Here is a 72089-nt window from a genome sequence, read left to right as displayed (position 1 = left end):
TATAATCATCTTCCTATAATATTGAGTTGCACCCCATTTTGCCCTCAGAACAGCCTCAATTTGTCAGCGCATGGACTCTACAAGGCGTCGAAAGCGTTCCACAGGGATTCTGGCCCATGTTGACTCCAATGCTTCCCACATTGGATGTCCTTTGAGTGGTGGACCATTCTTGATACACGCGGGAAACTATCGAGCTTGAAAAACCCAGCAGTGTTACAGTTCTTGACACACTCAAACCGGTGCGCCAGGCAGCAACTACCATTCCCAGTTCAAAGGCACTTAAATGTTTTGTCTTGCCGCTTCACCCTCTGAATAGCACACATCACATACACAATCCATGTCTCAAGGCTTAAAAATCCTTCTTTAACCTGTCTCCTCCCCTTCATCTACACTGATTTGATGTGGATTTAACAAGTGACATTAATAAGGGATCATAGCTGTCACCTGGTCTGTGTATGTCATGGAAAGAGTAGGTGTTCCTTATGTTTGTACACTCAGTGAATATGGCTCTGATAATACCATTATATATTTAGTTCTATATTTTCCAAATTTGAATATTGAATATATTAAACAGATATGTGTCAAATTAGCTGATTTAATATGTGCAATATCAGGTAAAAATATATTTATATTGATCTACTGCTTTATTGCAAGTCAGTGTCTTCAGTGGAATAACCTGCTATGTCATCTTCTCTCCATTGTAAATATTAACAGTTTGATTCGATAATGACCCCATGACCTTTGACCTGGTTAGAGCTCCGTCATTTGACTAAACTCACTTTGTGTGAGATGCACTCCTCAAAGAGCCAGTCAGCTTCTGTGAGTGTGAGTCCTTCTACTTTCTGACATTGTATGGGCCATATCAGGACACCTAGACCTACTGATTTTGATAAAACAATGCCCCTATACCGTATGGCCATACTGCTGAAGGGTGCGGATGGTCGCCGACCTATTCCCTAAGCGCTGTGTCATCGGATCCTTCCATTATACAGAGGGCGGTCTGAGAACCACTGAGCGCGCTCTGGGCTTTTAGACAGTCACATTACCCTCCGGGCCCATTACAGCATTCCTGGAAGCAGGCCCTGTCTTTCCCGAAAAGTGTGGAATGTGATAGGCAACTGGATGAGGAGATTTCCCTCTCGACTGCTGAGTAGGCAGCCTATTACGTTAACACTGCCGCAATGTAGAATGTAGAACCTCTCTCCACCAGGAACCAGGAAACAAACAAGACTAGAGGAGAGGAAAAAAAGGACGGTATATAGTGATATTCTCAAGTGTCACAGATTCTTGGTTTAAATTCTCCATTGTCTTCGTGTGTTTCATAATCACGTCGAAGTATCAGTGAGAAGTTGCTAACGAAGCAATGGGGTTGACACAAAAACAAACTTGATTGGTTAGTTTTCTCCCTCAGATGATGTGGATGGCCATATGGAAGCCTTAGTTTGGATGAGGTCATCTCGTATGGCTGCTGAGGTTCTGAATGAGGTGCTGACGGAGGGGGCTATCCTGGATCGCCAGCAGCACGGTTCTCCGCCCATGTTCTAGACCACAGGATATGACCCTCCCCAAATCCCCCTCGCACAACCCCCCTTTCTATAGGCCCCTCCAGGCTGGTTATGTTATAGTCAGACATATTCATTTAGTCACAATGCACTCAGCTGTAGGCTGTTGAAGTTCTCAACTCGATATGTTGAGAAAGACTAAACGTGAGGAATCTACAGTATAATTCCAACACAGTCAATTTGTGTGTGTGAGGTTGGGGTGGGGTGACACTTGCAGGATATAGATATATGCATGCTTATTAGTTGCGACATGCTTTTTTTCATGTAACTACATGGAAACGATGCTGGTAGTAACAGAATCGGGTCGGTTGCCAAATCAAATGTCAAGTTGTCAAGTCTTGTTGCCTGTTACTTCTCTTCAGGTGCTGTGTGTGTAATGCTGAGAAGTTACAGATCAGAGGTTACCGTAGTGGTTATAGAGTAACTGAGGGCAATGTAATGTACGGTGTCAAGTGTTACCAATGTTTATCACTGTCTTTAGTGTATATTGAGAAATTCCTATTTAAATGGTGGCAGAAACCTCAGTTGTGATATCCTCTGAACTCTGACCTGATACACGTGACTGAGTGAATGTGTCTGTATGTATGGGAGTCTGGCACAGCTGTGAGGCTATGGCATGATGAGAGACGAAGACTGTTACGGAACAATGGAGAACTACTGAATCTGTATTGTCTCTAGCCAGTCAAAACATGTGGCATATTTCATAGCCATATTTACATGGCTCTCAAACACAGTTTGTTTGTTCCTTCACTTTTGCGCCTTTTTCTATATGGATTGCCCCAGTTGTGTTTGAAGGACATCAGCAGTTGTGGGCTGAGACAATGTGTCCGCAGCCATATTGGTTCGATGCCACATTGGATTTGTCTTATCTGTGTGAAACCATCGATGATAAGGTTCAAAAGTTATCTGGCTGTCAACCAATGTTGTCACCTCAGATTGCCACCTGGAAAAACACTGGGAAATTCCAGGAGGAGCGATGATGACATCATGTTCCAATACAGTGTACTTTATAAGGTTAGACTTTGTGTTCCATACCATTATAATTTAGGTCACTTTTTATTAGAACGTTGCCCAAACATCACATATAATTTCAATTTATTTGGTAATAATTGTGTAAATACCTGTTATATTACAATATAGTTATACATGGAGTAGTAATATGGAGTGGAGTGTAACATGTGTGTAGGCCTAATGATTATGTATTATTATGTATTATTACATGTTAGGCCTACTTTCTTAGCAGATATAATGTCATTTTGAGTGATCGTATTCTGTCTATCATAGATGTCATCGAGTAACCACGTAATAGATGGAGAACTACATGTAAAGTGTTGCCTGTCCTATTGTGTCAAGGAGAGTCTCAGTGTAATTCCACCAGTGTACACCATACGGATATGACATTACGTGACTCCACAGCATCACTTGAGGCTGTTGCCTACCCTTCTCTCTGATGTGTCAGGAGCAGCTCACAGGACCTGTCTTGTTCCATCCTGGAAATAGCTCTTTGATGTCGCGGCTTCTGTGATCAAACCGTAAAAGTACCAGCCAAAGTCTTGGTGTCGCTCATTTCCGATCAGCAATCCCTTTGTTTAATTCAGACAGTATGAGAAGAAATGTGATGAGTTTTCCACTTTTCAGTTACACTTTATTCCATTCTTGTATGAGATTATGTTAAACCCTACATCATACTTTAATGTAAAATATGAAATTGATGTTGTTATGATCCTAATATAATATTTCAACTGCATATCTACTATAACAACAATGTTGTGGTCATAATGATGCATGTGAATCAAAGATGAAAGTGATGAATAGGGTCAGAGTTTGATACCTTACACTGTTATCTTTTGCTACAGTGCCTTGACTTTTTCCACATTTTGTTGTTAAAGCCTGAATTTAAAAAGGATTAAATGTAGATTTTGTGTCACTGGCCTACACACAATACCCCACAATGTCAAAGTGGAATTATGTTTTTATGAATTTTTACAAATTATTTCAAATGAAAGCTGAAGTGTCTTGAGTCTTTGTTACGGCAAGCCTAAATACGTTCAGTACTGAAAATGTGCTTAATAAGTTGCATGACTGTGTGCAATAATAGTGTTTAACATGATTTTTGAATGACTACCTCATGTCTATATCCCACACATACAATTATCTGTAAGGTCCCTCAGTCGAGCAGTGAATTTCAAACAAAGACCAGGGAGGTTTTTCCAATGCCTTGATAAGAAGGGCACCTATTGGTAGAAATAAAAAAGCAGTCATTGAATACCCCTTTGAGCATGGTGAAGTTATTAATTACACTTTTGATGGTGAATCAATACACCCTGTCACTACAAAATAAAGGTATCCTAACCTAACTCAGTTGCCAGAGAGGAAGGAAACCGCTCAGGGATTTCACCATGAGGCCAATGGTGACTTTAAAACAGTTATAGTTTAATGGCTGTGATAGGAGAAAACTAAGGATGGATGAACAACATTGTAGTTACTCCACAATACTAACCTAAATGACAGAGTGAAAAGAAGGAAGCCTATACAGAATAAAAATATTCCAAAACTGGAGAAATGTGTCAAAGAACTGAACTTCACGTCCTGAATACAAAGACTTATGTTTGGGGCAAATCTAACACAACACATCACTGAGTACCACTCTTCCTATTTTCAAGCATGGTGTTGGCTGCATCCTGTTATGGGTATGCTTGTCATCGGCAAGGACTAGGGAGTTTTTATTAGAATAAAAAGAATCGGAATAGAGCTAAGCACAGGCGAAATCCACAACATGGTTCAGTTTGCTTACAACAGACACTGGGAGAGAAATTCACCTTTCAGCGGGACAATAAACTAAAACACAAGGCCACATATCCAATGGAGTTGCTTACCAAGATGACACTGAATGTTTCTGAGTGTCCTAGTTACAGTTCTGACTTGCATCGGCTTGAAAATCTATGGTAAGACTTGAAAATAGCTGTCTAGCAATGATCGACAATCAACTTGACAGAGCTTGAAGAATTTAAAAGAATAATGTAAAAATATCGTACAATCCAGGTGTGCAAATCTCTTAGAGACTTACCCAGAAAGACTCACAGATGTAATCTCTGCCAAAGGTGATTCTAACATATTGACTCAGGGGTGTGAATACTTCTGTAAATGAAATATTTCTGTATTTCATTTTCAATACATTTGCCAAAAATGTGAAAAACATTTTTCACTTTGTCATTATGGGGTATTGTGTGTAGATGGGTGAGAGAAAATATATTTAATACATTTTGAATTCCGGCTGTAACACAACAAAATCTGGAATCAGTCAAGGGGTATGAATACTTTCTGAAGGCACCGTACATACAGGTCAACCTAGTAAGGTTTCCAATGTGAGGAGAGTTTGTGCATGCAGCTGCTGCTTTTTCTGGCTTACCTCCTCTCCTACACAGTCATGTGAGGCCTTATAGCCAATCAGACAATGTATAGCCTACACTCATTAGGCCCATTCAAATGTGATTGGCTATAGCGAACACTTACCCATCCCACTTTTATGTGTAAACATAACTATGTTAATATCATACTGGAAAATCTTGGGCAGTGACATTCCTCTTCATGAAATAAATATCTGCCTTGCTCCACCTTACTAGCCTGCACTGTCCAAGAGAAACACCTCGCAAAAACTTCACAGCAATGGCCACTCTCTAAGAGGGAAATAAACAAACATCTTGATTCTCGCTGATTGTAAGGGGACCCGACTGATAAACTCTCTCTTAGTAGTGGCAGGAGTCCAAAGAAAGCAAATACAGATGGATAAGCATAGACACAGGCACCACACCTCAAATTATCAAGCACATAAACCATATCAGTCGGCCATTACTTCCTGCTCCTGTGTTTACTGATCTAGTAAGGGCTTCAGGGCATGACTTCTGTTGTCTAAACAATGGCTGGCGTCTTCCCTGTGCTTATGTCTGTGTTGTGGTCTGGTCCCAGGTAGAGTGGACTAGAAGTACCAACTGATGTTTCACATGAGAAGCTGAATGAACATGTCCATTCCCATAGCTACTCACTTCAGGAGGTTGGGAGTGCTAGCTTGAGCTAGCTGAACTTGAGCCAAGAAGTGACTCTCTGCTGAGATGCAGCACTGAGGATACAAGTTTGGATAGTTTAGATGGTCTTTCTTTTGGTCGATAAGACACCCCAGTTGCCCTTTTCAACCTTAAACTTGACATTAATCGTAGTTCTTTGCCTTCCACTAATGCTAATGTTAAGTTTACTAATGCTCCTTTTGTTAACATCTCACTTTGTCACAACCGGTGTTTCAATGGCCTTCACAATGTATGTCGATCAGCTGATATATCATAGAAGGGATCAAGTGATTCACACCCTTGTCAAATATGAACGCACACCACCTCAACCCCCACACCCCTCATCCCACTCTCCTCTATCTCCGCCACATACACACATACACACACACACACACACACCAAGGTACACCAGTGAACTGTACTGGCCCCATTCATTCCGGTGGTTATTTGAATGTTCAATTGATTCATACCTGTCACTGCTAGGGTCCCAGGGTTGTGAGTGTGCCTCTGCCATTGACCAGGCAGATAGGGACCTCTGAAGTTGGGATCGATCAGGTGTCTTTGTTTTTCGGGGGGGGGGGGGGGGGGGGTGGAGGCTGACTGCTGATAGGCAAGTGACGATTCCAGCCACAGCCACACACACTCGTCTTGGCTGAACCCTGTCCGGCCCTCTCCACTTTTTTTCCCTCAAGGCCCCCTGAGTGACTCCAGAGGTCTGTGACCCGGTTCTAGTTCTCAGTTTCCTCTCCTTAAACTTGATTCCATGCACAGTAGGAAGCCATTCTGGGTCTAGCTGGTGCACACTATACATTTGGTTTCCCCACCAGGAGTACAATGTAAATGCCATTACTTTGGCAGAGACACAGTAGGCTAAGTAATTGGACTATGAAATAATAATAATATTCATGTTTGATATAGGAAGTTAATATCAATGTCTTTAATAAAATAACTCCCTCTAAGTCAAATAATAAAAGGGAATATTGGACTAGCTAGTGAGTTATGTAGTGATGGCGTAGTAATACTGCTTGATGAGATAACATGTATGTGTGTAGACTGTGTGATTATGGAGAGGCGGGTAGAGAGGCAGTGGTAAAGGTGAAAAGGAGGAATAGTGCTTATTGGAACACAGATCCTGGAGATGCATTTCAGATAGATGGGTACAGTAGACAGGCTGAGCTTACAGAAGAGCTTCATTTATGTCTTAGGAATACACACTATACATTGTGAATTTTAGGCCTGCTATAATGCATGACTATTAGGCCTACCATAAAACAATGCAATACTGCACATAATAAACATTATTATAATTATTTGTATTATAATCATTCTTCTTCTTCTTCTTCTTACCTTATTGTTTTGGTTCTGACCATGTTAATAACTGAGGGAGTAGCAACCAAACAAAGGTATAAATTGTCAATAGTCCTATACTCCAGGCCTATCTCATTTTAACAGAAGGTACGGTTCAATTACATAACTGGTTTCTTTTTTATCAATTTGGCTATAGGCCTATGTATTACCCAATTACAATTGAACGTGTTGCAAGATGCTGGGCTGTGAAGCCACATACACCAAATGTCCTACAATGGCTGCCGCATTATTGTTCATATCGCCCATTGTGTTCTCAGCGCCATTTTGACAGCAGCCATGAGCGCCGTTACCTCAGTCATTCCCTCATGCTACAATGCTAGCTAAAGTAAGCTAAGCTAGGTCGGCTAGCCTACCATGGACCAAATTCCCACCAGGCTAGCCTAGACAAAAACAATAACTTGGTCAACACATTGTGTTCTTTATCAGCTCTTGGTTATGACGATTTATCTTGGCAAACGTCTTTACCAAAACAGTTTTAGCATATGTGTTGTGTTTATTTTTTCACAGAATTAATTCACAGTAAGAACGCATTTGCCCCAGCAATAGCTTATTGGAAGATAATGAAAACATTTCAATGATATTTAAAATCGCAAATGGTTCGTTTTTGTATCTTTAGTACCCCAAAATCTGAAACCAACGGCCTATACAACCTTTAGAGATTTCATGTGTTGCCCTATAATAGATGAAACCATCACAACATAATTGTGTGGAAATAATATTAACGACAATAATAATAGGACTTATTATTATTATAACACGCTGCATTTTGAACATATCAACTGTGCAATAGCAAATTATGCATTTGCCAAGACCAGTAACATATATTTGGTAGACCAATACATCTCAAACAATCTCTATTTGTATTTTTCTTATCTGAAATAACTGTTTGAATGATCTATCAAAAAGAATTGCACTTTTCATTTACTAGTAACTACATAATCAAAAACACTTAGGCCACATTATAAAAGTTTGTTTTTATTTCAACTAGGAAAATAATGTACAATAAATAATTTGAAATTTACTATTAAAGAATCTCAATAAATAAACTAGTTCTAAAACTCATCAACGGGATCAACGCCCATCTCGAAAGAATTTCTAAAAGCAGTTCAACTATCCTTTAGGCCTATATATCTGATAGGCCTACATTTCCTGAGAATTAAGCGATTGAGCTGCACTGAACAGTTTTGAAACATTAAGGAGACAGTATAGTATTTTACTGTAACTGCCAATTAATACTGTCAGAAAACAAGAAGGCAATAAATACCTGAAATTTGAACAAGGGGAAATCCGTATGTGATTTCGATGGAGTAAACCAAAATTATAATGCCAGGAAAGGACATAATCGCTCCTTTGCTATCTCAGGTTCTATGTTATCTTCAAAATGAACCCAGGAATCTTTTTCATAAATGTTTCAGGAATGTTGCCGAGAAGCATTCATACCATTGTAATACGGTGGGGCATTCTCCTTAATTCGATTGTTCTGTATTGTTGTTGTTGTTGTTGTTGTTAGAACTGTAAATGTTGTAAATCTATTGTACAAAGTGTGCTTGTAAATAAGTCAAAGTCCGCCTCGGAGAAATCTACCGGGCTGTCGAGCGAGCTCTGCAAGCTGGGCGATAAAGCGTCAGAAATCTGGAGGCAGGAATCAGCAGAAAAGAAATTCAAATCGGGCAGGGAGGAGGCGTCCTGCTGCTCTGAAAACGAATGATCCGGGCCAGATGCGCCACCGTCGCCCATTGTTGCGGGGTTATCTGCAGTGGGCGTTGGGAACCGGGTCGACCGCACAGTTGTGTCAGAGACTGATGTGGGCTCCTGGCAGCTCAGCTGGTCCTCCTCAGGCGTGGGCTGGTTATTGTCACTGCTGTTCGTGTAGGAGGCTGCCGAGTTACACGTCTCCCCCTCAGACGCAGCCGAGCCCGAGGCTTCCAGTGGCTGGCTCGAGTAAGGCGAGGAAGCATCGGCACCTTCCAGGGGCTCGAACCCGCCGGGGTCGCCCTCTTGGCCTTCCCTGTGGTGTGTCGTTTGCCGCTTGTGCTTCATCCTCCGGTTCTGGAACCACACTTTGACCTGTCTCTCGGTTAGATCCAGAAGGGCAGCTATTTCCACCCGCCGGGGCCGACAGAGATATTTGTTGAAGTGGAACTCCTTCTCCAGCTCCAGTAGCTGCGTGTTGGTGTAGGCAGTCCTCAGCCTCCGGGATCCGCTGCCGCTGTCTAGTCCACCCTGCGCCTCTGCAAAAGCCCAGACATAGAACATAAATAAGTCCAAAATAGCAAGCTAATAGGGTTGAGTCTAGACATTTGACACGCAGCTACTGAAAACCATCAAAATGAACGAGGCGTATCAAAATCTCAATAGGCCTACCCCACGTGCATTATTTTCAAATGACTGCAGTGCTTCTCTGATGTCAGTGTATGAGGTTTTCAGAGAACACGCGTTTTTCCTCTAAACCCCATATTTTGTTTTGTCCCATTGCCTCCACATTATATACTGACATCCAACATGGCTACCCCAAACCTCGAGACATGGTTATGAATATATATATCATTAAGACAGCACTGACACTGACTGCGATTAAATCGTTATTCCAGGACAAGATTTGCAATCTGTATCTTGAGAAAGGCAACTTTATCAGCAAGAATACACACACACACACACTCACACACATCCGCGTTATGCATAGAATATCTGACACATACAGGCATTACAAAGACTTTGCAATATAGCTAACATATAGCCGATTATGTGTAGGCTATATCAATGTTTATATGCCTGACATCAAATCACGCAATGCAAGAGATGGATATGTTACAGTGAAATACAATCGAAAATTGTGTAATAGATTAGTAACAATAAGGATTATGACGGGAAATAGCTCATTCAAAGCAACACTGCAGCATAATGCAGGTCTCTGTGACTCCTCCATACACACGACACAGAGCAGAAGGGCACTCATATTTCAGAAATAAATGCATGCTTCTTGTCCTTTTATTAACATCAACATGAGACAAATGCCCTGCAACAACGATTGAGAAAGATTAGGCTTCCATATCTGTTTCTATGAGGTGCAGTATAGACCAACATGCAATGGAACCATGCAAATAAAGAAAATGGAAAAGAAAAGAAACGACAGAAAAAAAATGAATAGCCTTGTCTTTTACATCATGTACCGACCTGTCGGTGATTCAAGTCCTGCAGTGGCGTACCCGGAGGATGCCGGAGAGGGAGAAGAGGAGGCTACCGTGGCATTCCCAGATTTGGTTCCCTTTTTCGAAGATTTCTTCTCTTTCATCCAGGGGAACTCGTGTGCCAGCGGGCCAGCCGTACTCGCCGGCGGGGCTGGGCCCTGTTGCGGCTGTGGCGTCCGAAGCTGGAGGCCATTGGAGGTTCGCTTTTGGCTTCTCGGTCGCGCCTGGCTGCTTGTGCAGGGACTCAGGCTGGGGATGGTGTGCTCGAAAGGAGGAGGAATTACTGTCGAGTCCTTGATTGATGAAGTTTGAAATGACTCCAGGACAGCGGGAAAAGACGTCAGGCACTCTGCAAGGGAAGGCTGGCTGTTTATGAACCCAATCTCCCTCTCAAATTCAAAATTCATAGCTTATCCTAGTCCACAGGCGGACGGCGAGATCAAAACGAGCAAAATAAAAACAAAAACGCGTGATTATTAGCTCCCCGCTGTCCCGTATTTGCGGGCTTTAATAATTGTGTATATTGGTGATATTACTAGCGTATGGGGACCTTGGTCTACTAAACTGAAGACTATGGGCGAAATTGCAGCCAATTCCTGGTCACATGACCAGATTCAACCAATGGAAAGCCGGGGCCTGGTGGCTAAAGAAAGCATTATTTTCAGCAAATGCTCAAAAATACCATAAGATATTGGTTTGTGTTAGCAGGGGGTATTATATTCGAAATCAAAAAAAGTGTTCGGTTGCCAACTGTCTCACCTCGCTGTTTCGAGTGGGAGGTTATGTGAGTCCCTTCATGTCAAACAATGGAGATTTGCATGCAGATATTCTGCCTGGACCCTGGTGATGTAATCCAGTAAAACGTGGTTATTGTTAAGAGCACATTTACAATATGGCAAACGGGGTGTTTATACAAAAGAAGGCCATTAATCTTAAAAGTTTGACAGGAGGAGCAGACTTAAGGTAAAAAAATATCTCCACCCAACCTAGATGGGAGATGTCTCAACAGGAGGCTGAGATTCGCTTGGCAAAATACTGAAGAACGGTTTCCTAGAGCCTAACATAGCAGCCTGCATGGTGTAATGGTAGACTGCTATATTTTTGTTTTCATAAAGGGAAGCTACAGAGTGAAGAGAGAGGTCGGTGTGTGTAAGTGTATAATTATATTATGTTATCTCTCTATAACTGCTAGCCTAGCTCTTTATCACCTTGCGGAGAGATATGCTACTAAATTATATATTGTGCGTGTGCGTGTGTGTGTGTGTGTTTGAAATGGTCCTAAAAATATGCAGCCCAGAAAGGCCTTCCACTGACTGCTAGCTAGGAGTTTTCTCTCACAGTGTAAAAAATGGACGGCTTGTTTACTGAGCCGACAGACTAAAGTTCACAGCGAGGTCGCGTGTACAACTGCGAATCCTAGCTTCTTAAAAACTAAAAACTTAGGCTGCGTTAACAATAATGCCTCTATACGAATTTGTGTTTATTGATAAGCAATAACATAGTATATTGCGTATAGGTCTAGGTTACATGTATTGATTTTGAAGGATATTGTAGCAGTTTAACACGGATAGTAAATAGCCTCGCTGCTAGGATATTTTTGGAAACGTAGAATTAGTGAAAAAAAACAACTGCGGTGATCAATCTTTTCCCAGGCAAAGCGCTTGACAGCAACCAGCCTCAAGAATGATTCTCTTTCCTTCGAGATCGCAACAAAGAAACGCTCTCTCTATCCCCCAGAATCTAGGCCTACTGATTTTTACGAAAAAGCCGGTAGTCTAACAACCCAAACGCAGACCTTAGAATTGTTTTCCATTGCGCATAAAACCCTGGTGCTGAAATAGGCATCAGCATTATCTCAAAATAAAAGAAAAGGACCAAGATTGCAGTGCACTATTCGACTCCCATTTGACTTGACTCTAGGTTTTAAAAACAAAGACGGGAGAAATGTGCGTGGGTGTTTGGCCCATTTAAAGCTAAATGCAAAGCAGTGAGTAGGCCGCGTTTCACCCATACATGCAGGCTGTAGAATATGGAAAGGAGGTCAGAAACACCGTCTCTCTTTGCTTATATTGGAGCTGACTGTGCAAAAACTGGGACAATTTAGGAGTATTTCTCACCGTCAGGAATTTTATTTCCATTTTTTTTTTTACTATTTGTTTTGAATTTTGAATGTGGTTTGTTTGTGCCAGAAAAATCTTTACGCTTGCCAGAACATGGACTTGCAACGTTATCTGTTTATTTATATATTTATTGTTGGGGAATGTGCTCTTTCATATTTGGAGTGTGGTGGGAGTGTGCTCTTTTTACTGCCTTTTTACAGCTAAGCAAACAATTCGAAAAACGATTAAGAGACTTAACTACTGTTTAACAGACTATTAGCTAGGCTATATGTTGACTTTTTATTATTCATGGCATGTGATTAGTGTTTTCACACATTTACAATTAGGTGTAAGTTGATTTGATCGTTTTATGACAAGCCAAATGTGTTTTGAAGCATAGAATAAACCGTGTATTTTATTACTACTATTATTATTATTACTATTCTGTTGTTAGTGCTACTTGTGTTATTTGTGTTAGTACTGCTATATTAATCAACTTCCTCAGTTGCAGTTAGTTTTAGCAAGAGTATTAGTCTTGATGGTTGCCTTTCAATATTTAACAGCATCTGAAAGGGAACTTCATTGCACGGAAATGTCAATGATAATGAGTATTTTCGGTGGCAATCCAAACTATTAAACTATATGTTCTTGCATTTAGGTATAGGCATATTCCAGCATCTGTGATCTGCTCCATTGCTTATTTGCCAATAAATTTGATTTCTATGAAAATACATTTTATTTTCTATACGTTGATTGTTTTCATACAGTAGGCCTACTCTCGTTAAAATATGACTCAGTATATGAGGCGATCTATGTGTAAATCATGTACAAAACTATTTTTGCTTTTTAGCAAAGATTGTGTTGCCTTGGACCACGTGACCAACCCAAGCGCATACCCGAGGGCTCTTTCAGTAGTCTGGCACTAGCACGAGGAAAGATGCTCCCAAGAAGCTGTGTGTGCGCGTGTGTGTGTGTGTGTGCGTGTGTGTGTGTGCGTGCGTGCGTGCGTGTGTGCGTGTGTGTGTGTGTGTGTGTGTGTGTGTGTGTGTGTGGTGTGTGTGTGTGTGTGTGTGTGTGTGTGTGTGTGTGTGTGGACTGAAAGAGAGAGAGGGGAATAGAGCCAGCGAGGGAGCAATAGAGTTTGTGCACGTGTCTACTATACTAATGAATACCTCTGCGTTTTTTAACAACTTTAGAAGTATGGCCCTCGTTTTGTCTCAGGTGAAAACTTGAAATGACCACATAGAACTGAATAACATAACATTTTATTAAAGAATTGTTCAACAGACAACTCTTAACAATGAAATAAAAGGAGCTACAAAGGACAAAGGAAGTTCTCCAAAAGTGTTTAGCTATATTTCGTCTAATTCTCGACTATGCAGGAACGGTCTGATTCCGTCCTCGCTGACCCCTGTACAAGTCAAGACATTATTTACGTACAAGGGTAACATAAAACTATTTATTTCTAAAATACAATAACTAAAATGTATTCGTTACAATGACAAGAACACAACGTCTTTATAACAGGTAAATACTAAAAAATTACATTTTTTCTTGATATAAATACATGGGGGATAAATAATACAAAAAGAAAGTATTTAAACTGGCTATAACAAATAAATATATATTTATGAATGTTCACTTGAACATACATTGAGAAAGACGCTGATTGGACGTCTTCCGTTTCCAAAATAAGATGTATTTTTTCCCTTAACCATCAAAATGTAAACTCTAAGTGCAACAATGATGCCCAGACAAGAAAGCATTAGTGTAAACCTACACTTCAGCTTGGTTCCCGGACATGCATTTTGTTCAAATATACCCTGTTTCCACGTTAAGTCAAGACATGAGAAATGGTGAGCCTTTCGCATTAGTCTTGGCTAATGTAAGTGAACCCTATAGATTGAACGAGAGAGAGTGATAGAGAGTTGGGAGAGCGAGAGTAGGGAGTGATAGAGAAAAGGTAGCGAGAGAGGTGAGGGGGGAGAGAGGGGAGGAGGGAGCAATGAGCCTATCATAGTTGTCAAAAGAGTTCTCAACTCCTTTTTACCCTGTGATGATGATATAACAACATAACAAATATCAATTTGATGTCCTCGCGTGTGTGTTTGTGATTGTTTATGGATGTTAGCTAGCATAGCATAGCAATGTGAACCCAAACACCATAAACCCAGTGGGGGGTGTAGGCCTACGATGCATCTGCGTGATGCTGAAAGAGCTCTTCCCTTGAAGCCACAATGTTTGGCGAGGACATGTTAAAAAAAATGTCACTGCACAGTGGGTTAGTGAGACATTTCCAAAGAGAGGTAATATGAATAAGGGAAGTAATCGAAAACAATCCAGTGGTTTGCTTGCACCAATTGAAAAATGCATATTGACGTCAGTCAAGCTTAGCCATTTGTGCTGACTGCAAGGACGCAGGCTAAACATAAATCCACGTTGACATAACATGTGTTCCACCGAGTCAAAAAGGTCTAACCGTAATAAACCCCGCACCTTGTTAGCTGTCCATTAAGCCCAACTATTACTATTTAATTACTTGTTTTCGAGGGAGAGCTCCATATTCAAGGAAATTAAACGTTAACCAAAACGCAATTCAAGTGAATGTTACTAATACGCACAATGATAAAGACAACAGACAATACTTTTTTGGCCATGGCAAGAAACCACTGGATCATATTTTTTTTCAACCCCATTGCAGCGTCCCATGGGTTAGTTATTTGTAGTTGTAATTTAGTTTTTTCCCCAAACCTGCTACTACAGATGAGTTAACTTGGGAGCTTCCTGGATTCTACCCTGAGAAGGATGGTGGGCTGCCAGCTCTGTGTATGTCGGGTGGGGGTCGCACGGTCCGTGGTGTTGGCTTGCTGACATCTGCGTGGCACCGTTGTAGTCCATGTTCCCAGCCTGGTGGTGTGGTAGGTGATTGAGGCCGTACATGGACGGCCCAGAGGTGGGCATCGACTCCACGTAGTTTCCTCCCACATACACGGGGCTGCCCTGCATGTTGGGAGTTCCATAGTTGCCACTGTTACCCTGTAGCCCGTGCGGGTCGTATTCTGGTGCTGTGTTGGCATACTTCTGTTGGGAGGGGCAGCTTTTCATGGGGTTTTGGTAGGCTGAGGACATGGCATAGGCGTTTTGATGGGACTTGTTAAAAGATGGCGGGGAGGGGGCGTCGTAGTTGCCTGCCATGGAATGCATGGAGTTCATGAAGCCAGCTGAGGACTGCATGGGTAGGGGTGGGCTTCCGGTTGGAGAGGGGCCCCCTGATGACGAGCCCAGCCCTTTACATTTCTGATCCTTTTTGTACTTCATACGCCGGTTCTGGAACCAAATCTTGATCTGGCGCTCGCTGAGGTTGAGCAAATTGGCCATTTCCACGCGGCGAGGCCTACACAGGTAACGGTTGAAATGGAACTCCTTTTCTAGCTCCACCAGCTGCGCGCTCGTGTACGCGGTGCGCGCTCTCTTTGAGGCTGCGGAACCCGGGGGGCTTTTTTCACCTCCGCTGCTCTCCGCTGGGGTGGGAATGAAATAAAACATAATTACTACATGCGGAAATTGAATGCATCATTTCCTAATAAAGCAGAGGCCAGGAAACGAAACTTATCCCCTTGATATTAGTTGTCAACACTTCATAACTTTGGCATTTATTAAGAGATTCGAGACCCTACATTGACCGTGTACGTAAATTGCATCATAGACAAAGCCCACAGCCAGAACTGTAGCCTTCTATAGTTGAAGGAGCTGGACATGAACTGTTTTCACTTCAATTGTGTCATACATACCTGATGTTCAATTCATGTACATACATAGGTGTGTTTGTGTGTGCGTGCGTGCGTGCGTGTGTTTGTCTGTCACTATCTTCATATCAATCATCTTTGACAACCTACAGCTGAGATTAAGCATTGCTCTTAGCTGCAAATAAACAAGCACATTCGGATTCCAGTCTGATGAAAAGATACACAGTATAGGCCAAGCACTGCCATGTTTTAATGTAATTGTTTCAAATGCTCATCAATAACAGGGAATGACTGCTTTAATAGAGGTCTCAGTTTCCAAGTTAATATGGTTATGACTAGAGGGCTTTTCCTAACAACCTAACTAGGAAAAAACACAGGCTTTAAATATAGAAATAATAAGTTAGCTCATTAGATACAAATCCATGATTATGTATTGTAACTGTGTTGTAGTTAAGCTATCCAGCTTTGAATGTGTATATAAGGGGCATGAACAAGGTAACGGGCATTGGGGAGGGGGGAGGGGGGGGCACACACCGTTAGCTGAACTTGCACTTGGCGAGCTGTTTTTTTGCTTAGTATTCTGCCTCGACTCTTTCATCCAGGGGAAGATCTGCTTGTTCAGGGTGGGGTTGGTGGACAGAGTGTACGTCTTGGGCGCTGATTTGGCGGCCCCACCGCTGCCTCCCGGCTGCTGCGCGGTGGCACTGCTGCTGGTGGCGGTGGCACTGCTGCTGGTGGCGTTGGCGGGGATGACGGGAGGGGACACCTGGGGTGGTGGTTGGTGTTCAGGTGGCAGGCTGGGCCGCATGCAGCTGCCATTCAGCTCTTTCGTCTTGGCATGCTGCTGGGGAGGAGCGCTGTTGCCACCGAGGGACTGCAGCGAGCAGGCGGACCTCTGGTAGTCGCCTTCGAGGTGAGCCGGGGACTGGAAGGCCGGTTGAGGAGCATCATAGCCGAAGCCGTTGGCCCCTTGGTACGAGTAACCTCCGAAAAGCGTCGAGTTGTCGTAGTAGGTCGTTTTCTGCATTTCCAAAAGTGGAGTTACCGGCTACCAGGGTCCTGACGACCTTCTGGAAGAACATTGGCACCAGATGTCACGTGACGGTCTCTTTCCAAAGGCCTCTTGGAAGCTGACCTGAAAGGTTATAAGAATCACATAATAAGAAAGGCGAAAAATAAATCCATCTTCTACCGCTGAAAGGCGCCATGACATGAATAGCGCTTTCCCACAGCACTGCTTGCAGATGCCATGTCAGGCCACGGTGCACTGGGCCTACTCTATCTCACTATGAGCAGCACTCCCCCTCTCCAAACTCTCTCTCTCTCTTTCTCCCTCTCTCTCACACACATACACACAACTGCACACGAACACAAACAACATCTAGCCAGTCACTCTGCACTCGCACCTGGGAGCAAGGACACGATTGTCTTCAAGATGTTGTCCTTGAATAAATAACGAATATAACCTCACAAATATGTGGTGATTGCATTGTTTGGGTAGGTATAACCCATTATTTGTGCATATTGTCCGGATTTTCACATTAGAACATTTTGAATAATGTTTCCAGCGTTGGCCTTTGTTATTTCTACGATAAAAAAAAACGTGTTTTCGTTATAAATCTTTTTTCATGCATTGAAAGCCGTTTGAATTGCTATAGAGCGATGTGTTCGTTTTCATACGCAGGTTGCAAGGTTGTTTGTATTAAAATACTATCCTAACATGTCTTGTGTTATGGTTGTAATAGAAAAATCATATTTATTTTCACAATTGAAAGATAAAGACAGATCCCTTCTGCGTAAAGAAGGTGCATTTCGGTGTTAAAAACAAACTAGGCTATATAATGGCTTTTATTCCTGTTTGCCTTTATTATGAATGAAAACGAGCAATATACAATTAGTGATGTTTTTTTGTTGAAGAATTGTCTTAAAATGCTGTCTGTAGAATGCTGTCTAGCCTGTGTAGAAAGCTATGAATGGGCCTTTGCCATGTTGTTGTAGGGAAATCAGTGCATATGTCGCTCTTAGTTCAATTTCCTGTCAGGCTTTCTCAGGTTACACAATATTGTATTTGGGCAACCATTAAAACCCAGAAAAACCGGCACTTGAGACTCTGTTGTGAGCGTTGCTGCACGTCCCAATAGAAGAAGAATGAGATAGGGTCCCCGGAAGCTTCAGGCGAGTTTGATTCATAACCGTAGCTCGGCCAAAGAGGACTATAGCCCCTAAAAAAAGCTCGAGACCGTATATGTGCTCGAGCTGGGGTGGCCAAAAGGGCAGTGTGCGTGGCCCCTGCCAAGCGCAATAACGCACCTGGGATTAATTTCGTTTGAACCCTTGAAGACCGAGATAAAACGTTGGAAAATAGGTTTGAAATGACCGTGGAAGCTTTGAGGAATTGTATATATATTTTTTTTTTGTAGCAGGCAGCCTTCAGATAGAAAGCCAACTAGCAGGTTCACTTACATATAAGTCAAAACAAAAACACATGCTTTGTGTTTGTGGTTACACTTGGTATTATGATGGCAAATTCCCCCAAATAAACACAGTCAAAAAGTGAATGCAGTTGTATCAATGAAATTGTTCTACTATTAGGATTTTTGCATAATAATATGGACATATTTTATGTTATTACCTATTAATATCTGTTATAAGTTACCCAATAGCCTACAATTACAAAAATGGAAAACTGATGACGAAAATTGAAATTATATAATCACTAGAAAATCCCTGGACAACAATAAAACAATACTATTGCCTAAAAATTAAAAAGACAATCTGAATAATCCACATAATAACCATTATACACATTTTTAAGGCTAAAATCAATTACCCATAAAACAAGATAATGCTTACATGCTATTCCAAGAAAATACAACGCTTGTGTTCATAAAGAAATAATGAATCTTATTGTATGTATATCCTTTGTGAGACGTATAGCTCATCCTAATTACATAGGCCTACCCACTAAAACGACAAAAAATGGAATAGGGAGACATTCTCCCATTTGAATAAAAATATTTGTAAGAGGTAAGGAATAGGCTAAATGAGCTGAGAGCAGTGCTATGTCTGAGAGAAGGAAGGGGATCCTGGGCTACAGCTTTAGGACACCAACTCTCACCACGTCACAAATGTCGCTCATTTATCTTTCCAGTAGACGGCTGGAATCCTAATTATTTTCTCTAAGGAATTGTTCGAGGGAGAGACAGAGAGAAAGAAGGGGGAAAAATGGTTACAGGAATAATAGATATTAAATCATATCGCAATGCCATTAAATGGAACACGTAATGTCCTGGCCTGCTTGTATCACTAACACAATAACGAACTTTCCTATAGATTCGCTCTAATACAATTATGAGGTCCAGAGCGAATGGGTGGGGGGGTGGATAAAAAGCGATCCCATATAAGGACGTCAACAACAACAACATGGAGACGAGCTAGACATCAGTTTGGGTGTCCAATTTGTATTTTAGCATGGATAAAATTACAAATGGCGCCAGTAATACACACACATAAAGACATTATGTATCGAGACATGTGTTAGCCCATTTACAGATTGAAAAATGGCAATTATTGCATCAAAACAACACATGAGTAGTGCAATGGTCTCTCGTGTAGAGCCGTCGTCATTCGCCCATTGCCTTCCTTCAATTAAAAACAATAGGCCTTATACGTCTGAATGGCATGTCATAAGAAAAACACTTTATCAAAACATTTAGAAATATGACCAGATAGAATACAATCTGAGATTAGTTTAGCGCGGCAGTCCAATAACATGGGGATCCATGCCTCAGTACGAGCTGAAAATAAACGCGTACCCATGTATGAACATCAAAGCCCACGAAAACAGATAGCCCAAAAATGATTCCCCCGTTGCTTTGTAAATAAATATAAGAGAGGAAAATGAATCCGTTGGAGAGAGATTCTAAAGTAAAAAGGGGGGCGTCGTGGAAGGAAGCTTAAAGCATTGTGAACTCTTCTTGAACCGCGATTGGAGTCATATGGTCATAAATCACCGGGACACACTCTCCGCCATTCACAACCTGATAGCCTATTTCAGACCAGCTTACCTTAGCCTCTGACGAAGGAAGCACGGGCAGGCATCATATATTTTTCACATTCGGCCTCGATGTAATCAATAAAACGGGAGCTCTCCCCTTCCCTTCAAAAACTCGCAGCGAATGTAAATCCACCGGTATCTCGAGGACTGCTGCCCGGAGCCTGAGTCCGGGCGCTCCTGCACGGATCCCCTCGGCTTGGGAAGGGGGGAGACGGTCTGGCATGAAAGATCTGAGGAATGCTAGGGGGGCTGCGAATGGACAGGCAGCAAGCGCCTGGCTGCCCTGTCGACTGGTACGCCCTGCTCGCTGATAACAATGGCCTCAGATTTCCCTTTCTCTCACAGCGCAAACCTTAACATCATAATCCGAGCAGAGCCGCGGCTCGTCGCGAAATTTCCTCCATTGCATTTCCCCCAATGCGTGTGTTTCTCTCGGTGGTTATTCTCGCTCTTCGTAGCTCTTTCGGTGGGTTATTGTATTATCAACACAAGGCCCTTGTGCAGCTATTTGTATATTGCGGGGTTGACTTGGAGCACCAGTCGCTGCTGTTAATCCCCATCAAGCCGCATCACCAGTGAAAAATTATGCTAATTGCAGACGTGCTGGACAGGACAGGGGCCTACAAGCGGAGAGACAGCGCCAGTACTTTTTGATTCACGTGTTTCCTGGTTAGGTGTCAAGCCATGGTAATATTGTTAAGTATATGAGAGGAGCCTCTGTTTTTTACTCCACTATATTAAATTACCAGGAAGTGGGTTTCCACAGCCGGCTCTCGCTTGGCTTGCGGCAGAAACCGAATTCTGCCTGTATTGTTAATGTTTCAACACATCTCTCCCAACACACCCAACTAGTGTAATAACTAATGCGAAAAATGGAGGCTGGTGGGGGGCTCAGGGAACAGACAACAGGCGCACTTAGAAAACGAGGGAGGGGTGTAAAAACAAATCAGTAAAAGGGGAAAAAGAAGAGAAATCTGTGATATTTAACAGCTTGGACGAGCCGGTGCTACACCAACTTCTTAGAAAAACTTCGATAGCGAGTCCATGTTAAAAATAGAAGAAAGGGCTTCCTGTGTTTTTACTGTAGGCTATGTAGGACTTTAACACCCAACGGGAAGAGAAAAGTAAATCAGCAAGAAGGGAAAACTGAGAAGGAAACGAGGAGAGATCAACATGGAAATGAAAACACGAAGCCGAAGGTGTTTTACAGGTTTTTATATTCTCTCTTCACCACCTCTCACCATCTCTCCCCCCCTCCCTCTTTCTCTCACTCTCTCAATTTTTCACTATCTTCTCTCCCTCTCTCTCTCTATTTTTATTATTCAGGACACTACCCCCTTCGTTTATGGCTACGTAAGATTTATGACTTCTACCACACAGGACTAGCTGTAAACAGCTACTTTAAAAAGATGCATTTCGTGTGGGAACTTGAATAGAGAGGATCACCAACGGTGTAGGAAGAAGGTAGGAGACAAAAATGTAGGTGTCTGCAACTTTTATCTGCCTGACATTGTTCTGGATTTGCAACTACTGCTAAATGGACTAATGCAACCCACGTAAAAGATTACTAATGAACTAAAAACCCAAATGCTCCAGTATTTTGTATTAACAACTGGTTTTCTTTCCATGACTAAGCACATACCGGGGAAGACAAGTTACAATTTCTGAGTTATGGCAAGAGAAGAATCTATACGAACATGATTTTTGGGATTACAACATGCCGGTGCTTGTTAGAAGATTGAGGAAGAGTAATTCCGTTATTTCCATAGGATGACTTAGATGCGTCGTCTTCCTGATACATTGGAGTTGACTGAGTCATGGATATACTATTTCAACGTTGGAATATATGGACAGATTTTGGGATGCAAGGTTTTCCTTTTTCCTGCAGTGAACATTGCAACCAACATATTACATAAAGAGACTACAAACTCAATGAGACTTTTCGTTGGGATTTCCTATTTTGTTCACGAGAAGGATAGCTTTTTAGGTGGAAAGTGTTTTGAATGTGGTGTATTGTTTTTTTTCAAGGGTAAATGCTTGTGATTGTGTGGTGAATATGCCATCGAGTGTGAATGTATGTCATTTAAAATGTATTGAGCGTTGTCTACTGTATTCATATGACAGACCCTTTACACTGAAAGACATAGCCTATCTACGTATATATATAGAACGTGTTCGTTTTCCATTTGGACAATAGGACATTGCCACCTCTTTGCTTATTTGAGTTATCCTATGATTCTTCTGTCACACATGCTGTAAAGAAGAATGCTGTTGCATGACTAATCTACATAATGCTACACACCCATAGTTTCATCATTCATAATACCCCCCCCCCCCCCCCACAGATATTACACGATAGCATTCATTGCATCATCGATAGAAGAGAGCACAAGCACACACACACACACACACACACACACAGGCACCACCATTTTGACAATGATTTTGATTTATCTGTGGTGCTTTATGCATATAGGCAAAGAGATGTTTATTTGTAAAAATAAACTCAATTGAAAAGCTCATACTTATATTCCAATGCCTCAGAAATATATCACAGGCCATTCTCAACAGGATACGTGTATGCCATATTAGAGAACATTATGATACACCCTCTTGGCCTCGGAAATGTTTACCGATTATGTGAATGTCTTATGCAGACTAAATCATCACTGTTGAATGTATGCAATGTATGCATACTCCATTCCAATAAAACATATTCACTTTCAAATATTTCAAAGTACGTTTTCTTATGTTAAAAAAATATATATTATTTCAAATATTCATCGAATAGATTACATTCAGCAGCACATCCGTTTTTCATTCACATTCATAATACCGAACAAATAATCATTTGCAATGCTTATATACTTGTAATAGGGTGACTTACCGGGATTATGTTGTTTTTTATCACTGGATTTTATGCAAGAATATAGCTTCCTGAAGGCTTGAGGGAACTGCAGAGGGGGGAAAGAGAAAGATGCAATCAAAGGAGGTCGTAAAAAATCCAATACAGTGCATATGACCTCTTGTCTACAAATCGAACACACAGGCAACCTGAGAGTTTACCACAGGTGACAGATATCGTTAACCTTACATTATTCTCGTGGAACCGCGGAATAAATGCAAAACCAAAGGATATAATCCAGAGTGTTCTCATGAGCCCATTGTATTGATTTCAATTATCTATCAGATTACATACCATATTTCCCATTATTTATTTTGGAGATTCTGTAATCTCGCGCAGTAGGCCTACATATGGAGCAAGTCAATCAATCCACACGACAGTGAGGTTCATGTTGAATAAGTAAACTAAAATGTTCCCGCAATGTTAATAAATGGAAAAGCAATTGTGTGGATATTGATGTAATGTTATTTTCCTTCAAGGTTGCTCGTGTAGCAAGCACGAATGAAGAATACATCAAAAATCATCCATAATAGTAGGCTAGTTGATGCTATGTTGACAATGACTCATTTATTATAAATGTAGCAATTAAATAATAGCCTACCAATCAAGGCAATAGGGATCAAAGTATGTTCTAATGACAATCATATTCTAATAGCCTAATAACAACAACAACAACAATAATATCCATAGGCTAATAATAAGGAAAATAATGAACACAATAATACTAGGGGGGGGGGGAAATGATAATTATTATAATAAAGATAGCTATAAAGGTGAGAAATAGCTTACAAAGTCCCAATAAACGAAACAGTTCAACGAATGAAATCGAAAATAAACGAAAGTGTAGCGCCCATCGAGAAACACCGTAAATAAAAGCCCCACCATTCTGGGAAAATAATCCCAAAGTCTAGGTAAATGTTGCACTATATCCAGTTCCAGAGTAAAAGTAGACAGAAAATGGCTTTATCCAGAGACAGGGCCGGAGGAGAAATTTAATCAAATGGCCATGATGGTCTGCATAGTAGCTCTTATTAAAAGTGGAATAAAAACGTTGGACGCTCTCGTTCGCCGGCTCCTGACAGCTACCCCAAACACATAAATCAAAACGAGGATTCCCCGACCTCCCCGACTTTGCGGCCTATAGCGATATAAAGTTATTTATTGCATCCCCGCACTCACGCACAGCATTGGCTCGCTTCCATTCCCGTTGCCCCGGTTTTTACTCCACTTCTACCCTGGTAGTTTTGAAGATGTTCAGCACCGATAGCTCCCTCGACCCGGAGCCCTACTGGACTAACCTAAAGTTACCTACAAAGTGCAGGGTGCTACAGCCCCCGCAGCTAGCAACGCTGCACGCTCAGAACAAAGGGAGGAGGCAGCTACAAAGCAGAAGAGCTGATGAGCCAATTTTTTTTGGTGGAAAAAGGTTGAAAGAAACCACGGGGCGAGGAAATTCAGAAGAAATGACGACTAACCAAGCACTAATTCAACGACAATCATCCAAAAAGCCTGGCATGTGCTAAGGGCTATCAGAATAACGGAGACAAACAACATAGGGATTTGGCTGGTTCGTTTCTGCACGGGTTGCAACAAAGGGCTCCTGCATAATTGATCAAAATGCATATTAAGTGGATGCACAGGCATTAGGGGAATGGGGAATGCTTGCCTACTTGGTCATTTTCTATCAAATCTACGCCAATGATCAAATCCCACACCCCTGTAGCTCCACACTAGAGCCCCAGTACACAAATAGTTTCTCTCCAACTTTATTATCAACTATTTTTTTCTCCCCCCCACCCCCTCTCTCCCCTCTCAACACTCCGTTAGCGGTCCTTTCACCAGCCTGCGTCTAGCCATGTTTCCCTCACACCCTCCGTGGCCATTCGTTTACCGAAAAACGGTTCTCCAACATCACTACTTCTACGTGCACCATGTTAATGAACACGAGCTGGGTGCAAAACACCCGAAATTAACAGGCATGCAGCGGGGCTACATCTCGATGTGACGGATTGGCGTTCGGTTTTCCAAGTGACCTTTGCGTTGAAGAGCAATAACTCACCAGATTAATGATCAATCAACGGAAGAAGTCTACTTTGGAGTCCTCTCTTAATGTATTATATTTATGTATTAATTCGGGCCTTGCTGTCCAAGGATTTCAAAGAGGCAGCATGGGCTTCTGGAAGTCAGCGAAACGCCGACATCCCATTTGTTGTGTAATTACCAGGCAGTTGTTAACAGCAGAGTTAGTGACTGGGCGAAAACACAGCCAGCAAGCAACAATAAAGTCCTTTCCGAATCCAAAATAATGCCCCGGTATCATGCGCTCACGTGATGCGCGTAGCTCAACATACTCTGGTTTTGATATAATTGTGGCTACTCTTCCCCCCTTGTTTGATGCCTCCAAAACGACGGAGAAATATATTTTCCTTCACATTTTCCGGATTGGTTGCTTCTCTGACTTTTGCCCCATTTTGCAAGGCACCACCCACCCCCAAAATTAAATTTTTCTTCCAATCTCTGGGAGGGTGTCGTTTTCATCGGGTCCATTCGCCGAATTCCGCCACCTTGAAATGCAATGAGGTCTAACGACTGGCTTCCCAAATGGCAAATGACAAATTGTTCTAAACGAAGAGAGACATGATAGATCTTATTTTCTCTCCCATTCTGCCGGATGACATGAGACTTTCAACACCATGGACTTAGTGAGAGAGACCGGTGGGGATGCGAGGCCTCTGCCTCCAATCTTTGGGTGATAAAGGGGGTTTCTGCACTGCTCACTGGGTGACTGGTGGAGCAAGGGGGCATGGTTTTACACCCACGCAGATAGCTCTCTACTAAAGATCTCCGGATTACAATTCAACTCCCATTTGAGACCCGGTGACCTGCGCGTTATGTCTGCATCCCGTGGAGCTAGTTGTGATTGCGCAAGAGAACCTACGCAAGTTCAGAAGTGGTGTGCCCGTGTTTGAATAAGAAACATGGGCAAATATGTTTAGGCAAGATTAGCTCGTTGTGCTTTTAGAGTGAATGTCATTAGGTTACGTTCTTATGGTGGTGTTATAGCTAAATTTACTAGGTGTTTAGTTCGTTTGTTCACCTCATTTGTTGAAGGTGCGAATGGAGAGAGAAAGGTGCCAATGGAGAGTGAAGAAATGGATGCCTTGCTTATGGCATCAGTGCCACTGACTTCTCTGCATATGAGGGACTTTAGCATATTGGCTTTTGGTTGCAGAACATAGAACGTCTTCATGTTCTAAATGCTCAACAAGGAATCCCTTCCATCAGCTAGTTTCATTGAGAGATCAGGGTTAATCTTTATGAGAGAAGGGCTCTAGGTGGTAATCTTTAACCGAGAATTCAAAGAGGACACTGACTTGGAGACGGCTGGGGTTGGGGGGCCTTATAGGTCACAGGACCCGTTCTGTTCCAGGGAACTAAAAAGTGTCAACCTCACCAATATGTGAGGATGGGGTGGTGTGACCAGGCTTTTAGTGAATGAATGGTTCGATTTAGTCCTGCAAGGTTTTACTGGAACCTGGACCTATTTTCAATATAAAAACGACTTAAATTGAACGTTTAGATTTTCATAGTACCTTTTTGACATTTAATATGTTTCAGAGATGATGCTAGTGATTGTTGTGTTGCAGAGTGATCCAAGGCGTCTTAAGCAGATGCCACTATAGCAAATAACTTGCATAAAGGTCCTGTGGATGCTATCCCAAGCAGTCAGATATTATATACTGACAAACGGTAGTTTTACTTTCCCTTTTTCCATTGGAGCTTGCCTATATTGTCAGTGATGTATGATAAAATCAATGAAATCATGGCCGCTTAGACTTTTGTGGTTTCATTCAGTTTTCCATCCCATGACGCACAAACTGCCAGGTCAAGATATCCACCGAGCTATCCAACTAATGGTTGATATGCAGTACAGCCTATAGACAAAGTGAGTCTATAGAAGTCAATGTGTTTTATAGAAGTACAGTGGGATTGTCAAAACATGGTCGTCATGTACTGAGATAACCAATGGACCAGGTTCAAATCAAAGTGTATTGGTCGCGTACACAGTTTAGCAGATGTTACAGCGGGTGCAGCGAAATGCGTATGTTATTAGCTCCCAACAATGCAGGAAAATGTCAAACAGGTACACAAATAATGAAATAAAATGTGTAAAAAAAAACCAGAAACAACAACAACACAGGTGTCCCGCCTATGTGGGTGTCGATTGTTTGGTTTCCCTTTACGCGCAGCTACTTATTGTAGGTTAAAGAAGCTATAATTGGCATGCTGTTCGTGTAGCATCGTTGGTTCCTATATAGTTGCAAGTCCACGTGCCTTGTAGATGTCTTTCACTGACATCTTGCTCGTGTTTATCTCGAGGGTAGTCTAGATAATGCATGCATAGATAATGTTTTTACAATGTGTACTTGTAAAATGGCAGTTGCCGATAATCGGTTTGCAATGGTTTTACATTGTGCAAAGTTGACATTGCATGTAATAGTATTTTTAATTGACTGCATCTCTTGCTGTACAAAGTCCTCTAACACCATTTATTTTCATATTCTTGTAACATTAGCACATGTTGTTAGTGAGGTTGTGCGCCATATTCCTTTATCTATCTCAATATTACACGGATGGGTAATTTAGAATAGAAACAATATGTTTCATCGACTCGAAGTATTTGGTGTTTGCAGATGTACAGACCGAGACGCATGGGAAGCAAAATGAGCAATTACGGTATAGGCTCACAGAGGGCCTCTAAATGCCTATCTTACTATTATCGGTGAGCTCTCGAGGTCCTCTGAAGTCAACACGTTCTATTTTACACGCCTATAGGTTAGCAGTTGCAGTATGAAAAACAAGATCTTTCAATTGCCCATGAACCTCCAGGTCGTGTTCGAATTAATAGCGCTAATCTACATTACTTCACATTGTCTAAAACGCCATTTGTAGGTTTGTGTGGCGCACAGGTTGTTCCACAAACAGCAAGAATGAAAAATAATAACAAAGATAGCCCGTCGTGATGGGCTTGATAGTACATTTGGATTCCTAGGGAGACGGAAAAGCCGAGGCTAAATTGGGAGCAGCTAGAGTAAGCAATCCTTTCACACGGTCATAAATCAGCAGCACATGCATCTTCTTTTTACACCTAGCCATCAGATCCATTCACGGCTCACCCCACACCGCGAGTCCCCCACTCCACTCTCTAAACATCAGATGCACCGCACTTTACGCAATGAGTAAACTTTTAAATGGGGGTGTGGGAGCCCAGATATTAATGCTTGACAGAGAAGTAGAAAGAAGAAGAAGGGGGGACAGGCAGGGAGAGGTAAAAAAAAATGCACTGAGATGGAGAGAATGGAGAGCGGGTGAGGGAAAAGAGAGAGGGGAGTGAGTCTCCCTTTAGCCCTCCTCGGTTACCTATTCGAAGGCATCTGTCTTCGGCTATTCGAAAACACAAAAGTTTGCGAGCTCAGGCACACCCAAAGATGGGTCACACAACGGATAATTAATGACTTGTCTACAGAGGAGCATAGAACACTGGGAAGAGCCCAAGCATCCGGCGTCAGTCGATGCCTGAAAACCTTACCTGACTTCCAGCACTTCTGTGGGTCTCATGAGCCAAGCTTGACCAGCGTTTGCGCGCTTATCTACTGTAAACGCGCCTGGAATATATCGTTTTTTGTTTTTTGGTGACCTTGGATGAGTTATGCGTAATTTGGTAATGGTATCTTTCCACTAAACAAAACAAAATAAGAGAGTTTACATGGCAGCTTTGGAAAGCTATAAATCCTCAACCGCGAGCAGGACGGACTGCTCACAACACATGCGCGCGCGCACCCATCAACACGACGGGGTCTTCCGAGCCCGAGTGCTCCCGAACATGGAGCCCCCTTTGCACTTCCGTACTCTTCGAACCCTGCATGCGATTCCTTCGGGCTTAGCAGTCAGCAGCAGGCGATAGATTCCACCTCTACCCTCTACCTCTTTTTTCCGCCTATAGCTGCTTGCGTGGAGCGGGGTGGATTGACACGGTGAACTACTGAACCAGTGGACTGACAGGACACACAGGGTGGAGAAGGCAAAGGGGTTCGTCTGTCCAATAGGGATCTGACTGCACGGCTGCGAGGCCGACACGCGGGCCATATGGCGATTACAACCTGCGGGCTTCTGCAGGGGTGAACGTGGTCAACCTCATTCCGATACTGCCATTTTCTTGCCAGAGTTAAATTCATTTTTAGGCTGGGGGTGGTTGGCGGATAACGGATAGTATGTTCTTCACGAATGAAATAGGCTTGCATCATAGCAGGGGATATGAAAATAAGTTACCTCTATCTTGATAGCTCTCACCCTGTGATTGTTTTTATTGCACTAACGTTTGTAAACGTCGATTATTACGTTTTAGAATTTGTGACTAAGTCGGATGCACTTGGCTTTGTTTCTTGGCTGATCCTTTTTTTGCGTCCTAGTGTTATCTGCCTACGCTCAGACAACACACACACACACACACACACACACACACACACACACACACACACACACACACACACACACACACACACACACACACACACACAGAAACACACACACACGCACACAGGGAGAGAGAGAGGGAAAGAAATGGAGAGAGAGGGATAGAAAGAAAGGGGGAGAGAGAAAGAGATACAAGGTATGGAGAGGGAGGTAGAGATACCCACACGAATAGTGGGAAGTTCAATTATACTGATGCAAATGTGCCACGATAGTATCCGAGTTATTTTGAGTCCTGCATGAAAAACCTTGCCTTTCTTCTGAACATTTCCGGCTTACCACTCTTATCGCTCCCCTGCATGCTCTTCAACCGGGTGAAAATTCTCCTTGCAGCCTCTGGATACGGTTTCACCGGTCATTTTTCATGCGCTTTTGAATTGCTGCTCTTGTAGATCATTATAAATTAGCGCGGGGCTTCATATTGATTTATTTCCGAAGGGGTAATCATTCCTGCATTACTGAAGGCCGGGGAAATACCTACCTGGCCAACCAATACCTACATGGCCCTCTGAAAATAATTAGGAGATTGAAATAGACTACTCACAAGGATAATAATAATAATAATACTGGTAATATAACTTAGGGGAAATAACAGCTATTATTTTCAAGTTTAAGACTCAAGTTTAAGACTAATCTGACCACTAGATTGATATTTTAGCTGTATTTTCACCAGCTTTTAATAGATGGTTTGGGGAGCTAAATTATTGTGTAGCTTTTGGGCAAGTCATTGAGTAACATTACATCGAAACTGTATTAGGCTACTAGTAATATATTATGTCAAATTTCTACTTAATATTATGGCTAAGGGTGGTCAATGTGACTGAAATAAAGAGGATACATATTACGCTTATGTTTTAGTGGATAAATGCAAGATATGTTAGATGGTTAGATTTCCATTGCGTAAAAGTTAAACTAAAGCTTTCGATATTTGTTTACAATGACAAATATTGCAATTATAGAGCTAAGTTAGATCGAGGTTAGGACAGGCTTTAGAATGAACAGTTCTCCTCTTGTTTGGATATATTAAAACAATCCCATTGCTTTTTGTGGACCTCTTGTCCAGGTTATTATTTGGTAGATACATGTGTTACTTATTTACGCGTAAATTAATGATTAATGGTACGTCTTTTGTTTTTTTTGTCCACAGGAGAAGTATTGTGTTCTAGTGAATCTTTTGTCGCCTGCAGTGTTACGTACCATGCATGCTATTTTATGTAAAGGTCCCGTTATTGTTTTTATACTACAATGAGTGAAGTAAACAGTGTCGTAGTCTATCTATAATTGTAAAAAGGAAGTGCAACAATTGAATTTAAGCTACCTCCAAAATAATAGTATTATAGAGCCACCATTTTCTTTATGTAAACAACTTGCAAAAAAACGGATGGAAATACATTTATCTCGATATTTTTGCTGTAGCACAACAAAACGAATACTTTGAGGTAAGCGAGAGAATATTCTGGAGAAAAGGGGCTATGTTTATGAATGGTGTATTCTTGGAGGGTCGCGCCTTTTTGTGAGAGAAGGGCTCAATATGGCTGCCATATATTTGTATTGTTCCCACCGCTGTTGAGCGGGAAGATGCGCTCGTGCTGCCTTGTCTCTTATGCGTGGGATTCTAACGACCTTGTCCGGGACACAAATGATAAACAATAATCAGACACACTTACGCATACATACATAGAGCCCTATAGAGATATACATATACAATCTGGACGCCGTGAATCAGTTGCAGGTTGCTGAAAGGTTATGAAGTGCAATAGCCTATCCTATAGAATCGAACCGAAGAGCCATTCAAACAAACGGCCCACTTTCAGCTTTCAACCTCTAGTTATGGCAGGGAGGGGAATATAGATAATTTGTAATAGTATTATATTGATGCTATTATAGAAGCCTCATATCCCACTGTTTCTACCATTACATGCTACTTACAAGTGTTACTAATAATCTATTTGTAGCCTATTTACGTGTATTAGAGCTGTTGCGTAATGCTAATAGTTTATTTTTTACTATATGTTATTAGCATTTGTCTTGGCACCATGATTATGATGCACAATTGTTTCCAACATAATCTGAGCACCCAGCCTAGCTACCCATCTGACTGGCATTTGTAATAATTTTTCCAACGCTGGGCTGTCATTGAAATCAGACATGAGGCGGTTTCAGTGAACAACGGTGATCTCTTACGCGCACAATGTCCCCCTTCTCATTGCCCCCTGAGCGTCCACCGAAATGAGCTGGAATATTGTTTTTGACACAGCGCCCGACAACAAGGAGCGCCGCTGGAATAGACATTTTGAAAAGTGCTGCCCCTCGCTGCTATGCCCATGAATATTTGATGGGAGCCACAGAGTTGTTCTAATTTTGTTACACAAAGGTTTACACTAGCGAGGCGAAGGGGAGGATTGTGGAAGGAGCCAGCCATGGTAATGACATTTAAGCTGCTTTTGTATTCACGAATAAAAAGAAGCACTGGATTATAAATATGTATAATTATTATTATTAGGCCTATTATTAGTATTATCCTACAAAATACTGATTTCATTATCTGTATTGTCATCCTTTTCGAACCAAAATGTGAGTAAAACATTTTCAAGTGGGAAACTGTTGCAGTCTTTGTCTTTGTAGTTTCCTCTTTCAATAGCATCAATGCACCATACAAACGTTATATCCACACCAAAACAACGTTAACACGTCATATACAACGTTTACTACGGTTAGCCCAGAAAATAACATATCCCAACCCCCCCCCCCACCCCACCCCCCCACCCCCCCAAATGCCACCACAACCAATAAAAATGGTGCCTGTGCTAGATGACACAATAGTACAGTACACCAACAGTACACCAAATAATAAACAATACCATCTGCTGTTTACTAAACACCCTCATATACAGGTCTCATTGTGCGTTATGATGAGATTCAGAAATATAAGCTACTGACATAAGTCATCGAATGTTGCATCATTTCAAGGTCGAAGAAAATCCACAGAAATTTAAACGAAAAAATCTGTCGAAAAATATTCTAAAAGAAATCCTCCAGTCCCTTTAGCTACAGTGAGTCGATACTATGCTCGTCACGCCACCCCTCTATACAACACTTCCCATCTAGCTAAATTATAGCCTACTCTTCTCCTAAGTTTGTATTCCAATTAAGTTGTCTATCTTGTCCAAAAAAACGTTTGGAGCTCAGGTATTACACCTCTGGCTATGAATAGGCCTATGGTGGCGAGCTCCGGCGCTTTTATTGAGATTCAAATGGCGACGAGGCGTTCCCGTTTTGCCAAATTTAAACAAATCTTCCCTTAATTGGTCATCGCATATGCAGTAACTCAAGACCTCGAGCTACTTAGCCTTCATATTAGTCGCTGATCCATTGCCGTAAATCGCCCGCAATAATCAACTGCGGGGGGAGAGAGGAGTGTGAAAAAGGCAAAAGCTTTTCTCCACCGGCGAGAGACAAGAAGCACCGAAAAAGCCAGAGTGAGAAACGAGGATCCGGGAATCTCTTCCTCATTCCCGCGTATCATCACTCGCCAATCATTTTCCCGAGAAATGATTTATAGTGGAGACGGCCATAAACAACACAACTCCCTCACAAACGCACAATGGCAGCCCGCTGCCGATGACACACATATCACTATAAATCAAACGAAGAAGCTGGCTGAAAAGAAGAGAGAGGGAGAGAGAGAGAGACATGCAGACATGAGCAAGACCGAGATGGGATGGGGGCGGATGAGAATAGTAATACGACTGCTTTTAAAATATATACATCGCTATCATTGCATTGCAATACAGTGCAGTACTATGACATGTAACGGCTAGTATCGTTCATGTAACCAAGGCTGAAGTCAAACGATGGGATGATGGGTGCAAACACATGCATGATGTCAAAGTACGGCAAGATGAGTATTTTTGACATATTTACCACAATATAACAAACAGCATATAATTCATTGACTCGGGTAAGCCAACAGCGCAGCAATGCACTTGCGTGGAAGTGGCGTCCCCGTTTCCGCTATACTCACAATGTCCACACCACGAGAGGCTCCCGTCCAAATTTGTTTTATTGCAGCCTGTGTGTGTCTCTCCCCTCTCTTTTTTTCTCCGCTATAGGTCTTGTTTTTAAAAGGACAGTTGAATTTCACGTCAGACACAGGGAGACCATGTCTGCGATATTCCTGACGAATACATATCTATTCTGCAACCTCTGCATTAATTATTTAATGAATCACGTGACCAGGAGGGGGATGGGGTACCTCTCCCTGCACGCTCGCGGGACCACTCTGACCCAGCACTCCAGAGCCCACGTTCTAACTTAAATCTTTTACAGACATATACAATAAAGACTAGCCTATAGGCCTACACCGTTTACTCTACAGCTCTTTGTGAATGGGAGAAATACGTCTTAGGCTACGTGTGTGCTATGTAGGCTACTAAAATAAGTTATGTTAAGTGGCAATACGAGAGAGATGACATGATACGAATAGAGGAGGATAGTGAAACTCTTGGGTGCGTTCGTTTTGTCTGTATTCCTTACCATCTCTGTTTATGTATTTCGAGATAAGGGTGTTTTTCTTTCGCTTGAAAACAAGCAATCCTTAGACTAAAAGCCACTTTTGTAATAGCTAAACTTGTTTGCTTGGTCTATTGTTGAGATGATTTATGTCCTATTATTCGTTGAAGTCTTTGTGGGTTTGCACAAATCTTTTGTTTACACAATAATTAAATACATTTTTGGCCATTCTGGAAGAAATGAAAACGATGCATACATTCTTTCACCCACAGCCAATGTCATAATAACCCTATCTTTACTGATGGCGATTCAATATGACACAATTGCTAAAAGATCAAAGAAAACAACGACCTTTTGTGGTATCCTTATTTTCGAATGACTTCGATCGGAGTTGTGAAGTGATAGCACACATAGCTGTGCTGACGAGCTCTCTAAATAGCAACCATCGAATTATTAACACATTTGGTGGAAGCCCGTGGCACGAGGGTGATTCATTTTTTCAGGGACCGTTGTGGAGCGAATAAAAGACAGGTAGCACGCGGCAGATAAGAGAGAGTTGTAATGGGGAGAGACCCTGCCGCAAGCACTTGGCAACAATGGTACCAATCCTTTGGTGTGCTCTGCCATTGCACACTCTCAGAACAATAGACCTGGGGCTGTGTCCAACAAACCCATGCAGCTATGTCTAAAAGAGAATCCTGAAGGTCAAACAATAGCAGGACTTGGTGCTGTGCCTGCGAGTAGCAGAGAACAACACAACACTGAAACTGCTTCCCTTTTTCCCCAGGAATATCGTACACAAGAAATTAAACAGCTTCAAGGGAAAACTGCACAAAAGGGTTTGATATCAAATGTAATTACCCCGAGGTATTTAAGAAAGAAACCAACGCTGTGTAGAAAAGCTATTTTGCGGCTATAGCTTTGCCCAGCAGCAGGTTCTTTGGAAATATTTGCGGTCGGGGGGAAATGTGAACAATGCACGCAAGATAAGCCTATATGCGGATGGCAGAGTAGAACAATACAATTGTGCATGTCAGATAAAATCGTTATTGTAGCTTTACTCGCTTCGATAAAAGCATAGGGGAGACGCAAAGGGACGACTGGGAAACACAGACATCCAAAACTAACAACACATTTCAAGGACTTGCAAAAGATTTCACACATAATTAAAATCAAATATTTGCAGGGGTGATAGCACTATTAATGATGGCTATAAAGCAATCTAATCATAGCAGGCCCATATAATCGCAACATGGATGACCACAATAAGAACAACAAACGAATACTACTCACAAAAGACTGACACCATATTCTGTAGGGCTAATTATAAGAGTAATATTAACACCACCAACAACACCAATTACTTAATGAGAATAATAGTGATGATCGCACAGGCCTAATAAAATACTTTTTTTTTTATTTGGGCGAAATACATTGCAAGAAAAGGTCTAAGAAAAATCCGTGATCGATGTGAACACCCAAAAGCCTTATCCTTGTAAATGATTAACCTAATCACTCTAGAATTGAATAAAACTGCACTTAAAACTGAAGTGTCCATTAAAAAAAACCTATTGAAATACTGTGTAAATAAAGAATAGCCAATCTGTGGCTTACTTTTGCTTACAGAAGACATAACAATAATAATAATAATAATAACAATAATACTATTCATCATCATCATCATAATAGTAATAAATGGTCAATAACAATAAATACTCTCATCAGAAACAAAAATCAAACAGCAGTCCATGAAAATCAAAGCTGAAGTTTGGCTATGTAAACACAACGTTATGCTAAAGGATAGGTTTATATGGGGTAGCAGAGATTGATTTACGAAGTCCAACATCCCAGACTTTATTGGGGATCGTAAATCTGTCAGAGCCGGCAGGACACACACAGCCTTTTAAAAAATATATATATTCTGCGAAGGACATGGACTCAATAGGACAGCATTCAGCATCCAGCCAGCATGTAACATAACCTAACATTATACTTTAGTTATTTTAGGTATGTTTCAATCAATACTGTAAGCTTCTGAAGAAAATTCTAAATCTATGGAAGCCAGTCTGAAATATGATAAAACATGGAGGTAGGGCTACATGATGAACGGTATCAAGCTACTGGCGTTGCGATAATAACTATAAAGATGAATTATGGATGCTGTTAGTGTATGTACTGTAGCCTTTGTATTGTATTGATGTATTTTATAGCTTATGCATGTATGTATGTACTGTCTGTCTTAATGTAGGCCTATCATTATTGTTGCTATTATCATTAGTAGTATAATTAAAGTAGTAGTAGTAGTAGTAGTAGTAGTAGTAGTAGTAGTAGTAGTAGGCTATAATAATAATAATAGTATAATTAAAGTAGTAGTAGTAGTAGTAGTAGTAGTAGTAGTAGTAGGCTATAATAATAATAGTAGTATCATTAAAGTACTACTACTACTACTAGTAGTAGTAGTAGTAGTAGTAGTAGTAGTAGTAGTAGTAGTAGTAGTAGGCTATAATAATAATAGTAGTATCATTAAAGTACCAGTAGTAGTAGTAGTAGTAGTAGGCTATAATAATAATAGTAGTATCATTAAAGTACTAGTAGTAGTAGTAGCTAGTAGTAGCAGACTATAATAATAATAGTAGTATCATTAAAGTACTAGTAGTAGTAATTGTAGTAGTAGTAGTAGTAGTAGTAGTAGTAGGCTCTAATAATAATAGTAGTAGGCTAAGTAATAAAGAGTAGTAAAGAGGCCAGCTAGAAGTACGCTATAGATAGGAGCAGTGCTATTATTCATTGCATTATCCATTAGTTATCATGCATTACTACCCTTGAAACCGAAACTTATTCGCTAAAATAGTAACATGGAACTTTCTGTTTATTTTCACATTCCGCATTTGGTGATTATATGATGAAACAGCATCATATTGAGCCACACATTCAGACATAGCCCACAAAGAAAAGGAAAAAGACTCCAAAGAGAAACATCACTATTCTAGGCAGCTTGTGCAAGTTATTGCGTGCAAACATTGTATGCACAGTGAATGTATGCTATTTCGGAGGCATTAGTGTACACAAAAACAACACCCTACACAGATAACAAAGTAAAATGGTATACTGTACTATGTATTAGTGGACAGTGGGTTAGAATGGGGGGAGGGTCGTTGCTGGCAGCAGTAACAACGGTGCTTTGCTTTACTTAATGTCTCCTTTAAAAAAAAGAAGAAAAAAAGAAAAAACGCTTCCAGCTTTTGCACACAAAGTGCGCGTGCGTTGGCTATATATCTCTGTGACTCCATGGCGCTGACCTCCGCTCAGTGGCTTTCCACAATAATAATTCATCAATGCGCGGAGGCTATTTGTTTCGCAATTAGCGGGGTGATCTAAAACAGGCACCGTACCACCGCAGCTCTCCAGGCCAAGCGGCAGAGGCTTCCAACAAATCTTGGAGGGGTTTTAGGTCCAATGAGGGAGGGAATGGGGCTGGAGGGAGACTGAGGGAGCATGATACAATGCAAGGCGTTGGCATACCATATAGTAGTCATATCTGGGGGGGGGGGGCAAAAGCCCCATGACTTCCTGTATTAAGCTGAAGCTGCTGAAATGTACAGTCTCACTCATAGCGAGGCCTATCAACGAGATGTGGGACACAACCCAAACGTCTCCTATAGCAACCAGAGGCTTAGCCGATATATTTGTGAATCTGAGGGGAACGAGAGAGGAAAATAAAGAATCCATGCAGCTAGATAGCTCTGGAGAAGGGTACGGCTGTCTGTTTTCTTAAGGCACTGTTTGGTTTACGTGGGTGTCTTGAGAGGAGATAGCACCGTGCCCCGAGGTTACAGTCACCTGGCCGTGGTGTTATGACTAACTCGCCCGGGGTCTTTGTTGGAAATGTAACATGGAGCACTGTGCAGTCTGTGAGGGGTCAAGGGGTACCAAGGGTCAGTCTGTGACTTCGCAACGGACCTAATCGGTCAGAAAACGTGTCCCCTGGTTGAACTCGCGCTCGGCCAGGCCATTCTGTTGTCAATTCCACCCATCGATTTTTTTTTCTCTCTCTGCCTCTCCCTTCGATAACAGTCCTTATATTTTTACCATTTGTTTCTGTTACTTTAACACGCATAATGCCACACAGGCCCGCAGAGGGAGCAGAAGCCATGGCGCAGAACCTCTGGCCTTTTTTTTTTTTTATACCCGCAGAGATTGATTTGCAGGGGTCAAGCAGCAGTGAATGCACTTCTGCAGGATCCGTGCTCATGTAAGCAAACTACTCAATGCAATTGCGTTGCAGAGATGTGCTACAAGTCGTTTATTTCAAGGTAAATCATTTTTTTGCGATCGGTATCCCCCCATTAATCGTTCTTTTAATTTTGGTTTGACCAATTGATAATCGAATTACTCATAGCCAAGCCTCTGTTGCATTTACGCGCCTGTATAAAAACGATAGGACTTAGGCTTCATATTCAAATTCAAATCGAACTGCCAGTAGCACTAAACAAGTATCTTCAAGAAGAAAAATATAAATAGGGCAATTATCGTACAGTATTCTAAGAATGTAAATATCCTAATCCTGGAAGAATGCGGTGCATTGTCAAGCGTTGAAGACAAGGATGCTGTCCACTCCAAAAGGCAACATTGCGCATGGGTGTGTAGGCCTATTACAAAGCCTATACACCCATATCCATATATATAATGTGCTAACAACATAGGCCTATTGAAATAAGCCACAAATGGAGAGAGCGAGAGAGGGAGAGGGTGAGCGAGAGAGACATCTAACATGTTAATACCATTTCAGAGGTGACGCTTGAAGCCCAAGAGAAGTAAACAGTTGCACAAATTCTCAGGAAAACGCAACTTAATTTCTACCCTCCACACCGATCACGGATACACAACAGCAGGGCTCCAGAAGTCCCCACACTATATCAAAGCGACCATAAAACCTACCCAGCCTTCCCCCGACCACAACAAATGCGCGCCCGCTCCCCGGCTGTGAAAGCAAGGGCTATAAAGCAATAAAACTCCAACCAAAGCAAACCAACGAAACAAAAGTCATTACCTTCGTCGCTGCCATCCTCGGTAATGCGGAAGATTCTCAATGTCGTTGGAATTCTATGAGGATTTTCTTCAAGGAAAAAAAGTTTTCTTGTGGCAAGACTTGGTCAAAAAGAAGGTAGTGGGTTGAGAAGGGGGGGGGGGGGGGGGTGTATCTTCAAGTGTCTTCCAAGACTCCTCTCCCCTCCTAGCAGAAGGTCCGTGCAGTTGTGCTGCTGAATGACAATGGAGGAGAAGAAGTGTTTAAAGAGAAGAAGTGATTAATGATTTTTCTGTATAATTCTCACATTTTTCTTGGCTCTGTCCGCAAATAATGGTGGGAACTTTTGGGGCCCCTTAGAAATCTGTTCGCTCCTATTCACGCTCCGAAGGCAGAAGGCTTATTTTTTCATATAAAGGATAAGAATAGAATTCTAAGGTGCATATTGTGTGTGATGTCACACGCAAATTCATTTATTTTACTATGCAAGTGTGAATATCACAACATTTGGACATAATATCACTTGCCATCTGAAAAGTATAGAGACACTGCCTAAGGGCCCTATGTGTGTGAGCTATAGACTTTAAAAAAGAGCACATTCAAGAATACTGTGAACGAATTCAATAGCAGGCCTTATCACATTGTATGTATTTCAATGGTACCGTGTGTGCATATTTGACTGGACTTGCTTCAATGTCTTGAGGCATAGCATAGGCCTGTAGGAAGCTGGAGGTTTTGAAAAGGCATTTATAAATATATGGTGAGAAAAAATCATATAAATGGATTGGAGGAGGCTATATGGCACAAGGGCTTACATCAACCAACAAGTAATAGAAAATCTTCTCTTTTCCACGGAATGCGAGAAGACCAATTTGAGCCCACACTTTTGTTTAAAGTTCAACACCCAAACAGAATGTTATTTTCTCCTGCTCTATATTTTCGATACCTGCTCTAAGAGAAGAAAATGAAAATTAATACAAGAGCCGCGCCTTACAAAAGAAGCCATTTGTCTTCTTGATTATCTATTTGGTTGTCAAGGTTTGAGCTATGGCACCGGCCCGCTCCTTTGTAATATAAAAGAAACCCACAGCGAGCCAGCAAACACAGAGAAACTGTTGTGCAAAAATTAGACTCATTAAAGCATTAAAAGCCCACGAGCCGAGAACCTATTTAACATTTTTTTCAAAACGAGGATCCATATTTTCAGGCTGTTTTCAGCACCAGCGAGCAGCGGGTGTGTGAGCACCGTTAAATTAACGAGAGAAGAGAGTGAAACGAAGGGGTTTGTGATTTAAAACGAGATTACCAGGGCATAATGTACCAGGATCACTCATGACCACAAGATATAAATCACCACGGAGATATTCAGTGATTTTTTAAGACAGGCTACATAGAAAGGCAAACGAAAACCCACCATGGGAGGGCGAAATTAAATTGAATAATTTTTGTTTTTTTTACACATCCCTTGCTATTAAAGGAGCTGGTCTGAAGAGAGCGACATATCTCCGTATCTTTTGGACCCATAGTATTGGGGAAACAGCGGCAGAGGGAAAGGAGGACACAAAGAGGATAGATGGACGCTTTTTCAAGCATTTATTACATTTCTATAGCTATTTACAAATAAAAAGTAGACACTGAGGAGAATAAGCAGAAAAAGAGCAACATTCAAATATGGAGGAAGAAAAAAAAAACATTTCGACATTATCAGCGACAGGACTGATCTTTGGAATGTAAATAAAGGGAACACATACAAATAAAATACCAAAAATGGCACATGGTGAGAAGAAAGCGAGAGAGAGAGAGAGAGAGAGCGAGAGAGAGAGAGAGAGAGAGAGAGAAAGAGGGAGGAGGGAGAGAGTGTGTGCGCATGTTTATGTGCCAAGAAAGGATACCAGATAGAGAAAGATAAAAGACAAAATTAACGTGTATTCAGTCATGCAATATACGCACCTTTTTTCTCTTTACAACCCTGGCCAACAAAATTGCTTAAATTATATTTCACTTACAAGAAATGAGTACGTTCGTATTGCAGATACTTGCCACAAAATTCAAATGAGCTTAACCTGTCACTTCATAACACAAGGCAAGAAGATAATGAACATAAGTACAACTGAGGTAATTATAATAACAAGGTAGTACATTGTAGTGCCGTTTTTATTTTACTTAGGTAGGTTTGTACCAGATTTTGGTTCATATATGTTTCTATAAGTCCAGCTTTATCATTCCACTGCGACGACTATCCTATGTTAATACCGTGATTTACCATCATTTTTTCAAATGCACCCTGTCTCTGCTAGAAACAAAGAAGGCAAAAGGAGTCCCTGTAAAAATGAACTAGCAACGGACCTCACAATCGTTGTCAGTCTTAATTTAATTGCATTTGATAAACATAGAATACAACTGAGAACCAGCTATATTTTCTCTTACCAAAAAAAACTTCATGTTCGGAGAACATATTCGGTGTATTTTTTTTAGTATTGAGGAGAGAAAAAAGGAGTAAGAAAACGTCTCTTGACGAAACAAGGGGGCTATGTATTAAACAGAACGTTGGACGTCGAGGTAATGGGCAGGCCCACGGTTCACCCTTTGTACTGCAGAGTAAACATGACAAATGGGGCCGAGTTTGGCATGATTAAAGATGAAACACGGATCCATCTTCACCAAATCTGAAAAGTATCTGCCGCCTTCTGTCCTAATGGAGAGGGGGGGCGAGAGAGAAGGAGAGAGAGAAGGAGAGGGGCACGGGATTAAAAAAAAGGGAACTGGATCAGGTTGTGAACACATCATTGGAAGTGTTTGTGTTTGAATCTTCTCCCCTTTTACATTTTTTAAGATACACATTTTCTCTTCGTTTTTTACTCCCCCTTCTCTTTCCCCCCACATGTTATATCCCTGTAATTGAATTGAAGAGGGGAGGTAAAAACATGGTGGAATCCATGTATCCCACTCCAGAAACGGAGGTTTCAAAGTGCATGGTGGGTGGGTGGTGGATGGGTAGGAAAAAGGGGGGAGGCTATAGGCTCGGTGGAGGCCCGCTGGTTCGGTTCTGAGAGCTCCCCAGCGCGAGCCCGCTGCTTTGCGAGTTTGTGTTGTTGGAGTTACTGTTGGAGCGAATCTTGGTGTTGGGCAGCTTGTGGTCCTTCTTCCATTTCATCCGCCGGTTCTGGAACCAGATTTTGATCTGGCGCTCGGACAGAACCAGGGTATGGGCGATCTCCACTCTGCGTCTCCGGGTCAGATAACGATTGTAGTGGAACTCCTTCTCCAGCTCCAGGACTTGCTGTCGCGTGTAGGCTGTCCGCGAGCGCTTGGGCTCACCCACCCCTGTGTAATTTGGATTCACTGTGGGACAGAGAGCAATATATTACAGGCCGTCACCAAAACATACATGTATTGCATTTGTAGGCCTTAACATACATTATTAATACACAGATCAAGACATTTGAATATTATATTAAATCTGCCTCAGAACGTGTCACAAAGTAGGCCTATATAGACATAACCTTGCTGGATTATGTTGCGCAAAATTCTACAAGTAAGCCTAAGTCCATGGATGCTCATAGTATTATATATATATATACGTTCACTGTGAATGAGGGGCGCATGAGGGTGTTATTGGTGCCTGAATAGGTGCTGGATAATGATTCAACTAATTCAAAACTAGACAAAACACAGTGGATAGTATCCACAAAAAAAATGCCTAATAAAATACAAACCTAATAACCTATCTAAAAGTAAGGCCCTAACTCCTTAATTTTGATTTTCTGGCCAATGACGCTGGGATTATACTCAGGGCAATGTCTTTAAACGACGACTATTTTACAATAGTCGCATTTGTCGTTGTCTGAATGCATGCTCTAGTTCTCCAAGCACACACTCTAATCACTGCAGAATAGTTGTGTGGGTCTATAACAGAGTTCAACTCTTCGCCTTACCATTAGTGTTTTATTGTAGTCTCCATAAATATGAATATTCTAGCTTCCATAAAACTTTTCCATGAACAATAGAGAGGTGACAGAGGAAAGTACACGTTTGTACATCCAACCACTTAAAATCAAATTACCAAAGCATAAAACTTAACTCATGGGATAGTCGAGTCGTCATAAAAACCAATCTTAGGAAGAAATGAGAAGGGCTAGGTTACACAGACTTCAAAGGTACTTGGCGAACAAGTGCAATAAAAATTTATGGAGGATGTAATTATATTGCCCTGCAAACAGCCGATCGTAAATCTAGACCAAGGGCTACTTCACGAGGGAGATAGATTTAGCACCGAACACCAAGCTTCCCACCTTAGGTAAACTGATACAGGCTCACAAATACCCAGAGTAGGGAGAAGTTAGCAGCACTTACCGATGTTTACGTGGACTTTTTTCATCCAGGGGTAAACCACGGGATCCTTGCGAGAGCTGGCCGTGGAAGGGCTATGGTTGAGGGGATTCTGGCCACACGCGGGTGGAGGGCTTGGAGTTACGGAGTCGCAATGGTGGCTAGGCTCCGGGAGAGGGGTTGAGAGTCCGGCCGGGGGGAGGATGTGACCCCGTGGAGACATCACCACCGCGGGCTGCCCCGTACCCTGGCACGTCGTGTAAGGCGGGTCGGCGCAGCCCGACCGCTGGTGGTAGATCGACTCATTTTGAAACGCAGGCTCTCGCCTCTGGGCGCTGTAGTAGTCCGGAGAGTGACTGGGTAGGTAGTCATTCTGTGAATATTCCTCGCAGGGTGGAAACTTGGGGTCCACATAGTTGGAGTTGATCAAATAGGAACTCATGGCCATTAATTTCTTTGAATTGCACACAAAATATACTAAAATTTATATCTATCGCTTTACTCGTTTTCCTGTTTCGTAGAACCCTCCTACTTTCTGTCAAGTGAACAAAGTTAAGAATCCATGTGACAGCGAGAGCCAATGGCGTGGATCCTGACGATTCCCGGATAAGGAAATAGGATTAGGCATAGCAGAACCCGCACATCATCCTGGCATAGTTTGTGGCATTCGAATGTTGCATACTTTTTTTACACACTGGCACGCTCCGCGATAAGCACGAATCAAAACAATAACAACCCGAAGCAGACACGCCAGAAATACATACCGCCGGAGTTTTCAAACGGTCTACAGAGCAGAACAACTAGCCAACCCCCTCACCTGCCCCAATTCGCTATACAGTACATAAACAAGAAAAGTGTTGCGTCCCAAACTTGATAGTCAAGCTATATTCATTTGAACGATTTTTTTCTTCTTCTTTATGCTGGAGCTTTTGAAAACAAGGGCTGGGAAAGTGATGCCGTGTGCTCGTTCTTGCCAGGCTTTTAAATGCCCTCGCTAATAATGCGGAGAGAATGCCCTGGCGTACGCTGCGTGCAGCAGAAGCCTGTCAGAGATGAATCTAGGCTTGTTTAGGATCGATAGAAAATTCATCAACTAATTCAGGTTACAAAGCCTCCTAAATCACAGCTAGACCTTTGCGTTAAAGCGAGTCACCGTCAGTCCCCCCCCCTAAAGACCACGTTTATCTTGCACACCAATTTACACACCTACCTTGCATAGTAATTGAGACCATGCGCCCTTGCATTGCTAACCGAATAATAGTTTTGGTCCTTATCAGGATTGCATTATCCTAACCCATGCAATGTTATCGTTGGAATAAGGCTCCATGCATGGAGAGTGATCATGCGATAAAACTCCTTTGTTGTCCAGATTGACTGTTTCTCAATCGAAATGGTGACACCGTGAATACCCTTTTCAGTGGAAGACAAGCAAATCACAGCACTTGACAGATTATCATGGCAAATAAAACCCATTATAACTTTCGGTTACTTTTTTCTCCTGGAATGATCAACAATGAAAAACAATATCAAAATATCTCACCCCATTAACCTACATTGGGATAATATAGCCTAATGGTACAACACAATTCAAATTAACAGCATCTGGCAGTCGTCTGTATCCATCGATGGCTTGTAGTGTATACATCAACTACATACTCCCTTAGACACGAATTTGTGACCGTGAGTCTGTTCACACAAATCCGGATCTACAGGGTATATATAGATGACAGGTATTCTCCGGACAGGTATTGAAAGGGGCTGCTCACCTTGACTGCGTCATGTGAGGTATCAAGGCGCTACGCCCAAAGCAAGCTTCCTTCAAGTGTGTCAGCAATGTGCTACAGCACTACTTAATGAAAGGTGCTTTGCTCGCAAACATAGCTCGTGATGTGTAGGGACCAACTTTACAAATTCGCATTTGTTTCTGCCATGCATTTATGCTTTGAAAAAGACAGCGTGACTCACCAAAATATATTGCGCAATTGGTGAATGGCACAGTGATTTTTGGTAACCACAAAAGAACTGTAAGAGCAAATCAGTGTAAATAATTGGGTTTAAAAAATATTACTTTTCAGGGGAGACTGAAGCTTAGCTCACACTTCTACAATTAAAAGAGAGGGGGTAGCTCGTTTATAACCGAAGCCAGCAATCTATCTGACAATGCAGAGCGAACAAACGCCAAGTGAATAAACTTGAGGGTGTACGGGATGATAAGAGAGCCAGCTCCTTATCGACTACTGTACACAATATTGACAAGCAACGATACACATAGTAAGAAAGATCAAGTGAGTCAAACTGCAGAAAGGTCAACCGAAGCTCGAGCCCAGGCTGTAATAAAACATTTGTTTTTTATGGCAGGTCATTTTTGTTTACAAGTCGCCGACAAAACACCACTCAAACGGCGATATCCGGATGTAGGGTATATAAAACCAATAAAATATGCACGAAGGAAGAAGTGACCAACTCCTCTCACATCCTTAAAGCAGCACAGCAGAATTTACGACCTTTTTAACAAGTTTCCCCTCACAACAAGCACAGAGTCTCTCATTTCGATTTGAAACGTCCTGGAAAAAAACACATATACTCATTCTGGCTACTCAAAGACTCCAACCTTACGAAGAAGCAAGCATATTGACCATATACAAAAGGCTAAAATGTCATCCATACTATCGAGGTAAGCATTTAGAACCACAATAATCTTCTACAGAGTAGACCATTTGATATCGACTTCATTGTGAGAGCTAAATGTTAAATGTGTTGTGAACAATACCTAATAGGAATAGGTTGCGTAGGCATTTTATATCTGTAAAAGACTTTACAGAGTTATATTAAAATGCATATCAAACTACGTCGAAATATTTACAATAAAATGTGTGTATAGGCTACCTCTGAGAATGATTGGCCCAGGCTACGTGTCAAATAGTCTCTGAGTACAGCTTTTTACTTTCCAAAAATAAAATCATTAACATATACATTCAACGAAGACCTTCACCTCTAATCTCAAACCATCCTTTATAAGAGACATGTGAAATTAGATTATTATACACATTTTTTTTTTTTTTATAAATTGAAATATTGACTAGGAAAATATATTTTTACATATTCAAATAGGCTATTTATTTAAAGAGGAAATATTATTTAATAATCTAACATGAAACCTCTGATAGGCTACTCCTATGATGGAGAATTAAAATATTTTGAAATATCTTATATTGTGCCATTATTTAATAGGCTACCAATAAATTAGAGTAGTAGAACAAGCAAAAAGTAGGCCTATTGATATTTATTAATCCCATGTGTCCATTTTAGTCTAAATATATTTATCTCAAAGTGTTCCTATATCAATGATTATAGGTTATTCTTTGGATGGGTCTTTGTTTAGAAATCGCAACGGTTCTTTTTTTATGGAATTTGGGACCAAATTCAATTAAAGAAACTATTACTGAGCAAAAGCCAAGTAATTTCAGAAAAACAAAAAATGGAGATGGCATCGAAGTGAACCTCTATACCAGAATTCTCTTTGTTCGTTTCATACTTTGTAATGAGGAAAACAACAAACCAAATCTATATTACGAAATCTTTAGCACCCCTAGCGTTTACATATTCGTTAATTCACAAATAGGCCTTTAACAATGTCCTGAACACTGAAATCGTCATTTTCTTGCATTGTCTCAGTCTATTCTTCTATCTTACTCCTCAAAACAACTGGTATTCTTTATATCACGGCTGAATTAATCAATGTACAATGTGGACAATATGAACAAATTAATCCAGCTAGTCCTAATCATACCTGTATAATAAACATATGTCAGGGACTAAATTCTAACGCACAAAAATAGGACCAATGTGTTTTCATAGCATAAGGAAGAAAGTCCAGCCCTAGTGTCCACTAGCCCTTTCACCCCCTGGAGTCCACGACCTCGCCTTCACCCCCTTAACTATCCCCTCTGAACGGCATAGGGACCCCTGAGCCATCTGCCCCTTCGGGGTTAATGTGTACACCGACAGGCATTCAAGGAGAGCACCCACAAACTATAGCCAAGGTAAATATTCACCCCAAAACCCCACACGGTGCTCAGGGTACTGCGCCTCAATGAGCTGAATTAAAGTCATAACTACTCCGAATATGAAAGGAGGGGGAACAGTGCCACTCACCGCAGTGCAAGGCACGTGGTCCGCCCAGGCAAGCACCTGCTCAATAGAGAACACCGCAATATGTAAATTAAGCGCCAATTTCTTACTTACTTCGCTCCTTGGCACATTTCATCTCGTCTTCGATTCCCCCCTTTCCCCATCTCTCCTGCTGCACACAGGACGCGGTCGTGCTCCGGTTATTGTCGATTCTCCAAACCTTTCTTTCTCTTTCGCCGTGCCGTGAGCCCTGAAGCCCCCTTTACCTTTCTCTAACGCCACAGGTTTAGCCCGTGACCTCTCCGTGATACCTTTCTGGGTGAAACTCCCTCTCATTTCCGCGATGTTCCCCTAAACTTCACTCCGGTAGCGTAGGGCAACAATGGGCAGGCGGACATTAAACTATCCAAAGGGCGAAAGCCAATCTCCGACGCGTATACTCTACACACTATAAGAGGAAGAAAATAATACGATAAAACAGCAGGAGACCAACTTCATCAGTCGAACAAATGCGACATATTCGCTTTAACCTTGCGGTGAGCGACAAGAGAGGGCTAGTCTATCCCCCGCTCAACACCACCGTATGCCACCTAATACATCTAAAAAATAAAATGCACATTACCCCTCTACTGTTGTGAACGCGACAAACCACCGGGTGCTTTAATGCATTTTTGTTGTGGACTCAAGTTTTCGTATTAATCTCGCAGTTTGGCAGTCTTTGTTAAACAGCAAGGCGTGTCAAGAGTCCGAGGACATTTTAATATTTGTTAGACGTGCTGACCTGCGTTTCACCCCTTCTTTGGGTCTCTCCCACTCGCAACTTCTATAGTAATGTATGCATAGCTTGCTCGGTCATATTGAATTGTGCCCAGGTCATTACTTTGAAGAAAAATGGACTAGGAAGGGGGCTCATTCAAAAAGGCTTTCCAAGCCCGAAAAACAACTCAAGCATAGTGATTTTCATTTTCTTTGTTGCATATATAAAATGTCCTGTGCACAACGGGGGGAACCAAAGTTAACAAACCATGATATACAATATTGTTGATGTAGAATAACATTTAGAAATCTATCTTGTTTAAAATATATATATATATATATATATATATATATATATATATATATATATATATATATATATATATATATATATATATATATATATATATATATGTTTTGTTTAACATTTTATAAATTGTTCAATTGATTGTTAGTTGATAGCCTATATATCACCACAAATGCACTAGGCTACTTGTCGATTTAAAAGTATCAAGTAAATGCAGTTGAGGATATTCGATACCCTTTCCTTACAGTAGATTTATTGTGTATTGTGGATCTAACATATGTGCTCACTTTTTGTCTTATTTTCATCTAAATGTATAATAGGCATACATTGAACATTTTAGGGATGCACGCATCGTGTGTGGGCTCAAAATAAATGAAATATTCTTTGCTATCATTCGATGCTAATTCCTTTGACGTACTGAAAAGTGTAAAGCTACGATAGATAAATTCGTTCTTGTCTTTCTCTAGCCGTGTGCAAACTGCAGATATTAAAATTCACGGCAATACCCTGCCAGGCAACCGCACAAGCTACAATGGAATTGAAATTAATTCAGTGAACTCCAGATGAACTCTAATAGGGATATGTTCTCTAATACAATTATTCACCACTTATGCACTTATTTGTTTGGCAAAATACCGACCAACCAGAATTATATCATCCTAAACTCTACCATTAGACCAAATGTTTATGTCAATAACGAAATTATTTATTTACTGAATTATCCATTTTCTCGTCTCTCCCCACTCTTTTCTCCACCGAACATTAAGCATCCCTCAATAATGTATGTCCAAAGTCACCAATTCAAATTCTCGACGTTGATAAAGAGGTTTACGTAAAGAGAAATGGAGGCCTATTTGTTGATGAATTTGCTGAAGGATGGTGTTTTAGGGTTCCGAATGGCAACCAGATTGCATGATATAACCTTATTCCATGTATGAAACTTTGATATTCTTACTTGGGAAAGTTGTCACCATGTGGACAAAACGTTGTCTAAACATCCCTTTTCTGCCAACCACTGTCCTTACCCATCCTTTCACAGTGAAATGAAAACTGTCGTTCTCCTCCGGGTGGGGGCACGGGATGTTTTCCTTGTATTTTCACTGTTTACTGCAGTGCTTTGTGGAAGTGACAAATTGACATTTTCAACAGAGGGTGATTTCCTTCTTTTGAGTATTGAAATAATGTGCATTGCAATACGCCTTAAGTAGCCTACAGACGTTGTTGTGTTTTGTTTCAATTGTTACAGGGGTTGCAAAATACATTCTCATAAAATAGACAATCCAACACATTTGTGAGAGGAAAACCATCATATGCAATTGTATTGTCTAGAAATAGAATGAACCTGCTCCGTAATGATTCCAGCCTTATTAACATCATTTGAATAGGCTTGGAGTTAGTCTGGAGACCATTGGCGAAGGATAGCATTTTTTTCAACTGTTTTTTGTTGTTGTTTACATACCAGTATAAGTGTAGTCCATAGCTTGAGTGTATCCGCTTAACCTTATTTAGGATTGCCTAAAGACTCATTTTTTCAAGATGTTGGTTCTGTCTCCGTGCACGTGATTTTTAGGCGGAAAATCAGATAAGGTGAGTGATTTTGAAGATGGTAAGCAAGATAAAGATGGTGTTTTTTTTGACGGCGTTATGCTGATAAACACAGAGAGAGGAAGGGAGGGCTCTGGGGTTCACAACCGCAGGTAGCATACCGGGATTTCAGATATATTTCAATACATTCAAGTTTAACACAACTTGTATTATTAGGCCTATACTATAGCCTATTACCTTAATAATTGGACCTCCGCCATGTCAGTAACACTAGCACCATCATTATTTACTGCACATCACTACTGCCAGCTACTAATAATAATTATAATAATACAACAATAATAGTAGTAGTTGTAGAAGAGTAGAATTAATAACAATAAAGCAAATCATTCATTTTAGTTTGTCCTCTCCCATGTTATTTAAACAGACGAGAATTGTCCTCATACAGGTCAATTAGCTAATTGTCTGACAATAAAATAACGCGACAAAACCGGAAATATATAGGCTAGTGTCAACGAAGAGTGCTTCATTGATAGGCCTATCATTATTTTGATTATCCATTGCTGGAAAGGGGAAAACTATATAATTCTAGGCCTATATGTTGAGGTTTTTAAACACACACACACCGCACCACACCACCAGATTGAACCACACATGTAGCGTATCATTTAATTGCAATATGATGAAGAGACGTGAGCTATTTTAGAGTAAATTATCAGAATTCCTCATCGTGCATTTCATGTATGGGCAGTTTACTCTCGTTCTCTTCGTAATGCCTCTGTTCAAAATAAATAAAATGTTATTGCACGAGCCATCAGATATTTCCCGCTGTCCCTGTGACAGGACATTTGGGGAGAGCTAACACCTGTAATGTGCGTGAGAGACCCCCAATGTCACCAAATCTTTCCGTTTCTTCCCTCAATTTAAGCGTCCATTTTTCTCTCCATCGCGCGCTGGGGGTTGCTTTGTTACCACGAAGGTCAGCCCTTCACCTCTCCCTCTCCCGATAATTTCTCTCATCTCTGTAGCCCCGTCCCTCGCGGCCCCTTCTCTCTTTTCCCTCCCTCTCCTCTCCCACTTTGCCATTTACACCCAGCAATTGGTCTAGAATACAGAGTAGACAGCCGACGGCAGAGTCACGCACGACGTAAACTTTTGACCCCTCAACTGTTTGACCCCATGCAGCTATACAACCAATCGACCAATACTGGATTCACCTTCCTTTATTAGCTTCAGGGGAGAAGAGAAAGACCCGGGAGTGTACGATGCTAACTCTCTTATCTCAGAACTGCTTTTAGCAGACGCTGCTGGGTTTTTTTTCTGGTTGCCTTTCGTGTAGTTAACAAAGCGACGAAAAACAGGGAGATAGACAGTCAGACGTAGAATTGTTTGTCATGTGTGCCTGGCTGTATTTTAGTAAGGCTGTTTCGACTCGTGGTCTCCACTTTGTAGAATCAAAGTAACATTTGACGTAGTTGAGAGGGCTATTTTAGTAAAGAACAGTGTTTAGGTTATCGACTGTTATGTTTCAAATGGTCGAAGCGCAGGGTGGGTGGAAGATAAGCGGGCTTATAACTCTCTCTTGTGGCTATGAACTTGGTCTAAAGCGGGCTCTGCTGGCGACGGGAGAGAGTTGCATTTCAAGTGAATATTTCTTGGCACAGATCTAATTGTGGAAACATTACTACATGGGAAGACATCCAGCTTTTTGTGTTTGTGGAGAAATACTTTTAGGTTTAAGGCCTACTCCAGAAAATATTTAGCCTGATAAAGGTATGCACCATGAGTCAAATTGAGAGAGAAATAGGACATAAAACATATTACGTTGTATACATATTTGTGAAAATAGGTAGGCCTACTTTGTGGTGTGTGGTTGGATTATGGTAAGGGGTGGTTTTTGAGGATGAATAAGATCACCAAAGTTAACTAAACTTTTGGGGAAAATACAAATGCTTTGTAATGCTGACATCAATTGGTAAGTGTGAGATTCGATATGTATTCACATGAAACAGTCAGTTTCTTTCACACATGACATTTTGATCAGCAATGGCCCAGTTTCATTGTTAAACAATCATTATTATTATTGTTGTGTAGATAGAATTGAAAGACGCAAACCATTAACAAATAGTTTAGAAGTGGAGAGTGTTAAGAATCTGCAATATGAAGAAAAACAATCACATACATAGGCCTACATAATCATTTGAGAAGTTGCACAAATATAAATGGCTGTTTCTGGAATGAATGAATAGCCCTTCGAAGGGAATATGTTGAAGTAATGAAATGATGTACAGATTCCCTTTCCTCCAGTTATCACTAAACTTAAACACTTACACATCTAATATAGGTGATATACAAACTTCAAATATTTGCAGGAGGGTAATCCCCTTATCAGGAATTGGCGTTATCAAGTTCTTATCTCAACGCAAGGAATATCTGATTTTTTTGTAGTATTCAGCGCGTTTCCGTTGAAATCCTCTTTCAAAAGTGGCCACTACATGTGCCACGTGCAGGACACATTTAGGATATTTTCGTTGCCTTTACCTCGCCCCCTCCCCTCCCCCCATTTCACCTCGAGAATCGGATGCAGAAGCGTGTAAACAATAGGTAAATAAAAACAACTTATTTTCCCCCTGTCGGTGGGTAAACATGGCACGTTGGCTGCGCTTGATGGGCTTGCTGTATTGTGGTTGCGCCTGCGCACTCAGATAGAGCTCGCTTTGCATCGCTCGTCTGCTGACCTCGCGGTGACACCCTATGCATTATGGATGAGATATGCGCCCAGATTACCCCTATCAATATGCAAAACACATTACGCTGTTGAAATGGCAATTTAAACGTTCGAAATTGTGGCGTTCGAATGTTCCAGGTCCTCCATCGAAAAGACCGGAAAGATTTTGAGGTTTTTGTGATACCAAATAACCGTAGAGACCCAGACAAAAGGGAAAGTCGTGTTCATATTGTACACAAGCAACAGCAACACTCCAAATTGCATTAACAAGTTTGTCATAATTCAAGATTATTTAGGTCAGTCGTGTTATCTTCAAACTCAAATGAAATTGGCTATATACACGTCTCAAATGTGAAAAGCACTGTATAAGACCAAGACTTGTGACACACGTCTTATCATTTCTGTTAAAACCACAATACAGTTTCTCATACCCATTTACGGATACGCTTCTTTCTGCTCTCTCATGTTGTGCCAACACATCACCAAAACACACCCCACACCCGCACGTAAAAGCACACACACCTTACAATGAAAAAGCTGTCGCCTAGTTACTCACCCACACATCTACAAACTTGTATGCTCGTGCTAAGCCTCTGACTGTCAAAAAGTACATGTAGCCTACATAAACGGGAAACAGATGATGAAAAAACAAAGTGGTCGACATCGTGGGGGTCTAGATCGGTGAACCCCTTGGACAACTTTGAAGAGGCAAAAATTCATGTCGCACACTACTTCTGTGACGGGCTGAGGCCTCTGGCCAGAGCCCTTCCGAATGTAGGCTATCATTATAAAAAGGCAGCCGATGAAAAATGAAATGGAAGCTCTAACCTCGCCTCCCAACCAAAGTTTCGCCTTCCTGTTTACTGGCTGGAACTTCCTCACTATGTTACGCGCTCACACACACACACACACACACACACAATCACACACACACACACACACACACACACACACACACACACACACACACACACACACACACACACAACATGCCAAGAGTAAATCACACCGGAAACTCAATATTCATTTTTTTTAAATAAATAGGACGCTGAAGGATTCAATGTTAAAAAAAAAACACATTTACTAGGCCTTAGATCCCACTGGACAATATTGGATTCTCAAATTGTCTACCGTATGGGACGCTTCCCATCAGCGGAACATATGATTGAATCATTCTATTGTGTTGTCGATTTGATAATATTTGGGAAAAGAGAAAGTGCAATTAAATGTAGTCCCAGTGAAAATAATCTGATATTTACGCATAAAACGTTAACCTCATTGGCAATTGTTATTGTGATATAGTTATTATTGTGAAACTAAACATTAATAACGTGTTAACATCTGTCTTGCTCACGTTCGTTATATGAATAGAAGTTTAAATAGGCCTCATAAATCCGTAGTGGATTTTCCATTTTCCGAATATCAAATGCAAAAGTTGCCATTAGAAATATAAAACCTCATATCCTTGTGAATTCATTTTGGCCTGTCATGAATAGAAATAATTCTAAACAAACCTGTTGATTCTGAATAACTTTTAAGGTAAATATTCCAGCGTGTAAAGTATTTTTTTTCTTAAATATGTTGCATTATGATACGCACAACTCTCCTTACAAACACGAACTGTTCAAACGGTTGAAAGTACTAGAAGAGAAAGAGGGCCAGTCGTCGCCATATTGAAAAATCATTGGGATAGATCTGATAGAAAATAATTAATGACAGTTGGAGATCTGTAGACGAGTTCTGAGGAACTTCCGAAATAAAATCCCTCCCTATTAGCAGCCTATTCGCTAGCCTATCTCTGTTGCGGTTGCCCCCTGCTTTGGGTAGACTACATAGCTATTAATTGTTAAAATAATGACGTCTGTATCCTCTGTTTTTTTTCATCGACAGTAACTGCCAGGTTACGATAAAGATCTTTACACAGGGACATGTAATGATTTAGAGTTTAAAGTTTACAACTGAGTTCAACTACAGTTGGTCTCAAATGTAAGTGTCGCTTTGACACAACTATTAAACAATTTACGTGAGGGATTTAATCATACGTCGTACAGAGGTGTTATTTCCATGGTATTGAATATATCTCAAGGATTTTAATTCAAGGCTTTGTTCCTCGAAATAGTCCTGCCTACATGGAGATTTTGATACAGGGGTCGAATGTGAATGTTCGTGTCCAGTTTTGTTATTCACACCCTCCCTGCTTGAAAATACTTGGGCAGGGTTCAAACAAAGATTTGCTTGTACCTCTAGGACGCATATCATTATAGTGTGTGTGTGTGTGTGTTCGTGTGTGTGTGGTCTTTCTATGAAAATCGTGGAATCTAGCATTTGGCATAGCGCACTTTGGTGACATTTTCTGATTGTTGGTGTTGATATCCATTCCATACACTAAACCAGTCTGCGTAAAAGTGTGGGTATAAGTAATCGATTGCCCACTGGATAATCACAATAGCATATCTGATCCTCAAATCAGACAGGTAGAAACAATGTACAACCACAATCAAGCATATTACGCTCATATTCATAATCACTTTGAACTTGTTTATTTTCTGATCACAGCTCTATACTGTCTAAGGACCTATCGCCATGACCGTTGAGTAGCCTATGCTGCAATCTGTTTGTGGCGGAAGCAACTCCACTCCAGGTTACCAAGCACCTTAACGCCTTAAGCATTTTTTTTTAGTAATACATTATGAGATTATTGACAAGAAATGTTCAATCATTTTGAATATCTAATTACAATCCTTCCGAATCAAGATGTCAAAGTGTATACCACAACAAAACTTTATTTCATAGATGCAAAATGACAATAGAAAACGACAGGCTACATGTCTAAGTAAGTTCCCTCAACAGTTGAGTCTACATGAATTCCCTCGGAGGCGGGAGGTCACGGTTTGTATAGTTACATCCACAAATACACAATTAAAGCATATAAACAAGGACACATAAACACATGTATATACAACGCCCGTATCACATGTCCCCACACATAGTAGATAGGCCTAACTAAAATACCTGAAATATATGACGGTCCAGAGACTCAGTACCATATTAATAACACTGTTGAGAGTAAAATAAATGACACAGTAAGTACAAACGATGCCTCCCCTCTCCTTCCTCCCTTGCCCCTAGGCCTAGCCACCAGCCAAATAAGCCTTTAAACTGGACTTACTGTGCAGTTGGTGCAGTCATACAGTCCACGGTCATACAGTCCACGGGTTACATTTCTGCCTTGAAATGGTTCGAACCGGAGCGCTGACATTGTGTGTACCAGACAAGGGCATGGCAGTGGCCTACTACATAGCTCTTGTCTAACTACTGACCCTTTAGAATCCTTCCGAAGCAGTTAAACCGCCACTTGCATTCTAGAATGTGAAATATATATTGTCAACTCCCCAAAACCATAAAACTAACTTTATGGACCCCACGTGACTTTTGAGAGCCAGTAAGGGGTATCTGTCGGTGGCCTGGGCGATTTTTACGGTCTAACTTCAAGATAAAACCCTCATCCGTTTGACATGTAAATGTCATAGCTTCTTTTTGTATAGTTTGGCCAAAGGGGAAAGCAAATTTTCAAAACGCAATTGGCCAGGCAGCGCCGGGCAGATGGGGATTTTTGGCAGGACCTTTACTCGGCTCTAAAAAGTAGCGTAGGACCAGAAAGAACGGTTGAGGACCCACCGGTAAGTTTGAAAGTTCAGTGCTTGTTTACTGAAAGTGAGACGTAAACTAATTTGTACAGGAGGGGCACCGTTTAACAGTGAGGAAATCATTACAGAAAAGTGCCCAATTCCTTAATGTTTTGGATGTCAAAGTTTGTCAACAAGAGATGGGCCAAGAGTGTGTGCTCGGTGTGTATTTTAGTTGAGTTTCAGTAGTTTTGCCGCTGTGATTGTCACATGTCCCTTTGGTTGCATTACAAAAAAAAATGGAAAGGACTGCAGTAGTGGCTATGTCCTTGTGCGTAATGAGTGACTGCGATTGTTCCATTTAAGATTTAACTCGGGCCTATCATTTGTCCGACTGCATTTGTGGAAGACTTAGACATATTCCCCAAGTATTTTGATAAGGTTTTGAGACGAATTGACAGCTGATGTCGTACAAAGAAGGATATACGTCTACCAGGTTTGGAGAGTGGGTACACGAGGTTCTGGGATTTTGATGCGTGTTTGACCCCAGGTGGGTCGTTTGTGAGGTAGGGGCAGGGGGTACAGAATTACAAGCAGTGTGCTCGAGGGGTTTGGTCTGAGTATGAGGAACTTTATTTTGTACTCCAAGGTAAACTACAAACAAATACAAAAAAGCTTATTGGCAAAATGCTTACAGGCAGTCCGACATGACAATTGTCATTTTCCCCCACACACTTGTCATTCACTCTGCCCAATACAAATAGCCAATTGGTCACATTAAAAATGTCTAATATATACATCCTTTCTGGAACATGAGCATGATCCAATAATATACAATTACATTTTGAATATAACTATACAAACGTATGAACGGATACAGGAATTCTAGTCAAGATTTCTTTTTTATACAAGTTTCCCTTTTTTCAAAAAATAAATGAGTAATTTAAACACATGACAAAATCCAAAGATATGATTCAAACAATGGTATGAAAACATGAAGGTCACCATATTTAACACACCGAGACTCCTGCTAAAGCAATACAGGGGCCTGTTTAATATAGCTTAACTTCATGTTTGGGCAGAGGAGTCTCTAAAGCTGTAAACTCCAAAGTATATTCGTTATAGTTTGTTAATAAGTTATAACATTTAAGAGCTCACATGCCAACTTTCAAGAAAGCAGTAACATAGCACTTGACACGTAAACGATATTTATAACAATAACAACGGACGGCATTGATAGCTATTTTTCTTTTTTTCCCCTCCAAACAATAATCCCTGTTGTATTAAAAAGACAACAGCATATGAACACGAACTGTTTTTATAGAAGCAGTACAACAGCAGAAGTTAAGTTGCCCTAAAACATCAACAACATGCCAAAAGATGCCGCGTTGTACAGTACTCAGTTATAGTGTTTTTAAAAACTATTTTGAATGTGTGTATTCTTTACACACAGTGTATTATTTACTTGCGTGACGTCTATGGCTGGAAAGCGTTACCTGCAGTAGCCAGACTCATGCTCTTCAGTTTATTGTCCTTTTTCCATTTCATTCTTCGGTTTTGGAACCAGATCTTAATTTGCCGTTCTGAGAGGCACAGCGCGTGGGCTATCTCTATTCTCCTCCTCCGGGTAAGGTACCTATTGAAATGGAACTCCTTTTCCAGCTCTAGCGTCTGATAGCGGGTGTATGCTGTTCGGGCCCTTTTGCCGTCTGGTCCAGTCATATCTGAATAGCATGGACAAACACGCAAGGGGATAAACATTAGCGAGAAAGGACCACCGAAAACATTACACAAGCAAATACTCAATAACTTTGGCCAGTACACGTTTGTAAACACAACACACGACCAAGACCAACGATATAGGCTACGGCTATCACTGCACATAAAACTACGCCAAATGGTGTTATACGCCTCATCCGGCTGTATTGGGGTATTTTTTGTGTATTTATTTTGGCTATCAATGCATTCCATTCACTGGGCATTTATTCCCCATTACAAAAAACATGCTTGGTTACAACATTAGTATTTTCTTTTCCTGGATGGCCACTGTCCTCAACACATCCCTCAACTTCTTGCACTCTTCTTTTCTCTACTGGCTTTCTCCATTCTCCACATTTTATTGCCGTTCTTCTCCCCCCTGCAGTAATACAGTTCCCACACGTAATAAAGCTTAACTTTTCAAAGGAACAACTTCTAAGTCTTCCTGCCGTTTTGCCCTCACTCTCCCACCCCGTTCCATTCTCTAGCCCTCAGTTTGCGAGGCTTACCCTCTTGACAGATTTATGGCGCTTTTGTGGAATTTGCTAAAGTAAAGGCACCATCAGGAACAACAAGAGGAAACGCTAACGAATAAAGCGAACACACAAAACACAACTTTTCTGATATCAAAATAACTAAAGATAGACATGACGTAGGCTATATACCATGGCTAATGTGCAGTTTCCGCATCCAAGGGAATATCTGTGGTGCTTGGCCATCGCTCGATGCCGTGGTGGTGGAGGTTGCTGTGGACTCTTGCTTCTGCTGCGTCCGGGCGGCGGGGTTGCCGCTGGCTCTATGGGTGCCCTCCTCGGTCTCGGAGGAAGCGCTCGCCTCGTCTATTTCAGTGAAATGTGTGGTGTTGGTGAGGTTACTTCCCGTCGTACAGGCGCTCTGGTCGGAAAGGGGCGAAGAGCATTTGGGTCCCAGGCTCTCGCTGTTGGAGCACGGCAGCGGCTCCGGGGACGCCAGCGAGCAGCTTGACGGCTGCCTGAACCGCGTCTCCGGGGCGGGAGACTGGAAACCCCGGGAGTTATCCCCAACAGCCCCAAAGTGGCCAGTATTGGATGAACGATTGACGGTCAGGTCCATCCCATTGTAGTTGTAGCCGTAAGAGCCCGAATGCATGGTGCTGGAGTCCCTGTACGAGGCGTTCATAGCGCTGCTGCTAGTTCCATAATTTAGTAACTGATAGTCGGGGCCATTTGGGTAGCGCCCTGAGAACGAGTTTACAAAGTAAGAGCTCATTTAGGTTGTTTTAGAGGGCTTGATTTGTAGATCTCGGTCGTTATAACGCTGTGCTTCACGATTTATGATGTATTAATGAATTATAGCAATGCACTGTACTTCGTTTTTGCTATGTATGCGGCCAAATATGGGGGTGGGGGTGCGTTTGAGAATCACGTGCTTTTGTTGACCAGTCGTAAATTCTCACTGATGACTTCAAGAGGTAATTCATGCTCTATGGTTACAAATGATGACGAGATTGGAGTCGTTAGACTCAAGTCAACGTGTGCCTCCCCATTGCAGGGTTGTGCTCGGTGTTGGCTGAGAGCGTCACCTACTGGGAATTTAATTTAATGCAGTAAAGAAGGACTTAGGAGAATGAGTTTTAGTTAGGATTTAGGTCTCTTTTCGGAAAGAATAAAAATGATTTGTTCCCCCATAACTTTCTTTGTCGGTTGTTGGGAGTGCAGTATAATTGTGCGTCTTTACTAACCTTTTCTGTGGGAGAGAAAGTGGGCTCATGCCAATAAATGCACCATTAATAACTGAATATTAATACAGTAGACAAACACACACTACAGCTAATAACGTCAATAGCTATGATGCCGAGTCCTGTTCATTCTACCATGCCCTGGGGAAGTTTCTCGTAAGATTTTAGTCACACTGGCTCTCCGTCATATATCCCAATAATAATAATAATAATACCTGGTAGATATTGAACACTATGCTATTAGTCATATTAATATATAATTCCTTTTGGTATTATTAATTTGAGGTTACGAGACTATTTTTAGGAAGTCTGAAAGGTCTGTATTTAGAACATAGCACACAATAGGTCTAGACTCTAAGGCGAATAGTAAACCCTCAGTCTCAGGTAACACCTGCTAATGTGTCTTACATGTAAGTAAAATGTCGTCGGTGAGTAGGCCTAGCCGTGAAAGGAAATAAAGGCGTTGTTTCGACGCCACATCATTTGTCTTTGTGTTTTATGCTCTTTTCTGAGGCACCATTCATGCAAAGTTATTGACTGGAAACGTGTTGCTGTTCACAAGAGAAATGCAAAGTCATGATCTACGGAAATTATTGATTTATGGTTTGTTGATTGAAAGGCGCAAGTTATTTCATGTAGGCTATGTGTACCATGATATGTAAACCCCCTATACAGAACATACATATGTGCTTACATATAGACCGGAAAATGATAGTTGAAATAGTCCAGACTATCTCCAAGGGGAGACACAGATTGATACGTATGCATTCTACGTATCCACATATCACACATGAGGCTATTCTAAGTATGTGTGATACTTCTGTAACATGAAGCCTGGAGAATATCAGTCTGGTCCAAGCAATAAACACTTCTATACATTGTTGCTGTATGTATGGGGTCCCGAGTGGCGCAGCGGTCTAAGGCATCTTAGTGGTAGAGGCGTCACTACAGACTCCCTGGTTCGATTCCAGGCTGTATCACATCCAGCCGTGATTGGGAGTCCCATAGGGCGGCGCACAATTGGCCCAGCGTTGTCCCGGTTTGGCCGGTGTAGGCCATCATTGTAAATAAGAATTTGTTCTAAACTGACTTGCCTAGTTGATTAAATATTACATTAAATAAAACAAGTATCCCCATATGTATCTGTGAGGTTTTACTCCGAACGACAACACTGTGATGTCTTGGCTACTTTATGTGTCATGTACACTGGGGAGGTTGTCGGTTGACAATTTCCAGATAATTTGTGTGTAATTATCTACTAGGGAATACCAGGCCCGAGGGTTCTATTGCATATGAAATGTCACACTGATGGTACCTGGAAAGGGAACGTGAGCATTGAGAGACATGGGGTCGTGGTTTGGACACTTGAGTGTTTGGTTGAGTCTCTGGGTGGACAGGTCAACTTTCCCTCCCACCCATTAATTCAATCAGCCTCGCAAAGTTTGCTTTCACTGTTTGGGCCTAAGTATTCACTAGCCTTGGATAAACTTAAATTCGTGTGTTTCATACACCTGTGAAAGTCACTGTTTGCTCATACCTTTATAACTGCAGCAGATGGACGGTGCTCGCTTCTTTTTTTAATGCAAGGCCAAATGGTAGACAGTTCATTAAAATACGTTTTCCAGAGAGAAATGTAGCTTTCCTATGATTTTCTGTTTCAAATACTTATCCACAAGTTTTGTTCTGGCCATAATTGTGAATTATATAGGCCTAGGCCTATTTCACTTCCTGAGCCAAATGTGTTCTAGCCTACTTACTGTAAATGGCGTTCTAAGCCGGTGACAAAATCACGAAGACCTATAAAGTATGCTCGCTCAGACCGTGCATGACAGGTTGAGTAATTATTACATTTTATTGAAGGATTTCGTAAGTAGATACCTATTTGTGACAAAACCACAAACATAAACCACGTATAAAATCCATAAAATATAAACTTTTGACCCAGCCTTTTGGTAGTGTTGAATTATCAGTAGATCAGTGTGTTCTCCCCATGAAACTATACAACAAGTCAACAAAACAACTCGATCTGCCTGGGTATTTAACTTACAAAAGAAATACATTCATTCACCAAAGAAGGAGAATTTCATTTTATTTCTATACAGTTTAAATATGAACACGAATATGACATATATTTCAAATAGTTTCGTTATACATGGCAATTTTTTCGGGGGGGGGGGGGGGGGGGGCACATCCTAAATCAAGAGGCAAGTGCACAAAAACACTGCCAGTCGGGTACCCGAATTATGATTTTTTTTTTAAACAACATAAAATGACAATAAAAAAAATAGACAGTTAAGTGAACTTCTGGAATGCTACAACAAATTTACCAAACACAACTTCACCGGTGGGAACTTTGGGCATATGAAAGTAGTATCTTCATATTTGTAGGATATCCGAAGGTGATGCCATAAGCCATTTTATGCGTTTTTTTTTTATCTTCTTCTTTTCTTTACTCTGACCTCTTCTCTTCCTCCTCCTCTGCGCTGGTCTGAGAAGAGTTGATCAGTTTATTCTCTTTTTTCCACTTCATCCTTCGGTTCTGGAACCAAATTTTGATCTGGCGTTCTGTTAGGCACAGTGCGTGCGCGATCTCGATACGGCGCCTACGGGTAAGGTACCTGTTAAAATGAAACTCTTTCTCCAGCTCGAGCGTCTGGTAGCGGGTGTAAGTCTGACGACCCCTTCGACCAGGGTTACCGAAGGTCCCTGTCAAAAGAAAGGGAAGAGAGAGTCAAACATTTTGTGTTTATAGGACTGATATAGATAGGCTATGTCCGAGGAGAAAGAGCTGAGGGCGAATAGCATGACTGGAACTCGTGAGCTTTTGCTGAAGGATTTAGGCATTACTGGTAGACATGTTGTGTAGAGTAGCAAAAAAAAATGATATCATTTATATAGTCCTGGAAGCTGCCCTTAAATTTGTTCGTAAAAGTGCTGTTTACATCATACGGCATAGGGTTATGTAATACTTTTTTAATATGCACGATATTTGAATCATGCATGTGTGTTTTTTTGCGCCAAACAATGAGCGCAAGAACTGAGAACTGAGAACTGAAACATCATGTCTATTTCCTGTTGTTTTTTTCCCCACACATACAAAAAGATAAGCTAGGGATGTTAGTTTTGGCAAGTTTAATAACAACGTATTTTATCTTCATGAACACATGCTTGCCTGCAGTAGGGGCAAACCATGGCGCATCCTAACATTAAAGAACAAGAAAGCTCTTTATTGATCATCATAATTCTAAGCATTCACTAATTTACCCACACTGCTTCTAGCAAGTCACACACAGCTTTTGCTTTGAGACACAAAACAATAAAAAGCCTTTATAGAAGAAGATCAACGTTTGGATTATGGAGGGTGTATCTTAGCTCATTTTTTGTGTCGAAACGGAATTCCTCGAAGGGAATTTATGGTGCTAATTTATTCCTCTATTGTTGTGTAGTGTGCTTCCTTATCATATTTCATATCTCGGACCTCATTTCTAACTGTAACCCATAGCACAGACATGTATTTGCCTTGTGATACATTTTGAACTTTTGTGATAGTGAGAGTCTTTTTGTGGTGAATAACCAAGCACGAATAGCTGGAACCCTGTCAGAACAACAATACGAGCCATTTTGTGATAAGAACCCATCTTTGTTGGAACTGCTGCTCCATTGTTGCCATGGATGTGTTCGTGTGCCGTGCGATTTTATTCTAGAACGTAAATAATGAGGCGATAGGAACCATAAGAATACCAGTTTATAAGGATAATTCTTTTTTTACTTATGGAGGACGCAAAAGTGTCCTTTTTTTTTTATATAGCATGCTTTGCTTCCTCTACTTTCAGCCTGTGTTAAGACGACCAGAGCGACGATATTCCCCACGGTATGCTCTTCCGGCGCTGTACAGTGCAGCTGCAGGTCACATGTAATAGGCGAGCTCTATGTATCAGCCTAGACAGGCAAAAACCAAAACAAACCGTAAGAAAAAAACAAATGACATGACAATGTGGACTCACCGTTACACGAGTTCATCCTCTGCATCCACGGATAAACTGGCGTCGAGGGCTTCTGGTCCTCGCTGTCCCCGAATATGCTTTTATTTTGCCCCGAGCAGTCCGTCTTGCGATGGTCTTGGCTCAAGACGAGCGAATGTTCCTCTATACTGGCGAGGGTGCAGGCGGGGTCCTTTTCCCTGTAAAAGCTGGCTGCTGCGTAGTCGCATGCACCGGCGGCGCTGGCCCGGCCATAGGCACCGTTCGCCTGCTGGTAATATGAGGATGGGTACGCCTTGTCTTGAACGCTGGTAGCGCCATAGGCAGCACCGGGATAGTGTCTTAAAGAATCAGTGTATCCGGAGGAGTATAACGGTATCTGTCCCAAGAAAGACTCTTGTCCTCCAGGCAGAGTCACTGGAAAAGTTGAGTTTACAAAATAGGAACTCATTGGGAGGGTACAGGTTCTTTTCCTTGGTTTATGATTTGTTGTGTTTTATAGTCCAAGTGGTTTAGCTATTAGTAGTTTATCGGAGATTGGGTTTTAGTTGAGGGGGGGCGCTGGGTGGCGATGTGCCAGTGCGGGACAGAGGGAAACCGTACCATCTGACCAGGCGCTGACCAATCGCGTGCGCCAGTGCCTGCAAAATAGCACCCTGGAGGGGGGGCTGTGATTGCATGCGTCGGGAGACCCCAGCGCAAACTCGAGAGCAGGCGTTTTTTCTCTCGCTTCTCTTTCGCCTTTCTCTCCTTCCAATGAGATTGCACAATACGAATCACACTGGAATTTTAAAGTGGTAAATTGAATACATGGACACTTCTCCCCCTCTATTTGGTATTTGGCGAGCCCATATACAGTAAAGGCCCTATTCACTCAAGACAACAAATATGACCCTTCAAGTAATCACCGCATTAAAAAGGACTTGAAGCCGTAAATCAAATAGAGACGCGCCAATGGGGGTTTGAGTTATCTTCTCTTCTGCATTTGAGATATTTTGTGTTTATATTTTTAGAGGTCTGATTTATTCGCTCAGTACAGTAGATATGTGATGAGATATGTCTTCTCCTCTCTAACAGCACATTATCATCACCGTTATTTCCATAGTGATTTCCATCCGGGTATTTGACAATACAACCTAATGTTTATTTCAACATGCACGTGCTTATTATATTTATTGGAATATATTGGAATATTCAGCATTACAATTGCTTTGGGTTTTAGAACAGTTGCCTTCACTGAACAATATTCCTATATTAGTTGAATATGATACAATATTTTGAGAGCTCTGGCTTTCATCAATGTTTAGAGCAAATTAGCTGCCAGACATTAGTCGATATGTTACCATTGGTTGTTTGTTGAACGGCTCTGGCCTATGTTGCGGTATCATACAAGTTCCTTATTACCGCATTTGTCTAGTCTGAGTGTGTATTTACATGCATGCTGCCCTGACCACATTTCATGCACCGGTTTTTATTTCAAAATTATTGACTGGGAAGGTCATTACGCGTTGTAAGGCTTTAAATGTTTCGCTGACTTTTCTACCACGAGTCAAGTCAGGTCTGGATCTGTTTTTCATTTACAAATGGCATTTACAAAATCATAAATTAGCCAGTCCCATAAATAAGTCCGGTCCTCACACAAGTGGTGTCTGTCCAGTAGCGCCGGCAGTCTGTGTATTTTTACTTTCAGTTTGGTTCCCTTTCAAACCAGGACACAGAGCTTCCTTTGGTTTGGCTTAGTTTTGCGTGAACGGAAAACATCCATTGTGTGACCATTTCTTAAAGTACACAGAGAAATGGGCCAGTCTAAGTTTCGGATTAATAATTCATGAATAATAACTACCATAAGTCAATTTTATTCAGTCTTTACTAAGCAAATTTAACATAATGATCTAATGATATGGGGCTATTGTTGTGTAAAAACAAACTTTAATGTCTGTTCCTCTGAACCAATTCTCATTTTGCTTGTTGTCTCGTTGCAGGTCTCCTGACAACTTTACGAACAGCAAGGTAAAGCCGGCTGAAGTTCTCTGACTTGGTAACTTTTGTGGACAAAACTGCCCTGCAGAAAGGTTGTCCACAAATTGCATGGGAAGCAACACACTGGATACCAATTCAGTTAATATTACACAATATCTATGGACTATGACCGGAAATCCCAGTGAAGATGAGTCTGACTGTATGGAGAAAAAGTGGTGATTTGTTTATACAGACCAGGGAGGAAACACGCGCCTGTCACTTTTTTGTCATGTGTCACGGAACTACATCATAGACCCCCGAGTTCCGCATGACATATGCGTATGTAAGTATGTGCTCTTTTCATGATCCTGCATTGTTCTGTATATTTGTTTATTTGATAATATATGAATACATGTATGTATATGACTATGTGTGTGAAAACAAAGCCAAGTAGTAATAGGCCTATATTTCCTTGTAAATGTTATATTTGCTACTGTGAATAAAATGTGTTTGACGCGCAGCGTTTTGATGGAAATAATTGACTTACAAGTATATTTGGCACGATTCAACATATCAATACCGTGTTCTGCTAAGTTAATAACTGCATATCATGTCAACTGGCCAATTTTGTTGATTGTAGCTTTTCATTGGCCTATCTGTAATCTTGGTGATAATATCATAAAAATATAAGAAAGTTGTAAACGAGTTGTGGTGTCATGTGTTTTGTAGTTGTTTGTCTTATTTCACTGGGGAAAGCGTTTTAGTGTTTTATGACTTTATGGGGGCTTGTAAATTCACAGATACGATTGGAATTGAAAACAAGTGGCGGCAACAGAAGTTAGAACAAATGCCCCTGGCTTAGCTCTTACTTTACTGTCATTTTGTTTTAAGTGTTTATTATATAAGTGCACTTAGCCTAACCATAATACAAGAAACAATTCAGAATTATGTAGAACAATTGGACTTTTCTAGCCGGTTTAGTGCGCACTAGCGTGCGTAGCTTAATTAATTCGGTTATCGAAAAGAATCATCTCCTTTTGACACTTGTTCGCCCCATTCCGCCACAGTTTTCATAAACAGTAATCCTAGTTTGAACCTTTTTTACTATTGAAAGTGATTGTTGTGATTGAAATAGTCAACGTTTTAGTAAATTGTATTATATTAAACCAAGGATTCACCAGTCTTGTGAATTTTCATTGCATACACAACAACTCTTTAATTCTGAAGCCACTCCAGTTCTGTACAAGGCATTCTGTAAGTCTTTACATGGATGAAAGTGCGCGGAAATATCGAATTAAACGGAAGTAGATTGCCTATGTGAATAATGCATAAACTAAAGGTGACTATAACAACCATGCTTTCCCGCACAGTTTAGCTTGGAAATGCATAGTTCAACGTTTAGAACTATAATAAAAAATGAGCAAACTTACTATATCATCATTAGCAAATCTTTTTACTGTAGCCTATATAGGCCCATGTAGCATGGTGTGGTTTTAAATCGCGTTGTTACAACGGTGTTCTATCAAGTGAATAACTTGTACTGGTTAATGATAGACAGGCCAGACCCTTCCTTACATATTTATTATTGTTCTCCAGAAAGTGACTAGTCCTTCACGGACTTTCAACTCTTGTGAAGTCACTAGACCGTTACCTGATCAGCCTTCAGCCAAAAGCTTAGGACGCAGGTTACTCATTAAATATTTAACAGCGCTCGTCTCATGGAGTTTCATATAGGCTTACTGTAGACCTAATTACTTCTAACATTGTATCGCTAATATTCTGATGTTTTGTAACTTTTAATCATGGTTGGCAGTCAAAATATAGATATTTAGTCATGACTGTATTCTGTTATAGTAAAACACACACTTCATTTTCAAAGGGAAATTATTATGTTGTTTGTTGTATCACAGGCTATAGAACAGACGATGGTAATAAACCTGTAAAATTTAATTTGACGTTAAAACTAAACAATTAGCCAGCTCAATGTAACACACACGCTCACACACACTTACAGGCTTGCACGCTGCACGCATGCATGCACGCACCAACAAACAAACGCATTCATGTACCCACACACACACACAAACACACGGTATGAAAACATGTCTTAAGGTGTTTACAAATGACTGGCTTGAGTGTGCGACCCCACTAAACCAAATGAAAACAGTGACCAAGGACACATCCTGTATGCTTCCAACACACACACACACGCACACGCACGCACACACGCGCACACACGCACACACACACACACACACACACACCCTACCCTTTATCCACACCCACTCTGACTGTATCTCCACTTCAACACGACCCTCAAATTGTCCAGATGACATTTATAGCACGGTTGTTTCCTTGGGGAGAGAGCACACAACACCAGAACATCACTTAATACACCAAATGACCAACGAAAGTCAAGCCGCGTAATAACAGTGAAAGTTACACTGAGTGAATCCAGGTTGTCTCGAACACCCGGCCGCCACTATACGCTCCATTCACTGCACAATGCAATAACCTTGGAGCGGCCATCCGCTTACGTCTTGGGGAAGGGCTTTTTACAAGTGGGAGAAATGGGAGGGGGTGCACGAAATCGCGCCTTAAGGCTTGGGCTTCTGCGTGTGTGCCACAAATCTCTCCCAAACGCGAGCACATCAAAGCGCGACAACAGCAGCTCGAGAATTTACAACCTCTGCATTCTTTTACGTTTCACTGCCACCGAGCCCAACCCGCCCCATTACAGCTTTCCTGTTATCTCCTGCCCCAGCCAGTGCCTCACCACTTTGTTACACGCAATAGTTCAGAAGAGGGACCAACAACACTGGAAAGATCACATATCTGTTTGTCAACAGCTCACGCACTTAGCGACAAACACATTTTCCGCACACAATCATAGGAGCAAAATACGTACGTTTCAACTGTATTCTATTACGCACGAACACAGAGACACACAGAAATTCACACGCACACACACGCACACACACACACACACACCAGACAGAAGGCCCTGATTTAGGACATTTGGGCATTGTGGAAAAATGGACGCTAGATGGAACCAAAGAGTTAGGAACGAGCAGAGTCTGCAGCGACCTGCGTCACTGCAAGATCAAATCAACTGGAATTACTGCAAAGCTACAAGACTGCCAAGGCGGCTTATCACATTTGGAAATGAAATCCAAAAAAACAAAGTCTCTATCATCGTTAAGTGGAATAGGATATCTGTTTATGCACTAGGCTGCTATCCTTTATTTCCTGATAGTTATTGTATCTGCATGGACGAACTTCTATGGTAGGCTCCCTATTTTGCTGACAATATGCCATACAATACAAAATATACTATGCCAGAACATTTACTGACAATATGCCATACAAATGTATGCACTAGGATGCTACCCTTTATTTCTTGATAGTAATTGAATATGCATGGACGAACCTCTATTGCAGGATGGGTATTTTGCTGACAATATGCGATAAAATACCAAATGTACTATGCTATAACATAGAAAATGTATATTATAACATGTTGCAATTAAATACCATATCATTCAGTGGTTCTTTGTTTGTTTTTTTTCTTGGATTTTAGTCGGTATTTTGCAGTACTGCTGAATAAACTCTGAATAAGGAATTGCTCTGTGGTTTGTTGGGATGTCAAATACTGAAGTGAGATGATAAAGAACATTGATTTTGATATTAGAAGTATTGTGATAAACTGTAGACAGACAGACAGACAGACAGACAGACAGACAGACAGACAGACAGACAGACAGACAGACAGACAGACAGACAGACAGACAGACAGACAGACAGACAGACAGACAGACAGACAGACAGACAGACAGACAGACAGACAGACGCCGACAGACAGACAGACAGACGGATATCCTTGCAGATAGATATATAGGTAGACAGACTGCCAGACCCTTTATGCACAGCTAGAAGCGAGTATTATCACTCACAATTGCGCATTATATGCTACTACTAATAATACCACCATTGATTATACATTGGAAAAAATAATATGTTATTACATTGGATAAGGACTGGCAAGCATGATTTGTGTCAGTATAATATATTAGTGGTAGTTGTAATAGTGGTAGCCTATTATGTGATCATGATTATAGTGGTACATTAAAAATCACTAAGTAGTAGGCTACGTTTGGTTTAAGGCACAGACAGACTGAAACAGATATCATAACAAGTGCACTGTGGAAGCAGCCTTTATGGTGGGTGTGGGGGACCTTTTACTGACGAGGAGACAACAAATGGACACCCAAGGGTCTAGCGTCTACAAAAATACCAGATGATGGCACAGAAGGAGGAATGAAAGGGGAAATGAAGCAATAAAAGTGGGCGAGATCACCCCGCAGAAACATACAAAAAACATTCTCCACCGCACAGACGCACCAACTGTCCAGTAACCTGGAAGCGTCGCGTCGGTGATCTGGAAGTGATACGCTACACCACTACTTGACAAGCCCTTGCGTAATGGAGGATTTAGGAAAAAAAGACGGCCAGTCTCAATGCTATATTCAAAAGATAATCTGCTATCTCCACAAAGCGGCATGTTGTTTGCCTCGTCTTGTTTGTGTCTACGGTTTAGGGAGTCGTATGAGAGCGAAGGAATGTTGTATAGCCCCGCTCTTTTTGATGGAGGATTCCTCTTAAGAGGTGACCCAAGACTGTACATCAGAAATCATATTTTCATAGGAGCCGCTCCATCAAACCTCGCCCTCGCCATTATACCACAAACACCCTCAGCCAGCCACAAATGAGCATATCGAAATCGATATGTATTTCTCTAATATGCCTCCGAACCAAATACAAATTCGTCATGCACACATAACAAGGTAAACATTTACAAGCACTTTCGAGTGACGACATCTTATACAAAGTCATCATATAATCTAATATTTACCAAAGGTTTATGCACACTTAAAATGTGAATATTTTCATTGGAGAGTGCAGCTATGATTGCGTTTTGAATAATTGTTTTCAAACTTTCTGTGAAACGAAACAGCGTGAGTGTAATGACAGACAAGCACGCCTTACCTTTGTTGATAATCCGTCACTAAATCCTTGGATAGCATCCGCGAGTCTCGCAGCTCGCCATACAGCATTCCTGTTGCCCCAGCTCCGTACCGCCATTAGCGCGCGAAGTCACCACTGTGGCTTTACAGGCCGCCTCCATACCGTTTAATTTACATCAGTCAACAGGAATGAAGCATCCCGGTATGAAAAATTAGACGAGACCCTCCGGTGTGTCCAGATCGCTCACAGTCAGTCACTCTCTCCATCGCAGCGGAAATCCCAATCACAGTCGGCCACATTAGATTAGCGCAGGATGAGGAGGCAGGTCTTCCAGTTTCTCTGTAAACCCTGCGCGGGGACAAGGTTCTTTTTTTACTTCAACATGCGATTAAAGAGCCTAGAACGTTGAAGGAGCACAGTGTTGCTACAGAAGGTGCGGTGTCCAAAAGATTGCTGCAATATAACCACTTGGGAAATCATAAAAAGTTCATGTTCACGGTTACCCATCCACATGACCATCCTCGGCCAATCCCAGGACCCAGGCACTCATAAAGTTCTATCACAAAGTTGTAAATTTTCATAAAACAACAAGGAATTTATTGCATTTCTTCATGACTGCTTTGGCGGTAGTGGTTCCTCCATCGCCATCTTTTTCTCTCAAAAAGGAAAAGCAAATGGAGGATTTCTCTTGTGTTTTACATGAAAGAGGTTGTAGGCCGATCCGTGGGACATAAATGTTTCTTATGAGGGTGCTTTTGTGCGCTGATAAGCAATTTATACAACTATATTGCTCAGATATTTCATATTTAGTATTCTGTCCAAAGATGTTTGGAAAGGGATGTCTCAATGTGCTATTGGCATAATGCGTAAATATTATGGATAGCAAGAACTTGGAGGACAAGACTAGGCTTACGTTGACCTTTTTCCTGTTGTTTAGTTATATTATCATTGTATTGTTGAAATGTAAAATAAAAAAAACCGCATAAAAAACAATTACTTACATCAAGAGCTAATGATGAACCAGCATTATTATTATCTCATTGAATAGTTGCATACTCAAATTACATAAATGTTAGTCATTTACGTTGCTGATAGGCTATCTATGCATTATCGAGGCCTTTGTTTAGATGTTATATATTATTTGCCTTAATATTGCTTGTATGAGACCAGCTT

At 41.3% G+C, this 72089-nt stretch overlaps 5 protein-coding genes and 1 long non-coding RNA gene across 16 annotated transcripts; 1 reads left to right on the top strand and 5 right to left on the bottom strand.

The window, feature by feature from the left end:
• Nucleotides 1-8264: 8264 nt before the first annotated feature.
• Nucleotides 8265-10779, bottom strand: hoxb2ab (homeobox protein HoxB2ab). Its single transcript, NM_001139582.1, is given in 2 exon segments — nucleotides 8265-9222; nucleotides 10166-10779. Coding segments are annotated over 2 exon segments (1146 nt in total). The 5' UTR covers nucleotides 10587-10779; the 3' UTR covers nucleotides 8265-8497.
• Nucleotides 10780-13527: 2748 nt separating this feature from the next.
• Nucleotides 13528-71442, bottom strand: hoxb3ab (homeobox protein HoxB3ab). Of its 9 annotated transcripts, none has more exons than XM_045719482.2 (5): nucleotides 70938-71442; nucleotides 39080-39290; nucleotides 22969-23035; nucleotides 16559-17159; nucleotides 13528-15799 (listed from the first exon to the last, which is right to left on the bottom strand). In XM_045719482.2, the coding sequence occupies exons 4-5, from the start codon at nucleotides 17049-17051 to the stop codon at nucleotides 15036-15038; spliced, it is 1257 nt and encodes a 418-aa protein (XP_045575438.2). In that variant the 5' UTR covers nucleotides 17052-17159; nucleotides 22969-23035; nucleotides 39080-39290; nucleotides 70938-71442; the 3' UTR covers nucleotides 13528-15035.
• Nucleotides 21072-22809, top strand: LOC123743450 (uncharacterized). 3 transcript variants are annotated; one of them, XR_006770242.2, is made up of 3 exons: nucleotides 21072-21280; nucleotides 21408-21545; nucleotides 21717-22809. It is a non-coding gene; the product is annotated as an uncharacterized LOC123743450 (long non-coding RNA). The 3 variants fall into 3 exon arrangements; XR_006770244.2 differs by having other exon boundaries at nucleotides 21408-21560; XR_006770241.2 differs by having other exon boundaries at nucleotides 21083-21291.
• Nucleotides 41714-44023, bottom strand: hoxb4ab (homeobox protein HoxB4ab). Its single transcript, NM_001139581.1, is given in 2 exon segments — nucleotides 41714-42397; nucleotides 43409-44023. Coding segments are annotated over 2 exon segments (753 nt in total). The 5' UTR covers nucleotides 43833-44023; the 3' UTR covers nucleotides 41714-42068.
• LOC106607486 (homeobox protein Hox-B5a) lies at nucleotides 55619-59952 on the bottom strand. Its single transcript, XM_014204483.3, has 2 exons — nucleotides 58901-59952; nucleotides 55619-58201 (listed from the first exon to the last, which is right to left on the bottom strand). Exons 1-2 carry the CDS (start codon nucleotides 59481-59483, stop codon nucleotides 57954-57956), a joined length of 831 nt encoding a protein of 276 aa, XP_014059958.1. The 5' UTR covers nucleotides 59484-59952; the 3' UTR covers nucleotides 55619-57953.
• Nucleotides 62144-64817, bottom strand: hoxb6ab (homeobox protein HoxB6ab). The gene is given in 2 exon segments (NM_001139580.1): nucleotides 62144-62658; nucleotides 63957-64817. Coding segments are annotated over 2 exon segments (684 nt in total). The 5' UTR covers nucleotides 64384-64817; the 3' UTR covers nucleotides 62144-62401.
• Nucleotides 71443-72089: the final 647 nt, after the last annotated feature.

Source organism: Salmo salar, chromosome 06, assembly GCF_965601325.2.
Source record: "Salmo salar chromosome 06, fSalSal1, whole genome shotgun sequence".
NCBI classification, from domain to species: Eukaryota; Metazoa; Chordata; class Actinopteri; order Salmoniformes; family Salmonidae; genus Salmo; species Salmo salar.
This window is presented reverse-complemented; position numbering and strand designations above follow the sequence as displayed.

Coding starts and splice junctions, on each gene's coding strand:
- hoxb3ab (XM_045719482.2), bottom strand. CDS start 17,051: ATGCAGAAAACGACCTACTACGACAACTCGACGCTTTTCGGAGGTTAC. Junction 15,800..16,558: donor AAGTGCAAGTTCAGCTAACG/GTGTGTGCCCCC, acceptor TTCCCACCCCAG/CGGAGAGCAGCGGAGGTGAA.
- LOC106607486 (XM_014204483.3), bottom strand. CDS start 59,483: ATGAGCTCTTACTTTGTAAACTCGTTCTCAGGGCGCTACCCAAATGGC. Junction 58,202..58,900: donor GAAACTGCACATTAGCCATG/GTATATAGCCTA, acceptor CATGCTATTCAG/ATATGACTGGACCAGACGGC.